Below are 72,089 nucleotides of genomic sequence, written 5' to 3' on the forward strand. Positions count from 1 at the left end.
TGGCGCGACCAGTATTTTTTTTAAGGTGGAGGGGGGGTCCTAAAATATAATTACTTTAAAGTAGCAAGCAAATTTAATTATTATTTTATTTTTTGATTAATATAAACATTATAATTTTAATGTAAAATTGAATGATAATTAAATGTAAAAAAAGGTATGTGCAATATGTATTAAACTGATGTGATAATAATAAAATTATGGTATTTTAAAAAGATACGATACGGTTGTGGCTTGGCGTGGCGCGTTGGCTGTTACCAGTCGTGGAATGCGACTGGGAGTAAGTAACGTCCACAGCTACTAGCTTCCGGATGGGTGACCACCCGGGTTCATAGTGGTTAAAAACCTTGCCGCACATACACGTGTTTTTTATCTACCGTACCAACCTTATCCCTACAACAGCTAATGGGCCTAGTCACCGGGCTTAAGTTCAAAAAAAAAAATACGACAATTTGAGGGGGTGGGGGGTTCTGGACCTCAAGACCTCCTACTAGTAGCGCCTCTGTTGTTGTTATTGTGTTAACATTGTGTATGACAGACGCGATAGTTTATAAGGGTAGAGATTTTCTGTTTTTTTCTTTAAGGATCATTTTCACGATGTCTTAACATAGCCATATCGCTTTCCTGCACGGAAAAACGATTGTCGATTTTGATAATTGTATTTAATATTCATTAATATTAGTTAAAAAAATTCAAATTTGAAACTCATAAACTTTTAAATTTTTTTTTTTCATTTTTATTATTATGGAGGAATGTATATGAAACCTTGAATTCATTTTTTAAATTTTAGGCGTGAATATAAAAAGTTGTGTGCGTTTTTTAACTAAGAAATAATTTGAAAATTTTCACGGTTTTGATAAACTTATAAAAGTTTGAACTTAAAATGCTTATAAAAATTCATCGTGAATATGTATTTTGGATATTTTTTAATTAGCATATTATGAACAGTTAATGGGGAGTTTTTATTAAATTTTCAAGCTGTTTTAGCTAAAATCAAAATTTTAATCATAAGTAAATAAATCGAAAAAAAGTTCAAAATATAAAATACCTATAAATTGCACAAAAATACTTAAATTATTTATTTTCATGTAAATGCCAATATAAAATTGTTCGATGAACATTTCAAGTCCTTACAGTTGTTAATTTTTAAGTTGTCTCGATTATTCTGAAAAGTACTTGAAATTTTTACTTTTTAACTCCTCCCAAAATAAAAACTTAGAAACGCATATCAATCATCAAAAATATCAAATAACAACCAAATGGTGCCGCTCGGGATTTCTACAATTAAATCAATAAATTAATTAATTAAAAATAAATAATTGTATGATGCCTATATTTTTTGTTAAATTCATTAGACAACATGCTTACATTAAAATTAATTATATTTACCGTTATTCCAAAACAATAACACGTGGAATGACTCGGTGTGCATTTTATGACATTGCCAAAACACTTATATTTTAACCTGTGGCTGCAGTGGGTGCGCAAAGGCGTTTTTAATATTATTTTTGTTTTTGTTCCCGACGAGTTGTGGTTGATCTAGACTCTACAGATAATATTATTTATTTTTCGTAATCAGTATACTTGAAGTATTACATCATAATAATGAGGAGATCATCAGGTTTAGGATTTATGTTTCCAGATTATTTGTAAATACCATCGGCAACAGACGGTGGCTGCAAAACGCCAAATACTCCCTAAATCACTACATAAATAGATGTATATTTAGGGTACTCACTAATTATACTCATCAAATGTTTTTAATTTACAAATTCGTTACAGGACCATGCATTATATTTTAATCGTGTACAGACTTGCATGTAATACAATTTATGGTTTAATAATGGCTATACAGAGCAATATTGTGCGCGTGAGTGTACCTACAAACTAACATATTATAATAACAACACGCGTTACACGTGTGTAAACACTAGCGCAAATGGTTAAATTCGCTAATATGAGTTACTTCTGTGTTGCGCATATGCCCAAATTTCAATATTTTCGCTTAGTTTTCTGATGTCTTGGTAAGTGCTTCTTGTCGTTGAGATTATACCCCAAATTCAAAAAATAATGTTTTGAATAATATACCAAACAGTTGTATAATTTTAATTGATTTGGTTTTAATATCAAATAATTTTAATAATTATTTATAAAAATCGAATATTAAGTTTCACAACAATTGAAAAAAACAATGTTAAAATCTATCAATCATAAGAGTGAAATATGAATATAATATGGTCTGTTTTACAAATTATAATACTTAGTTTTGACTATATTATTAAATTGGGTTAATATTTTGTTGACTTCGTCATATTTTTTTATTTGAAATGAATACAATATGACAATTTAAAAAAACAAAATTTCTGTTCTAAATATGTTTGTATATAAATAAATAATAAATGAACCGATCAAATCATCATTCTTGTTTCTTTCTCACGAGAACATTATTCATTTGATTATTTTATTTTATTTTTATTTTTAGTTACTACTTCTAATTTTAGCAATTAAATTTAAAGCTATCTGCTAAAGTGCCTACCTTTATTAATATAGTTTCATTCGATAGTTTTCATTTTGTATTTAAAATTGTAAGTAGATTTTTGACAAAATCAAGACCATTGCAATTACCTAATCCTAACGCATATGTGTTATGATATCAACTATTATAAATGTATATTATACCTAACCAACACATACAAAGTTATCATTAAAAAAAAAAATAGACTAGTCTAACCCTACAATACAAATATGTAGGTACCTATGTTTTTAAAGTAAACGCGTTAATTGAGTACAAGTTGTAAACTTGTATCTACGAGTAAATCATTTAGTTTCAATAGTCTTGACTATATTTTAATATATTATGTATAAAGTTATAATATTATAATGATTGTAATCCATATCATATAAATTAGGTACCTACGCGTATGAAATAGAATTTCGTGTTGTTTTTTTTTTCAAAAAAGGGTCCAGAGTTGGCAAACAATCCAAAGGCAGTGCAGGTCAGTTCATCAATGACGTGGGTACGATATCGACTTTTGCAGCCACAGACGACGAAGTCACCAATTCGATATCATTGATAATGGAAAAGTTAATGAGCAACCCTAAAGTGAGCAAAGCCATGGTGCGTTTGGCTATTACAGTTTTGGACTCCAGTCCATCCACGTCATGCTTGCTAGACCAATTGCCGTTATCGTCACAAGACGTGCGGATGGTGTTCGATATATTTGTAGGAAGCAACGGACAAATGATGTTGAAAACCATTGCGGGGCTTGTATCAGACTTGACCACAGGGCCAGACACGAAAGCGTTTTTGGAATCAGCTTTGGGCATGATGTCCATGTTCAAAAGGTATATCGCTTAAATCGCCATCTTATTTATCAGTCTTGTCCAACTTGATAGTGAACATACTATAGTTGAGGTATTTTATTTTAAATATGGACGTGTGGACATTGCCTATCTAATGTCAGAAGGTGTATTTAAAACAAAACGATGTATTTTTTCAAATAAAATTGCAGGTAAAAATAAGTAATCATAAGAGGTACAAAAAGGCTATACATCAATCTTGTGAAACGATATTGAGGTACGTCTAAGTATGTTTATCGATTGTACCACGATATAAGTTTTGTTAACTACACGAAAGAAATGTATCGAAACAGAATAAAAACTCCATTGATTTTGTATTAATTCTGTCGTCTATTCCATCGGATACTGTTCATACTGAGAACTTATACTCATATATTTATATAGATCCTACCGAGTTTCATATAAGATTATTTAATATTTATTGTATTTAATATTTTTATGAACAGTGTATACACATGTTTTAAATACAAAAATACAAACTGACAGTTGAATCAGATTTATATATTATGAATATTTATTTTTATCGTTGTATCTATGATTACCTTTTGAGGTGATCGAAAATGATTCAATTTTTAACTTTGAGAAATCGAATGTAAGAATTCTAGTACTTTGAAAAATAACAGGAATAGAAGTCTAGGATAATTTCTTTGAAATGATTGATTATAATTTATAGGTACCTAATCAAAAAATATTATTTTCGATTCTGATTAATATAAATATATATTTATACGTGAACTATAAATTACAGACTAAAATAAAATGTAATTACTAATCCACAAGTTATAGCTCTTATAACCAAACCAATCATTCCAATTGAAAAACTAAAACTTAAAAAATAAAAATTCGCTATAAAAAAATTTAGTTGAATAGGTATAAAATACAGCTTGATGCTAGTCACACGCATAAATACACTATATTCATCAGACGATCGACATACGTATTATACACAATATCAATTTCCGTGGCCTAAATACGATGTTTTGAATTTTAAGTATAATTGTACAGAAAAATTATGGAGAAAAAGCTGTTCATATTATGACTATAGTTTTTTATAAAATTATGTTCCAGTGACGATCCAGAAGCAGACATTAAGAATGCGGATAAACCAGCTACATCTGTTGTTGGCTCACTGACTGATTTCTTTACGGGCGGTGACGATGAGGAAGAAGACGATATTGATGACTATAACAAGTCTGTACCCCCGCCGACGAACAATAACAGAAAAAAAGGCAGCAGTGTAAGCGAAACTGTACCGAAACCGTCTAAGAAAAAACTAAAGAAAGACGATGATCCTTGGTTCAGTAACACTGAAACCTCGTTCGATTCGTCAATGAAAAAACTCGATTTCGACGATGATCCTTGGTTTAGCAGTAGTGGAACTACATCGAATCGGCCAACAAAAAAAACGGACACACCCAAGTCCAACAATGCGTTCGAAAACAGCAGCACCGATAGTAGCAACAAAAAGGTTGATAAAAAAAATCATAGTAAAACGAAAGTGGTGATCGAAAACATTGATAACGCGAGTTTCAGAGACGACAATAAACACAAAAATTCCAAGCCGATAAAAGTAAAGAAAAATAGAAAAACCTTCGTCAAAAAGCCAAGTTTACGTGACGACTTCGATAGCGAGGAAAAAGACTAATGGTAAGGGAGTTCATCCCGCTCGGTTTGAAGGCACGCCAATAACTATACATGTATATATATATATATATATATATTATATTGTATATCTCGACTTGTACTTTAATTTGCAAACGGTATAACGATAATAAAACATAATTCATATACTACATCAGCATCGAAATAATGCGCAATATATATATATATATATATATATATATATATATATATACATATTAAATATAAATTATAAAATATCTGTCGTAAAGTTGAATCTCTCAAAGATTTTTATTAACAATATACAAAAGTATTATTAAAATTGTAAACGTTTTAAAATTATATAAATCTATTTACATTAGTTTATATTATTATTATTACGTTTAAAATAAGATAATTAACCTAACACCTAGTTTTTGGTAATCACGTACAACATAATATAGGCATATAGGTACTAATAAATATATAGCGTTGGGATTATACCTACAGTATTACAAATGATGGTGTACTTGATATAATTTGTTTTGACGACTATAATATAGTTGACGATATTATATATTATCAGAAATACCTATAATAGCAGGAATGACATAGTACGGGTGTTAATGGTTAATTCAACTTAAGAGATACTCAAAAATATTTATATTTTGTTGATTAATCGTGTATTTAATTGAAAAAATAATAATGATTATCTGTTATTTCCAAATATTTAAGTTATCAATTACAAAACGTTGACAATTTTGGAACTCACTTCTAGACATGTTTTGTATCTACTTGGTAAAAAGCGGCACACACACACACACACACACACAATATTCGGGTCAATATGTAGTTATGAAAATTTATATTCCGACTTCCACAAATAATACCATCATATCAGGACAGAATAATAAAATAATGATGGATAAAGCTGATATAATTATTATTGTGTTTACACACTCAAATTTTAAAAATTTTAATATTTACGTTTTCTTAAAATTCCGATTACTCTAAAAAAAATGTTTAACTATATACGTCTATGACCATATTCCATGATATAATATTGGTAGGTACGTGAACTTTTTTTAAGACTGATAACAACATTTTGGCACATGACCATAAAAAACATTGCCCACTCTTATAGTGTAAAAAACACGTTGCACGCGTGAAAAACAGGAAATAGCGAATTTTGGATAACTAACTAGGAAATTTAGAACACAAAGTTAATAATTAATTTCTTAAAATGTGAGTAGAAAAAAAACAATATAAACTACAGTAGAAGTTTTCATTTGAGACGTACAAGTAAATGTTTTTTCTAAATAATTTAATGATCTATCTGATCTTAATTTTCAGGAGTACTAGAAAAATAGTATACATAACACGATCTATAGATGACAACAATATTATTGCTTGTAACGTATTGAACTCTACACCGCGTGCTATTTAGCGAAAAATGCGTTTAAAATATTATAATATATTTTATTTGTGTATTATTAATATGTGTATATAATATTTAGTAAATTGTAGTTATTTATCAACAGGCAACGACATCGACACTGGAAATTTACTACTTAACTCAAAAACAATTTTAAAGGAAATTTACTGCTATACTCAAAAATCTACTGTTAAATACAACTTAAAATAATGCAAGTATGTAATGTACGTTTCAAGTGCTTTATTTTTTTCTTTTTAAAAAGATAGTTATTTTATTATTATTATTTTTTTTTTTTTTGATTTATTATTATAATATATTTATAGATAGATACCTCCTATAATAATATATATAATGAATAATAATAATTAATAATTTATGCTACATATCTATAAGCAAAGTTGGCCAATACTAACAAATATGTTTAACTTGTCAAGTTAAATTAGTATTGAACGGTGTACAGCTAATCGTAAGTTAAGTTTATAGTACCAGTTACTTTTCTTTTTTTTTAATTAAATGAATAACTATAATAATACTTAAATTCTGTAGATATAGAAACACATTAAATATAATAGCATGTTTGTTTTAAACTGTAATAGCTAGGAAATTATTGCATTTGCATGTTTTTTTTTTTTTTTTTTTTAAACTATTAGATTTATTGCTAAATAGGCTTGAAATTAATTTCACAATACGAAAAAAATATTTAAAGTATATAGTGCATATTTCTGTATTTTTTATGATTAATAATATGTTTATAATATATTTTTAAATTCGATAATAAAAAAATTATTATAGTAATATTAGTATATTTGTTCTAAAAGTTTTCACTAGGTATTATTAAGGTTTTTCAAAACCTTTGTTGACATATATTTTCTGTTTTTATAAATAAATATTTTGTATAAATATTAAAACATAGGCGATAGGTATAGAAATACCTATTTTAATTTTAATAAAATATTTGTATTTATGAAAATTATGAGTAGAAAAAATAAGTGCATATTTTTAAAGTATATTATTTGTACTATTACAAGCACATGCATAATTAGTACCTTTTAAGTGCATTAAGTTCTGAGCCCTAAAAAATCCCGGTTTTGAATTAATATATTCCAGTAATATTGAGCTTGAAGACAAACCGAGTTAAATTATTTCTGATTTCGGTTTACTAGCAGAAACAGGATTCACATATTTGATATTATTTTTGTTTCAGTTATCGGGTAAACACAGTTTCAATTTGTTTTATAATTTTCCAAGTTTCAGATACGATTCGATTCCATGTTTTCGTCGAGTTATAGGTTTAATTATTAGGAGATTAACATAAAGACATAAAAGTAAATATTTATAATTTAATGGATTCATAATTATGATTGTTAAACACCGATCCTTTTGACTTCGCAGTCGACTGCAATAGAATATTTTACGAAAAATACAGTATGAATATTATATACCTAAATAACATTTCTATGACCTATATTCTTAAACATTTTTTTTTTTTTTATCATTAAATATTAGAGTCAATCATTGCATTAAGTCGTTAACGTTTTAATAAATTAATTCAGCCATGTATCTAATATTATTAATATTATAACTTGTCATATCAATGGAAAATTGACAAGATCAACGCCGTATATTTACAGTAAATGCAATTTATCTATCAGATATGATTATTTATTCTATAATATTGCTTGTCATAAACTAATAAGTAATAAGTATTGAGATTTTAAATAACTTTTCGTTGTATTTGTTTGATGTTTCTATAATATTTGTTTTGATAAACAGTAATATTATTATGTGTATTTTTTTAATCTTACGTCACTTTTTTTAGACAGTGAAATAGGTAGGTACTTAAAACTTAAACTTTTTATAGGATGTGATATGGTAGTAAAAACTAAAAACTAACAAAAAAAAAATCTAAGGTTTGAAAATTTACTTTATCACATCGTTTCTCGTAAGTTTTTTTTTAACAAATTACGATATTTAAATGAAAAGTAACAGTTATTTTTAATTATGTTGTTTTAATTAAAATAATTATTCACGAAGACCTGTATCTTTTCGTCAAGAGTCTAATTATTAGATTAGTATATTTCGATGTTGTCGATATTATGTATAATACATATACGATCGTTATATACACCGTACTTTTCACGTATTACTATCAGCCGAGTATTTAGTTTTTAAAATAATTATTTATTAAGTGAGTAAAAATTTAGGCTTATTATAAGCGCATTGAAGTGTGGTTTGGGCCTTAGGTTAAGTTAGGCTATACATAGATAACTATAATATACCTACTCAATCACAATCTGGTTTATCATTCATCTATATATAATAATAATCTGTTATAATTGTAAATGATATAGTTATTTAATTGTAAATACCACCGTAATGTCTGTAATTGTCGGAACGTTAATAATATTATCAAAATAAATAGTATTTACTACAACAGACGTGTCTCAATAAAAAAAAAAAAAAAGACAGTAATAATATTAAATGAATAAATATCAAAATACCTCAGTAGGAGATAATTTGTAATTATATCATATTATATGCATGAGTGTTGAATAAAAAAAAAAGCCAGCGGTACGTAGTGTTCCCAAACGGTCACCCATCCAAGTACTAACTACGCCAGACGTTGCTCAACATCTGTAATCGGACAAGAATTGGAGTGTTCAACGTGTACGGTCGTTGGCAAAGGGCGACGGTTAACCGAGTTGATGTAAGCAACCGTCGTATGACGCGGTAAACCGCGATAACCCGATAAAATAAAATATTGAACAATATCGTTACAATTTATACATTCAGCCGTTTCGATGAAAACCTAACCAAACCTTCGATGAAAGGATGTACATAATAATATGAACGTATTGATTATAGACGGATACGCTCGATAAAATATCACAAAAATATTTTTCAAATAAAAGTGGGTAGACCCGGGCCTAACTGTCGACTACGACACCGTTACGCACGCTCTAGAAAGAAGTTGCGAAGTGCTGCGGTGCTTGAAAAAGCTGTTTTGACTATTGACCACGACCGTAGTCTTCTTATTTCGTCCCGGTTACACGGAGGTGTATCTGCGACGAAAGTTTGGCAATACACATCTATGCCTCGCGCTCGAAGGCTGTGGATATACCTACGCCGACGGGCCGACGGCGAGTCAACGCTAATAATTTCATTATCGATCGGAAACGATATAGCTGGTATACACGGAGTGTTCTACCTCTTTATTTTGATCAAGGTGGATATATCCACCTTGATTTTTATTATACTTTGATTTGGCTATCAGATTTAATACGCAGGATTCGTACTTAATAATATCCGCCAATCGAATACAATCGTCAGTATAATTAACTACAATTAATCGCAAACAAAATTGTTGTCTGTACTTTAGGTACCTACTAAAAATAATTATAATCTAACGAATGTGATACTTATTTAACATACCTACCAATTTCTATCGTAATACAATATTGACTAGTAGAATGGTGGTATGCTATCGTTTTTCAATTTTTCAATGAATAATATTTTTTTCTGACCAAATCTCTCTTTTTTTAGAATTTGGGCAACTATGGACATTTTGGGAAAACTATAGGACGCTCAATTAAACACCTCTCTCCCAACCAGAGAAAGACCGCTACAACGCGGGATTGATAAAACAAATGAGACCATTATTTAGAAAATGGTAAAATCAGTATATGACATGGATGGCTTAAATAATAATTACAATTAGAACATAAATAATCACGTTTTGTTTTATTATATTTACACGTACAGAAATTACGTAATGCAATACAAAATAATAGTAGTAAAATGTCAATATTTTCTACAACAATCATGTTTAACCTTATATTATATATGTAGTTGTACAAAGTATATAATAATATAGTTATTATCGCGTTTGGCGGTGAGAGCAGTATCTATACATATACATAGTCGATAGTAAATACTACACACACGACGTAATAATTTATTGTATCATAATATTATAGAAAAAATTGTACACAAATACATAACCGTATTAACGTGCATTTAAGTATTACGATAAAAATAAAAAATAGACTATCATCTGGAGTCCTCCCGCAGTATAAATATTATAAATATCGTAAATACAAATGTCCAAAAATCGTTGACGAGGACGGAAATGACAAAAATATCGCCTTCGTCGCTACACAAAACAATAATAATACAATAATAATAATAATAATAATAATAATAATAATAATAATAATAATATGGCCACCACCGCCGCGGCGTGTTACACTGTACTGTCTAATTTTTCGTTCGGCATATCATTTAGGGCGCCGGCCAGACGATCTCGACCGTCGTCGTATTCGTATATACTATACATCGTAATATAAGCTCGTCGTTCAAAAGGTATCTTTTACGCGCCCACGGCTAATTATTCATATCCGTTTGTCGTGTAAACACGTATACGGCGCACAGTATTATAACGATAACGATATGAATAAAATAATAATAATAATAATAAAAATAATAATAATGACGGACGACGGTACTCAACGATATAGATAATCGTAACCGTGCCAACCCGCACGAGGTGTGATAAAGGATAGGTACAAACAACTGCATCGGGTTAAATTATCGGGCATCGATTAAATCAACAACACTCCAGTGACAATAACAAAGGTGATCGTGAAATAATATTAATATTAATAATAATGACGATAGTTATAGGTACAAAGAAGTATAAATCATTCCAAGAAACGAAAACGCGCAATTTGTGATCGGCAGCAGCGGTGAAGGATTCGACACAGAAGAAGAGAAAACAATAATAATAATGATAATAATAATAATATTAATAATTATACCTAACGAAGAAAAACAATAATAGTAATAATAAAAACGTTTATAAATGACGAAGGCGTGCGAGAAGCGGCGAGAGCAGGAATGTCTCCGAGCGGCGGCCGATGCCGTCGACTGTTTGGAGTTATTGTTGTTGAGCGTCATCGGCGGTCGATGGCGGCGCCTTGAGTAACAGGTCACCGTACTGGAGTAGAGCTTCGGTCAGCGAGTCCGTGACCTGAGGTGACGAACAACATTGTTGAGTGTGCGGTACGCACCGCACGAGGCACGGGTAAAGTCTGACCAACTGGTCCCACACGGCTTTGCTGACTATCGATGTAAAAATGAAAAATTAACAAAAAAATCTAAGTGGTTAGTGCACGTTTGATGTTTATTTCAAAACGCGCGCGCGACGACGGTACATAATTATTATATAATGCGAGTTGGCGGTATGAGACGGAAAGGCCGGTAGTTGTCATGGTGAAGGTTAAGGATGGGGGGGGGGTAGAGCAGCTGAGTGGGCATTTGCCCTTTCAAACACGATTGTACGATATCGTCGCTTGGTTTTCTTTCAGCGATATTGATCCAGCAATCAATCGGTAAGCTAAGATTAATAATAATTTACCGTTTCGACTAACGCAATAATAGAATTTTAATAAAACTGAGTGATAACGATGGGGCTCGGACAAACATAAGGATTAAAAAAAATTATCGACACATCGTCATACCATTGCTTTGCTCGCTTTATATTACATTACATTTTTATTTGTTTGTTATTTTTTAATTGTAAAAAGGTTTCTTAATGGTTCTTACCTTTGTCGGGAGTTTTTTTCAATGACACGATGAGTGTAGCGATTGCTTTCAGGACAAATGATATTTCCGACATGCGATATCTACACAAAATAAAATACATACTTATTAATATTTTTAGATATTAAATAGAAAACAAGAAAAAAAATACAGTTTGTCTACGTCCATTTTCTTATAAGAATTTTTTAAATACGATTTTAAAGCATTATACCAATATCAAGAAACTATTACTATTAAAATATAAATAGAGTTTTGCATTCTATATAAGATGAAAATGTTTATTTTTATTTTTGTGTTTTTTACGAACTAGAGTTAATCAATTAAATTAGCTAGATAATTAATGATGATATTATAAAAGACGAATAATTAATTTTAGTTAAATATTCAGGTATAATGATGATATAAGTTTTAAAGTTTTAAATGAAACGCAACGAAGACAAACATTCCGAGGGATGTAATTTAAATTTATTATATATGACCTGGGCAACGGACACTTTCCAGTCAAACTCTGGTCGTGACAGAACTTCTCAACAACCTCCTGGAATCTGTGTAGTAACGCCGTAACAGCGAGTTTACCAGTAATCAGTTCGGCGTCGGCGTTGGATTCGCTACCGGCACTGTTCACCGTTGCCGCTGCAGTATCCGTCGGCGGAGGTGGTGACGATGATAGGCCATCTACTAATGAAAACTGTAATAGTGTTTCAAAACACACTTTGGCGAACTGTTCTCTTAAGAGGGATGGCGGCGAGAAACCGCTGACGCCGGAGCCTGTGACGACACCGCCAGAGACGCCTCCGTCGCGGCAATCCACCATCATCATCGTATCATACCCTGTTATAACAACACCCATCAATAACACCGATTAGTACACGTAAACAAGACCGTCGAAGCAAACGGCGTGTCAAAGATATCGTCGAACTACAACATCTATTTATTTATTTATTTATTTTTCATGTATTTCCAACAAAAACACGTACCACCACCGCCGTAAGGATAATTGGGCAATGTCGACGCGGTGGTGGTGGATAACACCGAACCTCTGTTCAGCAACACCACCACTCGCATGATGAACTCTCTAGGCACGTTGCTTGACTGTGATAGTATTTCGTCCTTCAAGAACTCCACAAGCTGACAGTCGATTATCACGGAATCGTTTTCGTCGTTGTCGTCCACCAGTTTGTTGCTTTTTAACATCGCGGACGCTGGAGGTAAGCTGCACATTACGACGGAGCAAAAAAAAAAAAAAAATAGCAATAAAGAATTAAGTACGAATAACAAAATACAATATTTTTCATGTGTGCGTAACAATAACCACGTGTATACGAATTTTTTTGGGAACAATATGTCTTCTAGAACGGAACCAAGCGGTGACCAGATAGAGATATAATCGTCTCCAGGACAGTCCCGAGCCAGCGGAACGCCCACTGACAGCACATTCATTAGGCCGACCACCAATAATTTCCATGTATTTTGTTGCTGTTGCTGACGTCGCCGCACTAACATAAGATGCTGCTGTTGTTGTTGTTGAACGTGTTGCTGTTGCTGTTGCTGCGTGCTTCCTGACGATAAGGAAGTAACATCCATGTGGTAATGGAATGACGGAGCGGGCGTCGGATAAGAGGAGTATCGGCCGGCAAGAGGCACAGAAAACACCTGTGTACGGAATGAGCGAAATTATTACCTATTCTTGAAAATTTAAATTTCAAAAAGATATTAATTATAGCTTTACGTAATATCGAAAAAAAACTTAAAAATGACAGCTATTAAAATCAATACAAATAATTCAAAAACGCAGCAATTATTTTGATAAAAGTAAAAATCTTATTTAAGATCTATCAAAATAAAATGAAAAATAATTCTTTGGAGTCATGTACCTACATTTAAATGATAATGATTGTAAAATTACTAATTAGATAAATTAAATTATGGTATAGAATTATATAAAAATAGTTGTTTGTTGTATTAAGATGTAATTGTTTCATGTACTCGTAAATAATAAGAATACATACTAAAATAATGCATTTAAAATATAATACAAGAATTGAAGAATGTTATAGAGACAGTTGCGTGGTGAGTAACAGATTTTCGTACGACACTGTCTATAAGGAATTCAGATTGTTTTAATTTTATAATTTTTTAAGCATGGTGTAATCAAATAAATCATGTTTCACCGTACACACTGCTCAACTACAATTTACCTCAATGATTCGTCTCAAAATCTCGCCTTTAACCACGCATGTTTCGGCTGCCGTCATTCCATATAAATCAACAATCATGAGCACTGCTTTCTCACCAAACGCTACGTAATTCGAATCGACAGCTACCGCCGCTGCGAACTGTATTAAATAAGGATAAAAAAAATGATAATAAAAATAATATATACATAATATATATTACATATATATACGCAGATATATGTACCTTATTGTGATGATGAAAGTGGTCGACCGTCGCTACACCGTTTGTCAATTGCTGTCGATCGACACTGGTGTTGGATACAGAAGGCGGTAGCGGAGGGCACACAAAACGGCAGAACTTCAGTAGTTGATCGAAGAGAGGACACAGAAATCTTTGGACCAATTGACTCCGCTGCTGTTGTTGCTCTGTCGACGTCATTGAGTTCTTCTTGTCTGTGTTATTACTGTCACTACGTACTGGCGTATTATCAGCAGCAATAGATGACGAAGGTCCTGCACCGTTAAATTCGTCGTCGTCGAAAATCAATGTTTCCCGTTCTAACGTTTCCAGACACTGTAAAATCTCATCCTGCAATCGGGTCAACTGTTGTTGACTGTAGCTACCACCGTAGTAATTCTGTTGTTGCTGTTGATGGTGATAGTATTGATGATGGTGATCAGACAGAACCACTGCCGCTGATCCGTCAACAGCAGCTGCCGCGTCCAATACTCGGAAAAGATCATTTAGATCTTTGTCGGTGAACCTTAAAATACAATGATGTGAGAACAGTGTGAAAAAATGTACAAAAAAATGGCTTCTAAAAACACAGTTTCAGAGAAAATAAATAGGTAATTATCGAAAATTTATTTTGACTTTTATACATAATATAAGTATAATAAAAATAATAAATAAACCCTTTGCTAACGAAAATCAATGTTATATCATAAAGTTGCAACAAATGCAACATACAAATAAATTAAAAATGTTACCACCAGGCACCATTAAAGGCTAAACTTGTGAAGATAGACACAAAATAAAAAATGAATAAAGATAAACACTAAGTATTTAAAGGTATAAATGTACCTAACCTAATGGATAAAATAGATATATCATAGCACTCAGTGTAACATACCTGGTTTTGATGCGCGTAAATATTAATGGGAATATTTGCAACAGGGCAGTTAAAAATTTCTGCTTGTGTTGCAGAGACTGATGGTGCTGTTGTTGTGGCTGCTGATACTCGCGACGACGGCGATCTTCTGCTCCGGCCGTTAACGACCCACTGGTGGTAATTGTTGTCGGCGACGGGTTAGTGGGACTTTCGACAACCGTCGTTTCGGTAGCAGCCGTTGCGATTCGCATCCACACAGTCCACGTACAAGTCCAAATTTCATTTTCCACCAAGGAAGACGGCGGTGGCACAACTCCGTTTTTACTTTGCCATTCTTCTCGCGGCAACTGATCAACAGGTGTTGCATTTTTATCGTTTGGCGCCATATTCGTACAATCACCGACGTTATTGGAGTTGCTGTAGACCATCAAGAGTTCATGCAACGAACGTAACCCTGCCAGAGATACCTAAAAAAAATAACCTATAAATGAGTATACAACGAACGTTTTTCGAAAGAATCAATCGATAATCAAATAAATATCTACTGCACTACATTTAATATACAAACCTCAACATTTCTATTCAAAGCCGCTTTTTCCATATACTCCAACAGCAAAGTCCACGCTTTGACAAAATCTCCACTCATAGTCATTGAGTATTTCTCTGCGTTAAACACCCTGGCTAGACCATACAACGTAGACACCTGAATTTTTAATACAAAATAGAACATACAAATTAGAAATATCGTTCATACATCTTCATTGATCTTAATAAATCAAAATAAAATATTCAATCTAACCTGCGTTTCTGCCCATTGCTTCTGATCAGTATTCCGGGAATGGTGTATCAGGATTGTACCACCACCAGCCGATCCACTTCCACCACTTCCACCTCCACTACTGCCACTTGTACCATCTGAAGCCGCAACCGTGTTGCACGTAGAATCACTGGCCGACTCGCAGAGCAATTGTACTTTATTCATTAACGGAAACAGTACCTATAAAACGACCAAAATATTATCACAAGTCCGCACAATAAATATAAGCAACAAATAAAATGAATAAAATGTATTACCTGCCACAGGACAGCATTCCACGACGACGGAGTCAATAAGTTTGCATGTGCCGAAATCGTTGATAACAACGTTTGTCCGGCTGACTTCCTAACAGCAGGTCTAGGATCGATACACAATTCCCCTGAAACACACATTAGAATGACAAAAATAATATTTTTGATGAATATTTTATGTGAAAAATTTTAACAAATGATAACTAAAATATCAAAGATAAATGTTATGTTTATATACTCACCCAGTTTGGTGAACAAGCACATCCACAACTTATCAAACTCGGACATTTCCGCAAGCGTAGTGACACCTGGAAAATCGGGATATACTAGTTCTTGAGGATCATTCAACGTGATTCCTGACATTGTTGCATCTAGTGTGTTACCATCAGTCAATGCTTCACCACTAGCTCCTTGTTTCATATTGTTATCACCTCCACTATTGTTACAGAGGAGTTTGTCTTTATTATCTTTGAAATAATCAGCAACGTTCCACTGTAAATGCATAAAAAAAACATTTGTTTTTGGTAAATATTTCAATATTTCAAAGTACAACTACTACTATACTAATAGTTTAAAAGCTATGGAGAAGAAGAGGTGGTTGTCTGTGTCCAAAGTTCAAATTAACCGAATATGATACACAAAATTAAGTCCAAAACTGGTGTATACAAATTAATCATGTAGTGTAAACATTTACCTTATAAACCGTGTAATGAATAGATAATTCACCATAAATATAAATTCATACAATAACAGGTGAACTATGGATAAATTATTTGAATTGCTAAATCTCAAGCTGATGATGTTGGTACAACCCAGCCATCACTTCAAATAGCTTAATGAAAAAGATTATAATTCTAAAGCAAAAATTAAATGATACTAATCTAAAATAAAAATTATTTATTAAATAACTTTTAATTAATTATATATTTAATTTTAGGTGACATTTAGAATTTCAAAGTATTTTTCTGGTGTTGTATTTACATAAATTATATTAATATTTACTTATATATAGATATTTTAAAGATTTAGATGACATAAACATTTTTATGTGGTGCTAAAATTTCTAAAATATATATTACTGCAAATATTTCATCACAATTATCTATAATCTTTATTTTATCAAAATATTTGCTTTACCTACTCAGCCCAAGATATGACAAAAAAATTTCTCTCGTAATTTACGAATAGTACGGACAGTCTTCACTTTACCGGAATAATGTATTCATAAAGGTTATTTTATTAAAACGAGTAATTTTTTAAACAAAAATAAATAATTACCATTAATCCTAAAGCTGTCAATGATATGTTCAAGTCACGTGTTTGCATTCCAAACTTTGCTGTGGTTTCCAGACACAATGGTAAGCATTTGCATGGCATCAGTGGCAAAAAATCAGTGAGTACCAGTTCTAAACACTGGAATGCTATCCTTATCAGGTTTTCTCTAAAAAAATTATCATTATTATTTAGTAAAATTCTACAGTCATTAATTTTAATATATATATCATAATAAATAATAATAATCTAATAATATTTTGTAAAACTTATAAAAATATAGTATATTGTAATTGAATAATAAAACATTACCCATGACGATCAGATACAGCACCAACTATGTTCAATACTAATGGCCAACCATGCGACAAAGTTTGTCCTGATCCATGCAGTACTTGCAATACGCATTCCAATTGCCGTTGTCTGACATCACCATTCATATTTAATGATAATTGTGATAATGGACTTAATAACAATATTTGGAGTTTCTGTTATTAAAATATGTATCAATCAGAAATAGTTATTACAACATGAACTTCCACAGTGAATAATATGTGTATTTTTGTTTTTCAATATAAGTATTATATGCAGTCACCTTGTGACATAGCAAATTACAATAGACTAAGAAAGAAAATTGTTATATAAAAGTATGTCACACTGTTATTTATATTATATTTCAAGATATTTTCAAGAGAACGACAATTTTGTTTGTTTTATTGAGATTTTTGTTATATCACGAGTTGTGTTTAATATTGTAACAAGTAAAAAAATAATATTTGTTTTTAAAAATAATTTGTAATTTAATAAGAATATGATGCAGAAAGTTTAGTGATGTAACTATCATAATTGATAAGTTATCATGTGAAGTAAAGTGTATTATTTCATCATAATATAATTAATGTACCAATGAGTGATGATTTAGGTAAAGGTAGTAAATTTTAAATACTAAACTAACTTGATTATCTTTCAGTGGAGGCTGATATTTATACTGTAAAGCCGCTTTCACCAAGTATGTTATAGCTTCAACACCCCATTCACGCATTCTTATGTGTGGATGCTGGCATACATCCAATAAGTGATTGGTCACAGGTCTCCAAAGTATGTCAATACGTGAAAGATTAACTAACCCAGTTTCCAAAAGTTTAGCAACAGCAAACAGTGATGGTTCCTACAAGATATACAGAAAAATTTAATTAATACACATAAATAAATTATAGTAAATAAAAATTACCCGATTGCAATAGGCCAACTCCATGGCTTCATGTGATAACTTGCACAGCGCATCAATTAAATGGTGGAGAGCGACATCATCTAAATAACGACTGGACTCAAAGAGTCGACTAAGCATAGTTGAAAGAACAGGCAAGTCAGCAGCCATAACAGCCGTTGTTATGACAGCAACATTTGAAGATGAAGTTGCTGATACTGAAGAAGTGGACGATGATAATGAGCCAACGACTGTACCATCTGCAGTAGTGGCAGAATTTGTTACACTTGTATGTCTATTTGGCACAGATGTAGCAGTACTATTTCCTGCTTTGAGACTACCACCTGTTGATGGTTTTAAGCCCAATATCCAGACAAGATGCTGCAAAAAAAAAAATAATAATAATAATAAATAAATAAATAAAATTGTTTATAACTTTATATAGTTACTTATAATTTAATAAAAATAGAAATAAATGATTCAATACCTGCAGAGTGGTTAACACCAAATGCCAAGATGATCCCAGGATGGAACCATGGCAATGTGCTAGTACTAACAGAGCACGCATGCACTGCAGATTCTTAGCTGTAAGCATGACAGGCCCATGATTCTGTAGTGAGGTATCTACAATGTTCAATAAACAAAATCAATAATATAAATTTTAACTAAAAAAATTGTGTATGGTATATAAATATAAATAGTATTACTTGATGGTGACGATGACATGGTCTGCAAAACAGATGAAGGAGTGGCCAATGGAGTTCCCACTGCTACTATGACTTGCTGTTGTTGCTTGTAATCAGCTGATTCTGGGCCATACCCACCTCCAGTTGTGCTGCTATATTGTTGGTGATGGTCATCATACATCGTCGCAGAAGTGGCATATTGCACTGCTGGCGACGATGATGACATTGATGATTGGCTTACACAACAAGTATTGACTGCTCCATTAAATACTGTCAAGTTGTAATGTGGTGGTAAGCACGCACGGCATACAGCTGTAATGAAGGCGTCACGTGGCCCTCGCATATCCAACAGACCACATAGACCAATGTATGCTTGCATTGCTTTTAGCATATTTTCTGTGATACCTTCGTCAGTACTATAACAGAATAATACAAATTAGTTAATGACAAAGACACACAGAACATTAAATGATTAAATTACTTAATAACAATTAAAGAATAGAATTAATACACACCATGACTCAATAAGTGGGCAAAATGTTGTTAGTAGTCCACACCAGCTACTATTTATTAACTGTTCATGTAAAGGAGATATCTTAACTTCAGTTTTTTGACTTTGTTCATCATTGCCATTGTCATCTTCTGGAGGGTTCTTTTGGGTAACACCATCAGTATGTCGTTGGTGACTATGGCCATCTTCCCCAACATTAGATGATACTGCAGTGGTAGAAGGCGGAAATACAACAGATTGATGTATATCAGGGCGCACTTCAATTTGAATAGCACGAACTGTGTCTACTAGGCAGGCATACGCCACAGATACACCATATCCATCAGCCACCTGTGGTGGTTCATCATGTTTATCATTCATTTCCAAGCTATTTAAAAGAACAAACAACAAATTTTAATAAATTAATCAACACATTTTGACAATTAAAGTGGACAACAAAAAGATCATTTACACAGAAATCAAATACTATATAATGCAAAGCTGAGCAATTAATTAATTTAATTCATCAAGCTAAGTTTAATTTAATGATAATAGTTATTTTTCTTTCTTTTTAAATTATAAAGTAAGAAGTCAAATAGAAAAATTAAACAACTTATATTAGTTAAATTTGTATTTTAACTGAATATTTACAATTCATATGAAAACACAAGAAGTAAATTTGATAAAAGTATATATGTTTGATTTATTTTTACATCATTAAGCTATACAATATTTAGAAAAAATAGATACAATTTAAAATATTGAATCAAATTTCTATTTATATATTTCATTCAACGTCATATCATTTCTATTATCTGGAGAAAATAAAAATTTATTAGAAGGAATATTAAATTTAAATAGAATAATATATATTTATCAAACTGACAATGGCTGATAATATATGAAATAATAAATTTACCTATAACAATGATAAAATAAAAACAGAATACTTGTTATGGTTCATTGGAAAATACAAGAGAACTTTTGAAAAAAGTTTTCATTAAATGTTACACACAATAAACATAAAAAGGACCAATAAAACAGTTAACACATTTTGTATAGTATTAAATACAAGTTAACTTTATTTTTGTGAGTCAAAATAAAATTATGTACGAGTCAATGTAAAGTAGCTTTCAAGATTAAAAAAAAAGAGATGCTAAAAATACCAGTCAAATTTTTTTTAAATCTATCAATATCTTTTACTAAAATTATATTAGTAGTTTCTTGATGTCATAAATTAGTTGATTATATATGCTACTCACTAGATAGATTTTGCTTGACCAGTAGGTAACTGGATCACTACTGGAAGCCATACACCACCTCGTCCAAAAAAACCGGGTAGTGGTGACACACCGGGCCCAACTGGCATGCCAGCCAATACAGTTGGTGACTGTCCTTGGAGTGCTGCATTTGCAGTTGCTGCTATATATATAAAATTGTATTTAATATTATTATTAGCATTATTTATGTAAGTTTTGATAAATAAAATTACAATTACATACCCATCATTGCAGCATTATTCATAGAAGTGCCACCTGATACCACCATAGGAGGATTAAATAATGATTGCACGTATCCAGCTAATGAGTCAATAATATCACGAAATATCTTAGTGCTATGTAATTTGAGATCATAACATGCACAAAATGCAGCTAATAGGCCAGGTTCAACAACCAGCCGATGTAACACCTCTAAAGCAACAGATCGTTGCCATGCAGGCTTGTCAGCATCCAAAAACTTGACAATCAATGATAAGAATATCTCACACTCAGTAATCTAATAAGAATAACAAACAAATGCATAATTATATTACTTTATTTTTCAAAAAAAAAAATGGTTGATGACAATCTTCATCATTAAAGATCACAGTTAAAATTTTCGATGTTAAAATAATTTTTCAAATTTAACTAGTTAAGTAATTCCATTGTATGTTAACGATTAATGAAATGTATACACACCAGTAGCTTATGGTATTTGCGAACCAGTATAGAGACGAGACGTAACAGTCGTACTGTAATAGCATAATGTGGCCTATCATCACCACGGTGATTTGAAGTAGGACTACCAGCACCACCAGTAACACCCATCATCATTACTGAAGAGTTATTATTGCCAGAAACAGATGAAGCGCCAGTTCCAGTATTGGTAATCGTACTCCTCCTGGCACTGCTATTTCCACTATGGTGCTTAACATTGGGTGAAAATAACTTAATGACTAATGCACAAACACGTTCTTTTAATAGGTATCTAAACTCCATGTGCTAAAAAAAAAATAGATATACTTTAAACATTCTCTATCTATTCACAACACAATATTAACAACTAATAACTTGCTAGATATTGTGTTTACAGATATTTATTATTTTAACACTAAATAAACCTATTGTTTATTACTCATCTTACACAATCATATTTTAATCCAGAATCTTTTAAGGAGAACACTTTTTACGTTTATTGTTTTTTATTATTTTTACAATTAAATATTACATAATATTATGAATTAAAATTTTGAAATAATATAGTTAAATATTAAAATTGTTTCATTTAAAATGTCACATTAAAATCTAGAATAATTTACATTATTTAGAAAAATATAGTGAGCAATTTTTAAATTTTAATTTATTCATTTACATTATATTATACTATATTAGTATATATCAATAAATTATGTAAAAATAAGTATAAAAATTAGTTTTATTTGAAAATAAAAAGTAGAAATACAATTTAAGCTATCAACAATTTTAAAATATTAAAATAACAATTAAATGGAAAAATATAATAGAATTCAATTTAGAGATGTTAAAATATTATAATAGAACTTTTTTTAGTTAATAAAATGACTCTTATTTAAATAGCATAATTTAAACTTGGAAACATTTTGAAGATATTTTAAATATAAAAAAATTAAAATTAAATTTTCTAAGTATACCTAAATGCAATTATTTAGTTATTTAAATTTTAAAGAATGTTGATTGTACTACTTCTATAACTAAAGACAACATTTGAAATGAATATAACAATTAATTACTTTATAAAATACAGGCTGAAAATCAGAAAGCACAGACTCCAGTAATTCTAGACCAAACGTTCTCGTCATTTCAGTCATTCCCACGAGCCAATATGGACGATCAGTGTTCACCAATCGCACAAGATCCTGTGAAAATACAAAATTAAATATAAATTATAGCAAACAGAAAATTAAAAAAAAATTTAGGTAACATTTGTTATATAACTAAAATATACCTGGAACATATGATATGCATCTGCTGCACATGGGGCCAATGAAGACACAGCAGAAATATTTTCATTTCCACTTACATTGCTACCATTATACTGATGATGATGAAGTTGTGGCAATGGTTGGGTTCTATTATTTTGCTGCTGCTTGTGGTCTTGTAGAGGAGCAGAGGAGTCTATACCATTTCTTTGTTGCTGTGCATCCCCATTATCATCTTCATTATAGTCTTTAAGTTGCTGTTCGAGCTGTTCATCTTCATGCATAACACGTTCAAATACTAGAGCTACAAGCTGACGTACAGTAGCACCGGCTGTGTTGATGACAGCTTGTGAGTCTTTGGTAAAATGTAGACGGAAACACAAGACCAAATTCTGTAAAAATACACACAGCAATAATAATTAATTAACAAAAATTTAGTATGCAGGTATATAATATTTAGCATTAAATCTTGTTAGATAATTATATTTACCCTAGCTAGAGTTTCACCGCGCACCACACAGTCGGTGGTCAATAAAAGAGTGACACTCTGTAATACTTTTACATGTTCAGTCCCTGACTCCATTAGCATCCACAAGGTATCAGTAATGTAACGAGCACCTTTTTGATCGACTGCTCGGTGTGTGATAAGTTTTTGTATGGTTCCCAAACACATCTATATCATTTTGAAATATTATATAAGAAACAAAGCATAAAAAGTTTAGTAAAAAAAAAAAATTAGGTAATAAATGGTTGATAAATACAACTAGCTAACATCAATACTGTACAGACCTTGACAATTTTTGGCTCCTTAGTCTCACACCCTTGCACAACAGGATATAGTATCTGATTGACGACATAATAAATTTGATGATGATGATGGTGTGGTTGTTGTTGTTGCTGTTGCAAGTGATCAGCTGCAACAGCCGCTGAGTTTCTCAGTTTGACAATAGCCTCTTCAGACGCCTGTAACGGATACATCATAACATTATCATCAGAACGTAGCGCAAACAACCACAGCACGACTGTACACACGAACAACGGTCGTGTAGATTGGACATACCTCTTTGATCTGAGGATATTTCTTCTTCGTCTCCATGGACAAGCTCTTGAAGTCGTTCTGCAACGATTCCAGTAGTCTGATGGCATTTTCGTTGTCGGTGACGGACGACGACGGCGAAGACGTGCCGCCGGCCGGACGACGGTGAGCCATGGCGGTCGGTGGCCGTGCGAGGCCGACCGTTCCCTCTCGTCGAACCTAACTAATCTAACCTTTTCCAACAGTGTGTACGAATTTCTCACTCACTCCAGGCGAGGGGGACCGCCTACCAACGATCGGCTGTCCTGGTCGGTGGCGCGAGACACGACAATGGCGCCTGTCTACACAACCGACCCACTGCTGGGTACCGTGTAAACGAGAATGTTGCCGATCACACTCGTAAAACGGTAAGCGCCTACGAGAGAAATAAAATCGCAGTAAAATGCTGGACGTAGACTCGCACGCACGTAGTAGGATCGTTCACCGAAAGTTTGTTTCCGTCCGCTGTTCACTGACAACGGCGACAGCGATAACAATGATAGAAAAGAAAAAAAACCGTAGGTAATCTGTAATCTGCGGTGGCGGTGGCATTAATATTGACGTTGTCGACTTGTCGCCGCCGCCGCTCCTGGAGTATAATCGTGGTCAACTGTCGCTGTAGCACCACTGCACATTGATAGCGATCGTGGTAGTAGTGGTCGCAGGCGTCGTGATAACAAATTAGGTAACAATACAACAAAAAAAAAAAAAAAAACATGGTTTACGTTCTTATTTACTTACCTGTTATTAAATAATAATAATTAATAATACGTATCAATATTTATGCAAGGTTGAAAAAAAAAACCATGTAAATAAAAACCAAATTTTTATATTTTGCTATTACTTACATGATATTATTTAATTAGACATTAGTTCTAACTTCTAACTTTATAATTACACATTTAGGTAGTTTAATAATTTGGTTTACTCGTAGGTACTTAAAATCAAATCATGACATGAATAAATTATAGTTACAAAATGAAATTCATTATCTTCATATAAATGAAAACTATTGTAATATAAGTATGATAATATGATGTATTAGTTTATAATATTTAAATACATTTTTTGTTGATTTTTGCATAAATTATGTTAAAAGAATGGTAAAATTAAAATTTAGTTACTCCTATAAAGTTTAAAATAAATAAATTATGTCAACATGAAAATAAAAAAAAGTTAATCAGATGGGCATATAAAAAAAAAAAATAGTTTTGTTGGTATATTTGTTTTATTGCCTATTTATCTGTTTAAATACAACTTAAAATAAATTTAATAACTATTATTGATCTTAAAGGTTATTAAAAGAAAATAATATAACAAATAACAATATTATCTATATAATTTTTAAAAGTTTTGTCAGTTAATTCTTCAGTTATTACCTAATTATTATCAATATGTTCTCAAATAGGTTGGTACCTAAACTTTACTAAACGCGAGAACACGGTGATTTTAAATTATGTTACCTATTGGATAACTCGTTAATTATCATGTGTCATATTATTCATATTAAAGATAAGTACTGGAATAAATCTATTAACTATTTAGTGACTTGACGTTATAACTAATAAATAATAATAAAATATTATTAGGTACGTTCATTTGTAATAAAGTAATCGAATGTTTGGTTTTTTTTAAACGCGAGTTGCTGTCGTGAATTTAACAACGATTTATATTTTGTTACCTATCTTTTAATTAATAGTGTATATTTTTCGTTTTCCGTGTTGGTTATATACCTAGTATTTTGATAAATTGCTTTAATTAATTAAATAAGTTATTATTAATATAAAGATAAACATTATAATAATATAATATCTATATAGTACGATTGGTAACTGGTAAGTATTACTTATATTCTAGTAGTTTTTCTAGTTGCTTATGTTTTGAATTTGTAATAATATTCTTATTTTCCACATTATTTGTTTTTACAAAGAAATATTCTATTCATTTTCTAATTAACGCTTTTGCGTATTCTACATTTCTTTTAAATTGTATTGTTAATAGTTTATTTCGGAATAAAATCAAGAAAATCGGCGCTTTGTAATCGTTTTTCCCAGGAATGAGTATATTTCTGGTTGCATAGCCTTCGTAGGTTTCATTTAACCCTATTATCGCTTCTTCTGCTAAGGTTAGTCGATTTTTTTTGTCTTCATCAGATGTAATGAATATAACTTCTTTCTACGTGATATAAATTAATTTGTTTTCAAATAATATATATTTTTTGGAAAATATTTGTAGCAATTTGTACGTACATTATTTTACAACTTGGTGAAACTTTTAATGTATATTATAAAAGTTGTATTGTTAGTCAGATTTTTTATAAGTAAAAGATTTATTTCGAGAATTGTCTAGTGTGCTTGTAATGAGAGTAGTTAAATTCGTCTTAATTATTATAATGTTCTTTAGATTGATTATTGCTAAAAACTTATTACTAGGTTTTTTTATAAACATGATTTTTTTCGTTACATACCGGTTTAGGTATTAATTTATATACCTTATTAAAAGTGATTTTGATAAGTGATGTTATGAGAAATACAATATTGTCGTTAGCATAACATACATATTTGTAACGTACATTTCAGAAAGTAAATTTATCTCTCTTATAGTAATGAAGAGTGATATTTAAATATGTTATAAAGATCTGTATTAATGTTATTAGATTTGCGTGAATGACTATACCTACTAGTTTTTACTTGTTTTATATCATGTCTATAAATGAATTTATTTATTTCTGACTAATATAAATATTCGTAATTTATATAAAAAATAGAAACGTTTAATTTGTATAAAGTCGGTAAACCTAGAGTTAAATAAGATAACCATAATATTAATTTTTAATTATTTGATGAGTTCTATTATTAAAATATACTTTAGTTTAAAAATAGTTGTTATGTTAAATGATAAAAAAATAAATTAAGATTAAATTTTGATTTAACTTATTGATTTATCTATTTTATTATACATACTTATTGGCTATTATAATTTATAATGATGCAAAAGATAAATTTGCAAAGAATGGAATATCTTATAATTTAACGAGCAAATAATATAATGTATACATTGTATACCTGTTTGTATGTTACTAACAAGGTAGACATTATACCAATTACTTATATTATAGATCTTGTAAAGTGCATACATATAATCTGGGTATAATTCAATGATAAAATAATTATCCATTGTTGAATTCTACATATATATCTCGACCCTGGTGATTTATTCAAAATTAACTTACATAGGTAATTGGGTCATAGTTATTTGATAGTTATGTTATAACTTACAATAATTATCAGTTATTATTTTATGTACAAATAATAAGTATGAAGTACCTAAATATATAAAATATTAAAATATGTATATCATATATATATATAGACACATTAAATACCTACAGTAAAAATAATATAAATAGTAGCTACTAAATAATAAGTGTCTATTATACTATCATAATTTTTAATGATAGTAAATTAAAGTAAATATGTTAATCAATTTTCAAGACCGCAATGTTTTTTTCAAACTATAACCCATTTTAGTAAAATCTATAAAAAAATAATCTGATATTTAATTGTAAGTTTAGATAGTATTTTTAAATGAAATTTATTGTAGTTAAGTAATTTTAGCGTCTATATAATAATATTTTATGTTTATTTAACGGAGTACTGTTACTGGAAATTCTTTTATAAAATGTACATAATATATTATCTTAGTTATTATTATTCATTTAGCACCCATGCTTATTAAACTATTATTGTATAGTTTGCTTGATTTAAGAAAAAAGTTGTGTTGATCTGTCGTATAAAATAAAGAAGATATGAATAAGTAAAATATAAGTTTACGAGTTTATAATATATAATACATCTATAATTATTAATTAAAGGGCTTGTATAATTCAAGTATTTCTTATTATAACATAGATATACTTCACGTCAAGGAACATTTTAATTATGTATTTTTTTTTTTTATTAGTTTTTATAATATTATCGTCTGTTTTTTAATGTAAAATAACAATGAGTACATATTAATTTCCATAAAGTTTAAAATATACTACTTCTCAGATATGCTGTCATCTGCTTATTTTGTAAATGTTTTACTTAAGAGGAAAAAAATCCCGAGCGCGCGTCTGCTTTAGATATCGAACTTATAATATGAAGTTTATTATTTAGGTACCAGATTACACACGTTACATAAAAATATAAAATGTATATATTCCCGATGTGCGTTGTATTTGTGTTAGTTAAGATATGCGGTTAAATCCATTTCAATTTTCAACGTTATTATTCGTATAGGTCCTTTGTTTTCGTATTAGATCCCTGGTTGTTGTAATAGTTGTAATAAATAATGTAGTAGAATATAATTTAATTGTAACGGAAGTTTTGATATTGTTTCTATATATTTTTTTTAGCCAGTTTGTTGTATGTCAAAACACACCGCATTCATTCATGTTTAAAATCTGTACTCCAAGTATTTCTAGTATCTCTTTATTGTCTATATTCTCTCCCTACTAAGTATGTATGGCGAGTTTTGAGTATTTGAGTTGGAATAGAGTAAGTGGCAAAATTGGATTCGTTAGTGTGATCGGAATCGAAAATTTTTGTAAGTAAGAAGCAAACATATTTTGACTTATTTTTGAAAATACGCCATTCTGTTTCAGCAATAATTTGATTTTCTTGAAGTACTGTATACCTTCTCTCTAGTTAAGTTTTTTATTTATGATATTACTATTAGACTAGCTTCTATAGATACGATTTGTTTTTACTAAAGTTTGTAAATTCAAAGTCTATGATTATGTAGTTATACGTAAAAACAAGAAATATAAACTATTACATTTGTTTTTATAATTAGGATTTAAGTTATATGTTTTTTTTATAGTAAAAATTATCAATTTGGGCTGATGAAATATTCATCTATTATAACTTACTTTTAAATACCTATATTCATACAATATACACCATTATGTTTCACCAAATATATTCTGGGTAATTTGCCGTATCTTATAAAGTACCTAATAAAGATATTTCCTCTAGCTAATAGATACTGTCTGGAAAATTATTTCCGGACAAAATTCCAGATATAAGACTAAGCTTTTCTATTTCTAAGTTTGTTCATTTGAAATCCACAATTACGAAGTTGAACTCAATATTTCTAAAACAAATATTATGTAATAATACTAAACAAGTTTAGTTTTATATTTATATTACTTTTATTATTTATTTTTCTTATTTTTATTTGTATACTGTTTTAACTTTTTTCAATTCTAAAAGTTGCTCGTTTATTATTCAAATAATATTTTTAATAATATATTATGATATAATGTTTGAACAAAAATCCATTACATTATTTATTATATTTTAATGTAATATACTTATAATAAATATATCATATAAATATTTTTTAATAAACTATGTCAAATAATAATTTAATATTAATTAGATAGGAATGTTCACCTTTGATTTAATTGTTTATACATAATTTGAAATATTTATATTACAATTATAAACATAATCAATCAATTTAATTTAATTTAATTAAAATTTTTTAAATTTTAAAAGCTACTTTATAAAATATTAAAAACTTGCTATACAATTATAAAAGTATATAAAAAAAAAAAAAATGTATTCATAATTATTATAATATAAAAAAATAATTGAGAATACTTCGATTTCGCAGTATAGTTTATTTTCTAAATTTTCAATAGAATAGATACCTCATAACTCGTTGACAAAATAATGTATACCTAAAAATTTAGTCTCCAAAATAATAACATAATCAAATAATAAAAAATCATTTTATAAACTTTCTTTAAAAAAATTAGACGTGTAAGAAATAAAATTAATTGTTTATTCATATACTTTTGTGTGTTTGAAAAAAAAAATAATAATAAATATTTTTTGACATATCAGATATTGCTTTTTCATAAACAATATTCAATAACATAATAATTTACATTAACCAGTTAAAAAAAAAAAACAACCTTTAAATAGAAAACAAACAGAAACCCAAATAATTTAATACAGAAAGAAAAATTGATTTTATTTTATACTTAATTTGTGATGAAATATTGAATTTTATTTCACTAATATTTTTCGGTAATTTAATCTAAAAAACACTTGTATTAGCTATCGCTATAATTATTTTATATTTGCTATTAAAAGTTCATTTTTTAATAAAAAAAAATATGATATTATAAAATTGATTTTCTTAGTCAAATATAAAATATATTTTAAATTAAAAATGCTCAGCTCTAAATAATGATACAAATTGAAATATTTTGCGGTTACTTTTATTCAAGAAACAGCGAAATAATAAATTAAAAAAATTCATTCAAATCTCTATTTGTTATTTTATGTAATATACAAGCTCAGATTAATGCAGGTGAAGTCTTAGGTACGTACAGTTGGCTCCCAAAATACTAGAGCCCCGCAAGGTTCATGACATTATTACTCATGCTCTTTTTATTACTTCGAGTACTTTAAAATAATTTAAATATGTAGATTAGGGCTCTAACTAATATTGTGCCCTTGCAGGTATATGATCGTAAGTAATATAAAGATACCGACGATACCGTTACGTATCTCAATCGTAATAAGAAACTAATAAAACTAAAACAGCCACTGTTTCTTACAATTAAAAAAAAAAAAAAACCCAATGAACACTATTGAAAAATTATTTAAAATTTAGTTTTCATGGTAAGTACTAAGTATTCTATTTATAGTTAGTAATATATAATAGGCGATAAGAATTGATTTATCCCGTATAAAATTTAAGTGGCAAGAGAATAATATGACTAAACAGTGTAATATTTTATCACAGAAATAGTGTTAGAATTTATGACCTATGTTTATTTTAATAAAAATACGGGGTTTTAAGTCCCCTTCTTAAAAAATGGTCTATTTATGTCAATGACTTATTAAAGTTACTTAATAGTCATAGAAACTTATAATTTATACAAAAACACACACATTATACTCTATTGAAATGTAGTAATTTTAAACTTTAAAAAAATTAAATTAAACGTCAATCAATAAAATTATTATTAAATAGTAAGACTACTGAATTTTCATTAATTATTTCAATTATACTTAGAAATACAAACACTGTATTGATATATTAATATTCGACATTGTCGCAGTTAATTTTCAAACGTTCAATTAATTAAATTTGGTCTTGAGACTCAATTCTGATTCATTGACACAAAAATATGATTTTAAAACGAGATATTTCACTTGTTATTCCTTATTGTTATTAAATGTACATAATATATTATAGACAGCAAACATACGATTTCGATACATCGTAAGGTTTCTCAGCATAATTAATTTATGTAGCTAATAAAATTATCAGAAATAAATTATTGTAAGATTTATTTGAATTTGTAAAATTAAAAATAATAATATTATTATTAATATAGCTAAGAATCTAATGTTTAAAATTTCATATTTTTACACAAGCAATTTTGTGAGTGATCATTAAAATTTAACACGATTTATTCATATATTATTAGTGATCTAAGTAAAATAATATACATTGATCGTTAAAAATATTTTATTCGATGAATTAAAAAATAATCTAAAACTCAATAAATGTCAATATTATTTTTCTTGTGGTTTTATTATGAAAATTATTTTTAGATAAATAAACCTAAGCACATAAATTTAAATGATAATTAATTTAGATTTTAATATCATATTATACTAAGAAATTAATATTATATTATTTTGATTTTGTATATTATAGAAAACTATAATACTTCAAAGTAAAATAATATTAGTTAAAATAGTTAAGGAATAAACGATTAAAATAAATATCTTATGCTATTTTGATAGCTAAATTGTTCTTCATAATAATTAAAATATTTACCTTTACCAAACATTAAAATAAAATTGTTTGGAATTTCTACGAAAGAATATTTCACATTTTATGAAAATATTTCTTTTGCGATGTTTATAAAATGAATTCGGAAAATTTATTATTGTCACAGTCAACAGGCATACTATTATTCACCTTAGTGAGCAAACATTTTTCGGAATTTGATTTTGTAAGTATATAACGTTTTTATAAACGTTTATGAGTAGATATACGAAAATATTTTCGTCTTTATCTATAATGTTTTTCTTTTGCCAAATTCAAAAATATTAAGAACTTATAATACACTAAACAAAGTTTTATTGTTTATGATAACCAAAATGTGGTATTTTCATTTCGTTTGTCCTCTGTTTACAGACACACTATTTGGTCGTTAAACAACAATTTAACACTTATTCTTAAATTAAATACAGTTAAATACATTTCTAAATATTGTTATGTTTATTTTTGACAAAGTTTAAAAAATGTATAAACAACGTATAATATTTATTACACTTAATATTACACGTGTGAACTGCATCACGTTACAACTGGGCGTATTACAATATTATTATGTCGATAAAAAATAAAAATAATATAATATATTTAATAATAATATTCTTTGGGTATATTATAATGTTATGTTAAATGCTAATAATATATTTCTGCTGTGTTGGAATTATTATTATAATCATAATGATATCGGGATTTTGGAATGAACAGTTATACTCTACTCGTTATAATAATATAATATAATAAATTTAGGACTAGGAAGTTTTAGCATTTAAAATTTTTTTTTTGCAATTCTTAACTCTTAGAACTTTTAAAATATGATTAGTGTTTAAAATTTCGTCCACTTAAAATTTATTGTAAGTGTTATTTGTATGTATCGTCTCATGAAAGAATGGAACTAAATACAAAATACATTTTTCTTATACGTACTTGTTCATTGAACACGTTTAAAATTACAATTGAAATCAATGGAAATGTATAAAACAGCTAGAGGTTATATGAATAGCTTTAGTTCTCAAGCAATGAGTACCTATATTATAATTTATCTTATACTTACAGAAAACCTTATGAACATTTTATAAAGCTAAAAGTAAACATAAAACTTAAAAGTATTTAAAAAAAAAAAAATAAGTAAAAATTTATATAGGTTTTTTTTTTTTAAATTTGTATTATGTCGTAATATTATGTCTTATTTCTCAATTTTTAGTGATATTTAAAATGCATATTTTGGTATTTCTAAGTGCATATTAGAGGATTAAAAAATAAATAATTTAGTGCTATAACTTCCAAGTCTTGATTATAATATTTATGAATAATTGATTATTATAATAAATTTTTTTTTTTTAGCTTGCAAAAACTATTCGTTGTCGGCGTTTAACTTCTCATCGTCGTCAAATGTATCGGTTAGTTCGAATTCTGTTGCTTCCGGTGTCGTGATCTTGATTCTGATCGCTGACATCTGTTCAACCAAATTCGAGACCCCAATCTCTCCGGATTCAGTTTTCGGCGACATTTGCTGTGTATTACGTGGCCCAAGTCCTTGGAATTCGCACAGGCGAACGTCAGAATATTTGTAAGTTCGCTTTATACGCGATGCGAGAGCACGAACATCAATCTGTTTGGGCAAACCATTTTCGGGCACAGTTGTATCTGATGTACTTGCCTTGTCTGTCACATCTACTTTAGCTGATTCATTCATCGGGTCACTACTCGATACACTCTCCAGATTAGATACATTTGTGGCTGCGTCGATTGCACCGGAAGCTACAGAATTTGTGGGGTCTAGTACCCCAGGCCGCGCGAGTTCAGGCAACATATACGACGTTTCAGACTGCATCAGCTGCATATTCATGAATGACTGCAACAAATCGCACCAGCCTCTCTCGTACGCTATCCACAGTCTCTCGTTCCGGCGCAATTCGTCTAGAGTTGAGTTTTTGATCTGCTTTGGCGTGCACAGCGGATTATCCGACCCAGAGAGTCCGGGCAACGATTTTCTCCACTCGCTGCCGTCGTCTCCCTGCTGGTCGGACATCTGCAGTGCATATAATATAAAATAACAAGTAATATTGCATTTATTCATAAATAATATTGTAAAATGTTTCCAGTGCCGATTAAATAATGATTTTTTAATGATTGTGGGGAAGGGGAGATACCATTAAGTAAATAATATACACTTATACACTGGTATTGAAAAAAATGTCAAGATAAACATATCACCCCTCTCCCCCCTTTTATTGTTGTACCAGCCTAATTTACGTCTTTAAAAATAATAGAGACTGATAAATTTGACCATTGAAAACCTTAACTACTTAATTAATTTTTGAGATTTTGAAAATGTTTTTATCTGTAATTTCAAATAGGTACACTTAAACTGTTGTAATAAAAAATATAATTTTTAATGTGATGATTTTTATTTATCTAATTTTAATTTTTGTTTGTTTTTATAGAGCTTCATGTCATAAATATCAAGCAAATAGCTTCTGTTACTTAGAATAATATGTATAAGTTATAAGTTATGAATTATTTAAAATTTTGTTGAGCACTATAAACGTATTTACATATACACATAATTGTGTTCAACTTCCCTCTTCCTATAAAAATTGTAAGTATAAGTAAAAAAAAAAACTATTAAGTAATTGGAGTATCATTCAAATAAATAAACATATCGTAAAAAAATAAGATATTTTTAAAAATGGTAGGTGCTTAGCACTATATTATACATTTTTAACCATAAACATAGACTGAAAAAAACTAATGCAGATTCATCAATAATGTACTCAACTTAATTCAACTTTATTTACCAAGAGGTAAGAATAATATACGTTCATGATAATAATTAATAGGTTTGAAAGTTGTAGACTAATATGGAGGTTATGATGGCTTGACAATTTTACTAATTAATATTAATCTATCAATCTATCAACATTTTATAATTTGTAAGCATTTTCTAAGAATAATAAATACTACATGTTTTTTATATTATTGTAAACTTGTTATCCTTAGTATATAAGTTTTAATAACTCAGAAATAACTTATTTGAATTTTGATTTAGATATATCCACATTAAAAAAAAATAATTTGCTTACTAATTCACAGGAAAAAGTTTGAATCTCATTTGAAAAAAAAAAAACTTTGCATTAATACAAGACATAATATAAATTATATAAAAATGTAAAATATGGTCCTCAAGTAGGTATACTTATAAATTCCAAATATCAGAATTTGAAATTCATTATTAAATAAAATAATGGATTGAAAATGTTTGGTGAATTATCATTTGCAGTGTACATAAACATTTTTTCTTCATATTTTTAATTTCATATACTGAAGCCATAATATAGTAAACTTTATTATTTTCAAGCCTTAGACAAGCAGTTCTACTAGTTTGCTTTCACTGAAATAATGTTTGACATAATTTTCATTATTATTTCTAAAATAATATTTTGCTTTAGTAGAATTCAAATTAAAATTAAATGCAGCTATATGAATGGCAAAAATATAAAAAGTTTTTTGACACAAATTATTATTAAAAATTAGATTTTTTTTTTATATAGGTAGACACGTAATATAATTATATTATTAGATAAATATTTATAATAAATTGAAAACCAGTATTATTAGTATAAACGAATCTCTATGTCAAAAAAATCACTTTGTATTATTATTATATTAGTATATTAATATTATATATAACCTAGTGATATTGATTTATAATTTAAATATTCAAAATACTGCAGCTGCAATGATTTCGAGCCATCGCATATGGTTTTAATTTGTGTATATGTCTGCACATGTCAACATTTCAAAGTTGAAATACTTAAGCCTTGCTGATATTGAGGATAGTATAAATTAAAAAATTAAATTGTCAAACATAGAAAATAAATTTTACTCCTTTGATTTCATTTATCTCTCTATATATATATATATAAATGTTAAAATAGAAATATTTGTTACACATTTTTTCTTAAATTACTCATCTGATTTTTATTTTATTTTAAATGAAAGAGTACATTGCAGAGCAAATTCTAAGCTTATTTCTGATTTAATTGAGTTATTGATTATTTTAAATAATCAGCGTATACGGATATAAGACATTTTTTTTTTTTATCTGTGTTACCAATTATTAGTTATTATTAGTAATTAATATTTTAGTAAATACTTGATGTAGTTTAACTATAAAAAAAAATTTTCATTATTTTTAGCTTACAATATTGCAACTTTTAGTCCAGAATGAAAGGAAATTAAATTTAAATCGTTCAACATAAAAAAAAAGAAAAAAAAAAAGAAAAATGAAAAATAATTTCAAAAAAATGCTGCTGTTAAATGGTCAAAAAAAAAGTAACGCCGGGTGCGACAGTTATCTAATATTGATATGTTAGGAATATCGTCAATATATCAATTCAAAAAAATAAATGTAAATATATTTACTTATCCACACGCGTTACGCTAAAATGTTATGTTAACATTTTGGCAACCAAATTTTACACAGACACATTTTATACGGGTAACGAAGTGCACGGGGATAGCTAGTATATTATAATATGCTTGTCCTGGCACAACGAACAACCCAATCTCTATCTGCACAAGAAAATTTAAATTATTAAATATATATATATATATATATTAAATAGTATAATTAAGTTTAAATTTAATATTATTTATATTAAAATTAGTTTATTAAATGCTAAATATAAACATATTTAATTTAAAGATAACAATATCATTAAAAGGTACAAGTTACCATTACGTGATTAAAAATAAAAAAAATAAAAATATTTTAGCATTAAATACTTAAAACAGTAAGTTTTCAAAACTTAAACTCATATTAAAAAATAATTTCATTGCAAATGATTGGTTTTTTTTGTTAGCCTATGCTAAAATATCGACAAATAAATATAATTGCTTATACTAAAATCGATCATTATAATCTATATGTGGTACCCGAATACTATTATTATACAATATTTGTTGTAATATAATAATGCCACTGGATTTTCACAATTTCATTTATCTATCATTTATTAATATTGTGTGTAAATACAGAATGTACCTAGTGTGATAAACACGTACAACACATTTCTATAATCCATGATTATGCGGTTATTTGCAGTAACTGCTACCTATAATAACAGGCGTAACATGTTATCAGTGTTCCGCCACAAGTCTATCTTTCCCATTGGCTTTTTTCATCAAATTAAATATCTATGGATTTCACATTTCCATCAAAATAATTTTAAAACTATAGAAAGCTGTTATGTTCAATAATTAAGAATAATAACATTTAAAAAAATAAAAAAATATATATAAGTTAAAGATATATAATTATTATACATATATATATATATATATTTTTTTTTTGATCAAATTATAGGTCCATTTTTAAAATATATTCGTTCATAAATGTTTAATTTGACTTACAGTACAAAAATAATTTTAATTTTATTTAATGTATTTATTAATGTGTGTTATATTAGTACTGCTATTTCAATATTTTATTATATTTTAAATAAACATATACAGTAAAAAATAACAGATTTTCAAAATATAGAAATTGATTTGGTGGAAATGTAGAATCGGTCAATATCTCATTTATAGTAGGAACGAGGAATTGGTGGAAAAGGGGAAAGTACACTTTTGGTGAAAATAGGTTAAGTTTGTTTTATAAATGCATACAGATAGAATGTCTTATTTCATACAATATTTTTGTGGTCTAAATAAAACAATAGTATAAACTCGATTAATAAAGTTTTTTTTAGTTGAATTATTTTTTATATTTAAAAAAAAAAAAAATTAAAAGCACAGGTTCCATAAAATATCTATTAAAATATAAATAATCAGTGCTTGTATAAGCCCATGTATTTACTAGTGTAAGTCGTAATTATATTAATAATGTGGAACGTAAAAACTATTAAAGAAACTTACAATATGTAAAATAAATAACCATTTTATGATTTTTAAAACTATAAATATCAAATTGCTTTGAAAAGGAGAAACATATTTGCCCGATTCAAATTTAATCACACAATTAACCAAACCATATTTATATATTTTTCTAATGTATTAATGAACAATTTAAAGTGTGGTTTTAAAATTGCAGACAAAAAAATAATTAAAACAACTGCTGTTTAATAACGTATAGTATATGTAGTTAACATGCAGCGTATATTTGTTAATTTATTTTCGGTTAAAAAAAAAAAAAATAAATTACTTTAGCAATAATAATTTAATATTAATTTTTAATAGGTATTTAATTTACTAAACAATGATCACTATGGAGTGCTTATAAGTACTATAGACTTTTTATTTGATACTCGACTGATCAATTAAATTGTTTAGTATGTAATACTTACATTTCGTTTTAGTTAGTTTTCTTCTTGAAATTTAACTTTTTCGTTGTAAAAGCCGAAATCTTTGTTGTGTTTCCGAAGTTTAGACGCTAGTCACAGACTAGAAACAAACAAACAAAACAATTTTGGATTAATGTATGGAGAATAAAATTAATTTAACGTGTATTAAAATAATAGAAAAAAAACCGAACAAATCGAATTAAAATCTAAATCGAATTTGTATAAATAAGAAATATATATAAATATATAATATGCATATATAAATTATTTATATAATATTGTTTATAGATAAATATACGAAATAAATTATTATACTTGTTATTATAATATGATTTTAGACGTGTGCACGTTACCTAATTTTCGATGGAAGGAAGACGGTAACACACTGAATGGTAGTTGTCACACAACTGACTGGCGGTACACAGACGATAGCCGGACAAGGCTCAGTTTTTGGTCAATTCTATGTTCTGGGTGGCTCGGTGGATTACTTTACTATATATTGTGCGACCGTTATAGTTCATAGTGGTTCATCCATGGTGGGGAACGAGGTGGTTAAATACGACAATCGTATAATATTATATTACACAATTTATTATGATCGTATTTGTATAATCTAATGATAGGTTTTTCTGAACAAATTTTTATTTTTATTGACTAAAATACATATTATAATACACATATAAAATAAACGATATTACAGACTAATATTCTTGGTTGATATACGCATTTAAGTACGTACCCACTATGCAGTGAATAAAAATATTAATACATATTTTTATTATAGATTTTGAGCAGAGCGAACTAGTGAAGTATATTGTATTGATTATGTGGATTTGTATTAACTATATTTTATATTTTTATGCGTATCACTCAGAATCCCGAAAAAATTCAATTTTATTCCTTTTTTACACGAACGTAGATAGGTAATAAAGGATAATTGTTATTGAGATTGTAGTGTTGTTCTTTTTAAGTATGGCAAATTGTATTAGACAATCATCAAAAGCTGTAGTTCTGTTCAATTCTAGGTAAATGTTTAATATAAACACACACACACACACACACACACATATATATATATATTATATAATTACTATAGTTTTCCTGTTCTTTGATTAAAAATAATTTATTGAAATATATTATTTACAACAAAAACATTTATTACAACGATTGCTTGTTGTTGAAAATGTCGTACAATTATTTGTATGTGCAGTTTAAGAAAACGTTCGTTTTTGAGCTATCGAGACTTACATGTAGACTGTAGCTGCTTAATGCATATAAGCATATTCATTAAAATTTAAATATTTTGAGAATTATACATACAGATTATTTTCCGTCTGTGAAGTAATCTCAATGTAATTTTAACAACATAAAATATTTACCAATCGTTAAAAATACTTAACGTTGGACTAATATAACATAATAATAGTTCGATGATAGTGTATACTTTAAGTTTATTTTTTGAAATGTTTAGTATATAAAAAAAAAGCTAAATTTTTTATTTTATTTGTGAAAAATTTATTTATACTTTGCATATTTCTATAGATTATTTTGTAAAAATCTCATGTTTTAGAAATATATTAAATAAAAAATTTAAATGTTGATCAAATTTTTAATTTAAACGGACTATTATTTTGAGCCTTGTGTAATAGTAGTATTATAGTCAATATGATTTATGGTATCGGTAAACTATCTAGTCATGAGGTATATACAAGTATAATATACAAGCGTATACCCCATTATTGCCTATATATAACCTACATATTGTGTACCTATACTTTACTTATCTATACTAATATAATATATTCTGTATACAACACAATTTTATTTCCGGTAATAAACAATGAAACATAATTTTTTATTTTTATTTGTGACTTATTTGTTTATTAAAGGAGTTACCAATACATTTACCTAATCGATGTAAAATAAATTCAAAGTGTTTAATTATTTGACAACAATTCAATAAAAAATTAACTACTAAAATAACAGAAACTATGTTACATTTAAAAAAATTGCCATGAATTTCAAAAAAAAGTTAGGCATTAATTTAAAGAGTTGAAAATAATTTAAACGGAAAAGAACAATGCGTATAATTTGCTAAACTTAAACTATTTTAAGTACAATCAAAAAAATCTAGGGTTTTTTCAATAATGAAAAAAAATCTAATTATAAAAATGGATAAATAAGTATCAACTAATAACGATAGTGAAGATATTGCAATTTTCAGAGATAAATCTGAAGACATTTCCAGTTTAAAATATGCACAAATTATGCGTTATTATATGGAATAAAGCTTTTTGAAATACAAAAGCGATATCACTCGACAACCATAGAAATTTTATATTTGAAAATTTAAGTATATATTTTGTGTTGACTCATTATAGAATTAAAATTAAGTCTTGTGTTATTTATACCTTTGAGGATTTACATACGTTTATGTAAATAGTTTAATGTTGTATTATTTTCTGACTATTTTTATGTATAATTTCAGGATATTCAAAGTCAAAACAAATAAAATAACAACTTTAGTTTTACACAATATGTATGAAAAAATTTTCAAACTAAAATTATTCATGGAATATAAGTGCATTATCTCTCAAAAAAACTAATGCATCATATAGTACAAAGTCTAACGAGAATGTGTACAAAATATCAGTACGTTTGGTTTCTTCAGTCTTGAGTTATGTACGTACTTTGTACAAGGTTCAAAGTCACAACATGGAACAAAAAAAAGCACAATACATTTTTGTGTTTGACTTCAAAAATCGTTTACAGGAATGTATTCTATGGTATAGGAAGATTTCGGCAATGGTGCTACATCTCATACAACAACGTATACATGGTGGAAGCGATTTAAAAACGGTCGAGAGTTAAAATAATATTGATCGCATTTTTCGATTCAAAGTGCTTGATTATTCACCGTGAATTTGTTTCAATTGGACAAACGGTGAATACTGAATTTTGTTTGGATGTGTTGAAGTGCTTGATGCTTCGTGTTCGTCGAATCCGAACCGAATACCGCAAACCGAGCAATTGATCTGTGTAGCATGACAATGCTTCAACTCACACAACAACACTTTTATCGCATTTTTACGCTGAAAATCAGATCATTGTTCTATTTCATCCATTCTACTCAACCGATTTAGATCTTGCAGATCATTACTATCAAATTTGGACAAAATTACGTATTTAAACGATGAATATGGATATTCATTTTTTCACTACAATATTTAAAAACAATATTCGTGAGTAAGTACCTACTTGAAGCAGCTAATAGACAATAGAATTTTAAAATTAATATAAAACTTACATTTTTTGATTTTGTAATAATTTGTATTAATATAAGTAAGTATTTATTTTTTATTAGATATTATTATTAAAGTCCAATTGTTTAAACGCCTAAGCATCTACGCCTATTTGTTTAGATAATTAGATCACAAATGCGCATAATATATTAATATGCATAATTTGTTATATTTAAGAAAATAGTATTATGTTGGAAAAACATATCATTTCATTTGAGAAATAATGTACAATTACCTTTTTGATTATTAATGCTTTAATATTATTTTTGTTATGACTTTCGCTGTACTTTACTTATCTATTCACTTCCATGGCATGTAAATGTATTTCAATAAAAGTTATTTGAATTCAAACATTATTGAATGAAATTAATATTGTATATATTATACATGAAAGTAATTTCTTGTAGTTAATTTAAAACAATAATATTACCTTTAGTTAGTTCGTATAGTTCCGAGCATATAATTATTTATCATTTAACGACTATATTCGTATCATATTTCCACTATTCGAGTTTTTATTTTACTCACACACATATAGAAATAGTATATCATTATTACGCTTCTATTATAATTGAGTCTCTCTTCAGCAGTCGTCTACAAGGACATTATAGATATATTATGTGTAACACTATACAATTCCATAAAATTAATAACGCATTAACGCGTGTATCGCATAAAATCTGGACATCTAAAAGTCACTATTATAACATGTACGTTGTAGCACACATATTTGAATACAACTGATTACATAGTGCGGAACTCCAGTTACCGATTCATAAAAATATAAATAAATATACTTTAAATTTATTATTTTTTAATTTTGAAAACATTATTTTAATTATATTTTATTCAAATAAAAAAATAACTTTTTCTAACTGTTCAATAATGTTTGATACAAAATAATTAATTATGGAAGTTAAAAACTACCTGTTTATTTCAAAATTCAAACACGAGTTCCAATGAATAAAGCAATAAAGATTTGAAAAAACAACTCGTTTGCATAAACTGACCAAAAGTATGTACCCACGCAGAGAAATGACTCAATTTTTCTGAAACTGGAAAAGAAACTAGGAGTAATTATTATACACAATATACAGTAGAAGCCACTTATTAAAAATACGGATAATTGATACAATCGCGTTATTCAAACAAAATGTCTCGGGACGGATCGGACGTATACTAGAACATTGAAAATAAATCGGATTATTGAAACATCACATCGGTTATTTGAAACAATTAGGGGAAGGTTAGTTGACATATACACCGATTATCCGGCGATAACCAATGTACTTTAATCTTATCTTTGCTGTCGTTACGTTTATTTTTACTGTACTTTATCGTAAGAACACCCTTTCTATACGTACCGGTCATATTGTTTGTAGCTTAGCTTCATCGTGCGTACGTAAAGATTATTAGTGTTTCGTTTTTTCTAAAAATCTAGAAACGTCTGAACGCTAAGATTTTAGCCAGTTTTCGTGGGCCAATCGTGGTTTGAAACTCATTAGACCGATTTGCTAGCCCAATACTCACCCTCTGATATTTTCAATGCGGACGAGACTGGGCTTTATTTTAGAGCTTTACCTGAACACATATACGTACTCAAAATAAGCGACAAAGCCAAAGGGGCAATATTATTTGCAAAAAAACAAATTACGATTGATAAATATTTTAAATAATATCGTAAAATATATACATTTGTACATACTTTTTTAAATTATACAATATAGGTACATATATACATATTTTTTTCGCGTACCTATTATTCATTTTTTTTTTTTCAATCGTTTATTAGAAACAATCGGTTAATTGACACATTTCACCTTGGTCCCAAAATGTTTCTAATAAGCGGCTTTTACCGTACATATATTTTTAACTTAAAAAACACATAATCCTAACGAACCTCTTAAATCTAAATCAAATTTTCAATTAAAAAAAATCAATGATACAAATAAAATATTACATTTAATTAAACGTTAAGTTTATATACATTTTTAATTTTTAATTAAAATTAGGACTAATGATAAATATCCACAAATTTCTTCGCTTTTATGAATTTAATGAATACATATTATAGGTTTAGTATTAATTATTAATCGTTAAAAATAAATTTTTTATAGTATGCATATTCATTAGAAGATATTCCTCTGAATTTATTATAATTTATAAGCAAATATAAAATTACTTCAATGATCATTTCATTTTTAATTTAACTATTATTGTATACAAATACAATTTATACATTTTCCATTTGCTGACCTGTAGTTTGAAAATGGCCATAAACCATGTGGTACGAAAAATGTAAGTAGTTAAAAATATAGTCTTCAAGTATGTTTAAAAATTTCAAAAATTAGAATATAAATAAAAGCGCATCATTAAAGGAAAAATGAGGTATTATGCTTAATGAAGTTATTCATAACAATTACCTAATATTATACGTAAATATATTATCGACTGTTCAAAAAGTTATTTATTTTTTTAAGATAAACAGTAAACGCTCATTTTAGTAAGTCTTTCAAACATTGTTGTTGACTTGCTGATTAAAATATTCTGATTTTTGATTTTTTAATTTTCTTTTTACTCTTTTATTTAATCTTGCCGCATACTATAAATATAGATAGGTTAGATATATACACTAATACACTATGTATATATATATAGGTATAACACACGTTCGAAGCGCGGCGGCGGCGTAACTAATCACATCGAGTTAACGTTTTAAATTACCCTAACCGGACCAAGTGACCGGCCTATTAGGTATAAGTCACAAATATATATAATATAGTTATGGCTTGCTAAAATCAAGATAAAACTCGTATGGGATATTATAAAAATATATTAAACTACAACATCGTCTGATTTTGGTCTGAACCAAGACTTACGAATGCCTACCTAACCTGTACATGAGGTATGATCAACAATATAGTTAGTGACACAAAATATTTCTCAAAATATTTTCAAAACTTAAATTTCAAAAGTACATAGAAAAATAGTTTTTTTTTCAAATCGTGTCCTTCCTTCTCTTCGAGGTTTAAATTAATTTTTATCCTTCTTAAAAACTGACTCATTGTGAGTTTCAATTTGTCCACGCATAAGGCACATCGTTGTAGTATGATTATTTATCACTTATCAGTTATCATTTTAACACGGTCTATCAACGTAATTTTAAAAAGCTCCGTGTGATTTCGTATGATTTTATTTTTAAAACTATTAGTTGAAGTCTTTTTCGTTGAACACACGCAGTATATATTATCCTACCTATATTGTAATGCTGAATAAACATTGCGATCGACCGCCACGCATTCCGAGAAACCTAAAACTTATGGATATTATAGGCATACATATATTATAGACTCGACTTAATGCGTTTGTCATGTATATATACATATGTCATACTACGCTTTTCGAAAGAAATAATATAAAAAAAAATTTACGAATTCACTCGGTCGTCGGTTTATAGATATATAATATATTATATAATAATATATAAATACTAAAACAGAATATATATATATGTACTCTATACTGATGATTTCGTAACAAGTCAAAAACACGAGTTCCCCCCCCCCCCCCCCGATATTTTATGATTATTCACTACATTTAATACTAATATGCATATGTATATGTATATGTTCGCGTTCACAACCTTGATGGTCGTTTGTGTGTTGATTTTCTGTTCGATGCCGCGTACCTCAATTATTATTACTATTAATATTATATGCGCTTACACACCCTAAATGCTCGCACGCCACTGCAACGACAGACATCAATACCTATAATATCATCACAGGTCGATTAGACATTGGAAAAAAAAGACATTCTTCGTTGGACCTTCTTGTCCATAATTTATAGTCGTCCGAGATTCAACAGTGTATCTAAACGGCGGTCAGATTCGTTTGCTTTATAACCGCATAGTGAAGTTATATTATACAATATTATGGTTTCATTATTGTGTAATTCTATTTCGTAATATCAGTAATGATAAAGAACATTATCATAATTAACTCTCGCTGACTGATATCTGTCATGTGCCACTCAGTGTGTATATTTATATAAAATATACATAACATTATACCTACTATATGGACACTCGGGTTTCGGGTATAAAGTATAAGGATAATATTACGAGTATGTTATACTGCAGGTCTTATATTAATACTATTTTAATGCTGTAGCTATTCGAATAGACGGTGCACGATGGAAAAAAATACAATAAATTGTATTGCACGTGAAGTTGAAATAAACAAACGGATGGTTTAGAGGCTATAGCTCGGAATAATATTATAATAATATGAGTATAGGAACTGCGTTTTAATTGTTTTCATTGTAACAACATATTCGCAAACATATTCAATGCACATTATATTACATAGCTAGATCTGATTACGTGTAGAACATTTTTTTTTTATATAAAGCCTAGAAATGGTTTATACATCTTGTTGAACGTTATTGAGGAAAATGACGTTATGACAATAGATAAAAAAAAATGGATTTTTACATAGGTTGGGTCATCCGTTTTAGGCCTTTGATTTTGTATATTTGATATATTTATTAATTATATCTAACCTTGCACAGCGTTGTTCGTAAAAGATTAAGCAAGGCCAATGGATTTACCCTACTCTAAACTTCATTAAATTTAAACTAGGAGGTACACACTACACATATTTGTAACATAGCGATTTAGGTGGTTTTAGCCAAATATAAAATAGGTACCTACAAGTTTAAAATTATAAATAATTTTAGGTATGCCTCTTTTTATTACTATTTCAGGTAGTATAAACTGTAAAAGTGGCGTCAAAAAATTTCTCATTTATGATTTGACTTTAAATATCAAAAAATTTAACGAAGTTTACTAAAAATGAGTAAAATTCTCTTTTTTGCAAAAATTACAAATTGTTATTGTAACGTGTTAAAAAATTATTAAATGTAATTAGAACTAATTACTATGATTATTTATGAGTACCTAATAAGCCAAAAATAATTTTATTTTATAATATATACATATCATCAAATAATTAATAAAATGTTTTAAATAATTATAATAAGTTTGTGGTTTTTGGATATAACCTAAAAAAATAGTGTGTAATTTTAACTTACTAAATGTGTGCAGTTTTTTAGATTCAACGTCTATAAATAAAATGAATACAATAATAATAATAATTGTTATTATTTAATAAAATTCAAACTAAATTACATGTACCTATATTGTAATAAATAGCAATAACAATATTGTTATTTTCTTGAAACCATCAAAATTCCATTATTATTATTATAATTGTTGTTTTAAAAAAAAAAAATCAATTTCGTCAATAATTGATTTAAACATTTTAATATTGTACACTACTATTGCCTTTAAAATCGTTAACTATAACCCCTTTGACCGAAAATTAATATCGTACAGATAATAATATTATTAAATTTCCTTCATGTGTTTATTTTAAGATATTATAATAGCTAATAGATGTATATTACAGTGTTTTGTGTACAGTTATGTGATGTATTATGTGTACAGCTATTTGATGTATATTGTTCACTTTTTTTGATATTTGTTTAATGTTTTGCTTTTGCAGTGAGACTATTGATACACTTATAACCGTGGTTTTGATAGAAAAATCAATCATTCTTAATAATAATTGTAAGTAGTGCAAATTGATTAAATTCTCAGAGCCGTACGGAGGGCAGACTTCACTCATCTGATAATTGTTATACGTAGAATATAAATTTATGCGAAGAAGTGTTGGAGAAACGAAGTAAGGAGAAGCCACTGTAGGGATTTATATTGGTAATATTTATGCAATTTTAAGAAAAATTGAAATATTTAGTTTCAAATATTTGAAAAGTGGTATCATGTCAATACCAATAATAATAGCGGGTGCATAGTAATGAGATTATGTAGAAAAACTTATATTTGCCATATAGATAAAACTTATTGGTGTATTATTTACAGTAAATTTACCAAATTTTTATTGTACTACACAGAAGATGAATTTATCTGTGTCGTAAATATTTCATTTATTTGATATCAACACTCAATCATTTTTAATAAATAAATTTAAAAAAATAAATAAATCTCTACGAATAAATAACTTGGATTATCTTTAAGTTATTAAAAACAATTATAATTTATCATTTGAATATTTCAAATATTGTTTGAGTGGGATTTGTTAAAATTTTTAAGGGCTCGATATTCGAAGCTGTTTTAATCAGAAAAATCGTTCTAACCTCTTGTAGATAATTAAAATAGAATACATTTTTAGGACTGAGGAGAAAATATTCAGTCCCCTAATATTTTTTATGTTAAGTCTTGCAAAAAGAAATCTCGAAGAAACACAATTAGTATTTAAGTACATATATAAACAATTATGTAATTTTAAAAAGCTTGAGGTGCTGCGATATCCTTTATTTTTCAATTATAATCTACAAATGGCATAAATTATGAGGGTGATATTTCAAAACTAAAGTTTATAATTATCTCAATTTCTTTCAAATTACACTTACGTGTATAGATAATACAGTCGGTTATCGATAACTCGAAATTCCTGTAGAAATAAACAATTTAGCTTGAAAAAATTTCAAGTTATCAAAATATTAAGAAAGTATGTTTGTATATATTTATTTTAAATATGTATGTAATTTATATTAAAAAAAAAATCCAAATTTACATTTATATATTTAATGACAAGTTATCGTTTTAAAGAATCGACGTAAGGTTAATTGTTTATGCTTATTTAATATATTGTTTTTGGTTATTTTTTTTAGACAGCCTAGTGGCTTGGATACATGAGTCTTAATAGCTTCTCATACCAAAATAATTATTTTTACGACTTTATCGATACTTTATTAAAATGGTTGAATTTTATAAATTAAGTAATAAGCAAAAAATAATCGCGGTTATAAACTATTTTCAGCATTTAATATATATTATTGTCCTCATCACCTTATGTATTACTATATTAATTGTACTAAATTTGGATATGAACATTGGAGATTTCAAAAACTTGTCTAATTAATTTTTGAGTTAAAAAGATTGTTTAAACGTTAAGTGTTATTGTTATTTGAAAAGGCATTAATTTAATGTATTTGTTATATCAAGAATTTTGAGTTACCGGTGTTCGAATTACCGAGGTCTGAGAGTCTACTAAATTTTATATAACATACATATAACATCAATTGTGTATTGTTTGTTTGGAGTTCGTTGAGGTTTTCGAGGGCTTGACCTCCCAAGCCTACTGTTCATTTTCACGAGTTGTTAATTATAGTTGTAACGAAAGTAGAACGTTACCGATATGACTTAAAACAATGCAAGGTCCCACATTTTCATACATCGTTTTATTTTCACAATATTCATATTTTAATATCACTCAAATCGTGAAAATGATTTAAAATCAATATAAAATGAATATGCGTGGTATAGTACAAAATCGATTACAGTATACATTTATAATATATTCTTTGTATTGAATTTTAATTTAAGAATCCAATTACCGAACACAATAGAAACGTCGTATTCGTTATTAATTTATTATTCGTCGTATTTCTTCAACAATTAAGTAACTAAAACATAACTTCTTTTGACGTAAAGCTGAACGAACATCAACATTTTCTATCTTATTTACGACAGTAATATTTATTAGTGTAAATTCAAGATATTTACAATTTTTTAAAAGGTAGGTAATGTTAACATACTTTTTACGGTTACATAGGTATTGATATTTTTATAACAAAATAATGCATTTGTATTTAATTTTTTTTTTTTAATAATTGTAAAAAAAAAAAACGAGTGAAAAAAATATTAATGCTTTAGTTTAGATTGATAATTAAATAATATTTAACAATAATATTATAGTCATAACTCATAAAAATGTTCTTCGATTTATAATTGCTCATAAATAAATACAAATAATCATATAAATATAATATAATATTGTATAAATGCCTTATTTTAGAGTTTAAATATCGAATTCACAACTTATTCAATATTATGCACATTATTCGTATTGTACTAAGTTTAATAATATGACAGAATTATTTTCGTTAAATCAAAATTTATTTAATAATACGTTTTTGTAAATTATAAAGTTATTTATTAATATTATTATCATTTTTGCATACGTTAAATTTAATTTAAATCTATTGAAAATAAATTAAAAATTATCATCCATTATCAATATAAGGTGCCACTAACAAATTAATAAACACAGATGGTTGATATTATATACTATTTAGTTAATAAAGAAGAATTCTAATTTAAATATTATAGGTTTGTTTTCAATTAAAATACTGGTTATAAATTTAAGAATCGTATTCGCTATTTTATAAATGAATATATTATAGTCGTAGTGACAACTTGAGAAGCTGAAATCATGCTTGTGAAAATTCTTCTACGAGTTAAATAAACTAGAATACGTGTCTTGTGTGTACTAGTAATTATTAATCTGCATACCGTATTAATATTGGCTTAAACTCTATCAAATTTTGAGAAATGTTTAAACATTCGTTATGGACAAGACATTATTTGTTTATGTAATTCAATTGGGATGTTATCTCAATGTATCAAAGTATCCACAAAAAAAAAAAAAAAAAATAATAAATAAATGAAAATTGTGTTCAAATAAAATATACCATTATGTTTTAAAAACATTTCATAGTCACACCAGTTGAATTATTGTATTCGTGATTCAAATAAAAACAAATATCAATCAACTTCAAACTTGTACCTACAAATATTTAATATAATATTAAAAAAACAAACAAACTATACTTTGCTTTATAGGATATTAAATATTTTTTTTGTTTTGTTTCTAGCAATCATGAGCATAAAAGAATTTTACGCCGGATGTAATATTTTCATAACAGGCGGGACCGGATTCATGGGCAAAGTTTTGATTGAAAAACTACTGCGATCGTGTCCGGGTATCAAAAACATATATGTTTTGATGAGACATCGCAAAAATAAATGTATAACTACCAGAGTAAAAGACATGTTGACGTTACCGGTATGTAGAAAATATACATTTAAAATATATACTTGAGTAATGTCCAAAGAATTAGGGTTTTGTGTGTTTGATTCGTTCGATAAATCCGGTGGCAATAAATTTAATTCACTTGTCGAACATATCGTCTTCAGACCAATGGTTCAATAGTATAGTTGAAGATATATTAAAGCGAATGTATAACTGTATAAGTAAAAAAATAAAACAACAAATTCAATGAATAATTATTATTATTATCTAACCACATGTGGCAGGTTTTGTGATCATTTGTAATAATAAAATATGTATTTTAAAGATAAAATACGTGATCCGTTTAACGTAAGGCGCTCATTATTTTAAAAAGCACTTTTGTTTTTTAAATCCTCCTATATAATTTAAAATTTTTTAAAACATTAATTTTTATTTATTATCATTATGATTTTGAATGACCATATACATTTTTAATATAATGTTATACAGCAGAATATTAATCAAATTATTTTAATCTACTCGTATAAAAATCAAATTTCGGAAAAGTGTTGTATATTAGTTATAATTAATTGGTATTTAAAGTTTTTATGAGGCAGATAGTGGAAAAATATTTGTCTGAATACCACTATTGCACCTCAGTCATTTAAACTTTAAATAATTATAAATCATAAACTTATAATTCGTCCGAAATTTTATTTTTATCTAAAAAAATTCTTTAATAGTATTTTTCTTTGAAATAATATATTTAAAAAAACATAATATTATTATCGTTAAAAAGTTATTTTTTTAATTTTGATGATAATAAATAGTAAACATTTTTTTTTTGAGAAATATTATTTTTAACGGTTTATTATTAAGTATATAAAAAATTATGAATAATATTTTAATAGTTTTTGAAATAATAAGTATTTTATATAAAATTGATCACTTGGTACGTATATATGTGTGTTAAATATACATATATGATGGTTTAACTAAATAAACATGTGATAACTTATAATTGTCTCCAGTGGCGCAACTAGCTTAATTGTTTTGGGGGGACTGAAGTCTCACATTTTTTGTCACTGACACAGATTAAAATGATGGTAACTTTATAATACAGTGTTGCTAATAACCAATTAAAAAAAAAACCAAGACGTATTTTTTTATAAAAAAAATCAGTATTTACTATTTTTCATGAACAAAAAAATGTTAAAAAGGCTGAACATTTTTAGGGAGACTATTACAAATTTTGAGGTGACTAAGTCCCCCCCCCCCTATTTGCGCCACTGATTGTCGTCATTATACGATACTCAAAAAAAAAAAAAAACATCTTGCTTATGTTAAAATTATTTATTTTTTTTTTACACTAATTCAAATCATCTAATAGTAAATTACTCTGAATGTGTGTTTGAATAAGTACTTATATGCTTAAATGAAACTGAAATAAAAAAAAAACTGTTCAATACCTAATTACAATTTAATAGTTTATACGAATCGGAAAAGTAATGAAAAAATGTTTAATAGGTATGTAAATAAATAAATAAATATATATACACATATATATATAACATATAATAAATTAAAAATACTGAACACAATAAATAAATGTAATCATTTACCAAATTGAAATAACAATCTACCTGCAGTACTTTGTAATAAAATGCACACACACAGGTGCGCGCGAAGCTGGGTTAATTTTATTTACATTAATTTACAGAATAATTTTACTCTATTTTACGAGTGAAATGAATTAATTTGTATAATTTCGTTTTTAAATTTCTGTTTGGTAAGTATATATTATATTTGACTGTGCAGTTGACATTGAATTTATTTTGCTGAAATAATTTTAAATAATTTACCATAATTTAACTTTGATTTTAAAATTACATTGATCAACAATTTTACGTAAATATTTTTCTACTTGTATATAATTGAATAAATAAAATATTTCTAAACTAACTGAAAAATTGTAAAAATATTAATTTACATTATATATGTATTACTTTTATTATAGTTCTATGACAATAATGATGTTTAACTTTTTATGTAATGTTAGGTGTTGTATTGAAATAAATATGATACAGATATGTATCTACTGTTGGTACCAACAGTAATTAATTCTAAGCTGATTGGAAAACGGTTTTAATTATATCGATAACACTTAAATGGTTTATCAATAAAGGGTCAATACACTAGTATACTTAAATTACTTATAAATTTTCTCCATAATGATGTTACTATACGTCTATAAATAATGTTCTAAAGAATAACTAATATATTTAACTAAAAAAGTGATTTTCATTATCATACATTTACTTTTAATGTCATGGATACATAATATTTTATTTATTTTGAATAATTGAAATTACTATATTCTATAGAAAAATAACAATAATTATAAAAAAATAAAATGTAATAATAATACATTATAAAAGTATTCAAATTAATTAACAGTACCTAAATAATAATAAAAATTTGATATATTCTTCACTATACTTAAAAACATAATAACTTAGATATGATTTTAACCAAGATTATAAAATAAGTATTAGAATAATAATATTAAAATTTTGACAAATGTTCGTATTTTTTTTCCAATTATCTTAAAAAGGATTAATAATTTTTTCTACTAAAAAAATCATCTTCAAACAAAAAAATAAAATAATATAATTGACTACTAATAAGAGTAACATAGGTAATTGTAACGCAAATTGATCAGAAAAAAGTTATTTCCAACCCAAAAACAAGTTTTTGTTTAATTATTTATTTGTGATAATTATTATATCATATTGAATTAAAATGATGTTTTTATTGCGTTCGCCCAGCTGTTCGACAGAATTAACACAGAGCAACCCGGTGTCGCAGAAAAGAAAATAATTCCTGTACTTGGGGACATGAGTGAAATTAATTTGGGAATAAGTGATGACGATTACGATATGTTGGTTCGCAACGTTTCGATTGTTTTTCACGTCGCAGCAACAGTTCGGTTTGACGAGCCTCTTCAAGAAGCGATTATCAAAAATGTAAGAGGAACACGAGAAGTTGTAAAATTATCTGGACAAATGAAAAACCTCATTGTAAGTAAAATTATTCTATTGATTATGTTTATACTTGAGTTTGTGTGTACCTAAGTAGTAAAAGGAATATCACCAAGTCAAATCTCGGAAATCGAATCAAATTTATGAGCGAGTAGTTTTGGAAATAATATACTACCCATGTGGCATGTGCATAATTGATATAAAGTATAAATACATAATTTTAGACATTTATAAGATATTTGGTGTATATTAATATATTTTATTAATTTAAAATTACATTTTATAGTAAAATTTAACTAAGGATTTAATTGTATAGATAATATTAATATTAATAACTATTGATAAGTGATAACTTTATGCATATAAACACACTCAGATAATGCAAAATTGCCTAATAAGATACCGCATTCACCCATTGTTCATTTTTTACCATTATCACAATAGGCAATTGCCACTCTGCACTTATTAATTCGAATACGTATTATCGCTATTATTATTTTCTGCCTAAGAATATTGTGATAGCTTAATAATTATAGTGACCATATATAAAAATCCAAAAATAAGTACATTTTAAAATTTTGCTCCTCTATTATAAAAAATCTCTCTCTTGAGATAATTGACCAATTTGTATCTATAATATTATTTATTTTGTTTTGTCTATAGGTCACCTCTGTCTATATAAAATATACATTGTTTTTTTTTATCTTATCATTCTATTATTTTTGTTTCTGTTATCAACTATAAAATCTAATTATTTTAAATTATTCTGTCAACTTATTAGGTATGTTTCTTTACAATGAAAATAATCTGTATCTTAAATACATTGAAAATATAAGAAATAATCTAATGTATGATTATCGAAAAAATAAAACTTTAAAAATGAATATTTATTAATATATTTTCAACAAATTCAACTTTAATAACTTTTGAAAATTTAGAAATAGGTACATTTACTGTTTGAAAATAATTGTTAGTCTGTGAATTATTGTTATATGAAGTTAAACAAAATGATTTATTCAATTTTAAATGCCTGTATCTTTTGGTTTTTAGGCTTATAATAACATATGATACATTAAGTCACTAGTTACTAAACTGGTGGGGGGGGGGGGGGGGGGAAGATGTTCGGGGGGGGGGGGCGCAAGTAATTACTACAAAATACATTTTTTTTTTTTTTCGTAAAGAAAAAAAAATATTGACCAGTTCCTTTTTATCCGTTATTAGGTATCAAAACGAATAACCGATAAATTACCATCAACAATAAAATAGTTATTCCGAATATTGTATAGTTTATTTGTAAACTACACGAAAAGACTAAAAGAGGTGATCAATTGTTTTCAATTTATAGAAGAGGGTGCGAAATTTTTGAAAATCTATAATAGAAGAAGTTGAAAACCATTGCATTAAATAAAAGAATAATATTTCAAATGCATGCAATGGTACCAATAAATGTTGTTCGTGGTTTTTTCTTGGTCACCCGAACAACACCTAGTTGGAACTCTGATTCATTTCATGCATATCCGTTGTAACTTGTAATTGACTGTGTTAATTTTTAGCTCTTCTTTAGTTTACGATAATAATACTAATAATAGTATGTATACAGTATCTTAAACATATCCTCAAAATACGTAGTCGCATGGTGTAAGATGAAATGATTCAGGAAGCCAGGTTCAAATCATCGGGTGATTTATTTTGAATAATCCTGTAATCTGTAATGTGATAGTCACTGTGCTTGGTAAAATACAATGCGACATGACTTTGATTATAAATTGAATTTATCGTTCTACTACATAATATTAATTTATTCTACTAATAATGTTTTCTGTTATTACTTGATTATGTGTTTAATAGCACAATAATTAAATTATATTTAATCCCGGTTCATAGAAATATGACAAAATAGTATCTTAGATTAATATGCATTAGGTTGGACTATAAAATATTGATGAATAATCAAGTTATAAATAATCATAAATATGTATTAGCCGGTAATATTTTCAAAAATTGAGTAAAATTTAATGTAAAGGACATTAGGACAATGCATCAAAAAAGAGTATCAGCCTACAAAAAGAGTATGTCTGCAAGTCACTATAATAGTATATTATATAATATTATTCACTGTACAAATAGAATAAATAATTATAATATTTAAAAATTAATTTATGATTTTAACGAAGAAATAGACATGACTTAATTCTAAATAAATGCGTGGAGGAAAATGAAAAGTACTTTTTTTTCGGAAGAAAACAAACAGTACAAGAAAATGGTATCTCATTTTTGAAGGAAAATGGTTCCGAATGCCCGAAATAATGTACGAAGTGTTAATCGAAATTTGTGTTATGATTGAATTACTTATAAAGAATAATGCAAACAATATGTAATTTTTACGGAAATAATTTTTTGAATTTTTTTACTGTACAATAATTGTTGAGTAGGTCATTGTAATGGATATGTTAAATTGGAATTTAATGATATATCATTCAGAGTAGGGCATTATTCAAATAAAATTGTATTTAGATGATATTATTATTCATAATAAGTTTCATCATGACTCATAAGTTTTCATAATTACTCGAATAAAAATTATCCAATTAATTTTTAAACATTATTATTTAAATAATTATTGGTTATTTTATTTGATTAAAGGTTAGACATATCATTTTTAATTTTATACACGCAATATTAAAAACAGTAATTAGTTTTGTATTTTAAGTTAAATGTTTTTAAATTTAGTTTAATTCGGAATAAATGAAAAAATATTATTAACAAAGCTTGTATACAACTATAGAAAAAAGTATATTATAAATTATAATTTTGTCATAAAGATTTAATAATAAGTAATAATTACGACAGTAAAGAATAGTAATAAATATTAAATAATGATAACAAAAAATAAAAATAAATAATTATAAGTTATAACAATTAATATCAATATACTATGCATAATAGAGAAATTTTAAATTAGATTTTAAAATAACCTTTTTTTCTAACAGGTCATTTAATAGTTAGTTGAATTTCGGTAAATTGATGATATTTTCAGATTTTATTAATTATATATGATAATTAAACGAATAGAGTAAAAATAAATACAATATTTGATTAATAAATTATTAAAAAAATATTTTTATTTTAGTATAAGATAGAATAATATTTTTTTATATGAATTTGAAGATAAAATAACTTAGTTATTCTAGATGCGATTATATTAGAGTACTGAAAATTATAAGAATGGTCTATTTACTACAACAATAATGTATTTAATAGTCTTATATATAGTGAACATACACGTAGGTTTACAATATAATGAAGACAGCCCCTATTATTTGTAAAATTTCGTACTGCACACTTAATTTTATTGCTTTAAACGGAAATTTGATTCTCGCTACTTTCTTAAAAAAAAAAATGTACCTATTACATACATATTTATATATATATGTATATAATAATTTAATACAACAACGAAATACTTTTGACTGATAACAATGTTTGAAAATTAATAGAAAGAAATTATAATTAAGTATAATTTAAATTTAAAAAATTCAGGAAATACTCATATTTTTTGGTAGTTGGCATATTATTTAATTATTGTTTTATAGATCGTAGTGCATACATGTTCAAATCGTAGTGCACACTTGTACATTCGTGGTGCACATCGTGTGTCGTAGTGCACATATAAATAAGGCCTGAACGAAGAATATAATAATTTTTATATACTAATATTGTAACTAAAATAAATTATACTACAGTACATTTATAATAGAAGTATATTTGAAAAATAATCGAATAATATTGTTTTACGCATTTACATATCCATTCGAATAATTAACTAAATAAAATTTTGCCCAACACTGATATTATGATGAATGTATATACGACAAACAATTCCGAATGTCTGTCAGTTTAATTAAGATTTATCTGTTAGCTACTAATTTTATTATATTTCATGATATGCTTATTGATATTTTTATTAAAGTAATTTATTTTAGTATTGCTATTATAGGAGGTTGATTTAATTTTTTCCGAAAATATTTTTATTTTACGCTTATTATATTATAAGTATTTAATTATTAATTATTATAATAATATACATAGTCCATAATATATAATAACTATTATTGTTATTAATTTCTGAGTCAATACCGCTTCATCAAAAAACAGTGTGAACAGATGTATGATATAAAATTATACATAAGTAATATTTTAAAATTAATCTATATATATATATATATTTAAAATGTAATTGTGCGTAATAAAATTTATAATACAAATATTCGTAAAAGTTTTACGAATACGTTTAAGTTATGCCCTAAAATATTCCCTTAAACATTTTTTTTAACATAATGTAAAATAAAAATGGTTAAAAAAATATATTTTTACAAGGTATTAAAATTATTGTGATTTGAAATTTTTACGAATGGTGCAAGTCGTAAATCAAACAGCCTAACTATATATTAATCATATCTAATGGCACATGACGAAAATTTTGTGCGTCAAAGGCTATTGGTTGTTAAAAAGGTAAACCATACTTAAAAATTATATAACGAGAAAAAATAAATAATTATTATTATTTTATGTTTAGTGGTGTGTTTTATAATATATATTTTTATAGTAGATATATAAAAACTGTAAAATAAAAATTTTATATTTAAGTACTTGATAAACATATGAAATCAATTTTACGCTTGAAAAACAGTATTTTGGGACATTTGGAAGAAAATGCAAATTGTATTTATATCCGCACCCTAATGTTAATTTACAAAATTTAAAATACAGTCACTAGTCAATCAGTTATTTCGTATTTATTTAAAATACGAAGCTATATGTATCACAATAAAAGTGATGATGTTCAGATGAAGATAAAATTCACATAATATGATATATACTGATAAACCCCCAATGTTTAATGAATACTATTTTTGTTATTTAGCATTTTATACAAATTATATTATTATATGATGGTGATAGTAAATATCTTGAAGTAGTTAACAAAACATCATGTGTATATAATAAATTATATGCTAAAAAATACCTAACCGTCTTCGTGTTATACAGGTTATACTGTTATCATTGAGGAACATAATTTAATATCAAAGAAATTAATAAGTAGGTAATTTATCATTTAATATACCATCTATATTATAATCTGTCGATATATATAGCGATTTTAGTATGTATATTTTTATCATATTATTCCTTTTTTAAACATACACTTCTTTGATAATGCATTTAATTTAAAGCTTCATTGTATTATACATTTGCACAGTTTATATAATATAAAAACTAGGCCATATAATAATTAACATAATACATCTATATGGACTGCAGTGATAAAATAATTTTTCGATGAATTTTGTAGAAAATACGAATAATTGCTTTTACGCCAACGACGATAAGCACTTATAATAATTTTAATACAAATAGCAATAATAATACTTATACATAAAGATTATTAGTTATAAGCTTATATCTAAGTAGTTCTGTAGGCCCAGCATTTGCATTAAAAATAAATCGGTGAAAATGTTCGCTGTACCTGATTTTAAAACTACGCGTGCTTATAACATTTATTGGTATTTTATTAAGTAAAATTATCATAATATTGACACGTTAAATTCAAATCGATTACCAACTTGCGTATAGTAAAACAAAATTATAATATTTATTTACATTTTGTCTTGTAATAATATATTAGATATATCATTGTTAAATGATTTTTTTGTCATCCAAAAAAATGGTGAATATGTGATATAAGCGTCATAATTGAATTTCATTGCTTTGTAAAATTCCTTAAATACCATATCTATTGCATACAAATCGGTGATAAAATATACTATACATTTTTCTTTCATCGCGTTTGTCAAAAGTTTTTTTTTACTAACTAAATTTTCAGAAATTTAATTTTTGAATTTTTGAATTTTTCTATTTGTTTTGTTATTCAAAGAAATTAAATGGATAATTTGTAGGTCTCATCTTAATTATCAATTAAAAAGTCAAATAATATCAAGTACATCAATGTATCATGCAACAGTTACTTGATACTAATTTTCAAGTATTTTCAGTACAGTTTTATCAAATTGTAAATTATTTGCTTATAAATATGTTTATACTGTATACATACATTGCATTAAGCAGTATATTACATTATATATACATGATGTTTTATTAACTATTTTAAGATATTTACTATCATGTTATAAAATATTTGTATAAAATTTCAAGTAACAAAAATAATAATCATTATTAATTAAGGGTTTATCAGTAGGTATATTATTGAGTTATACCTATTGTTTCGTATATATAGTTATAGTATAAATGTTAAGACTTATTAGACTTAGTCGTTAAAAAATCCCAAATAAAGATAAATTGATTTAAAATTGTTATTTATGGAATACACGATTTACATACGACTCTCTGGCGTGAATTTAGAAATCTGAAATGGGGGACGGTACTATATTTCTTTTAGAAACAGTATGATTATAAAATTGTAATTTTAGTACATCATATATTATTAATAATATTTGACAACAAATGTTAACAATTTCATTTATATTTTAAATGTATGGATCTTAAGACGTTTTAACAATTTACCATATAAATAAATACATAATATGTGACATTCCCAAAAGACAGGAGAGGTAAAGCCCTTAGCCACACCACTACCATTGATTTGCGCTATACTCATTATTTTCACCTCATACAAATTTTAATGTTTAAATAACAAATTGAGAAGTTGGATCAGAAACATAAGATTCTACTGAGCTCGGGTAATTTATTTTAGTCTTTGGCTACAATTAACCTATAGGTATATCTCTTTGACTAATATATAATAATATAATATGTCATTAGGTATCTTACGCATGTTTATCGGCATAATAAATCGATATATTATATTGTGATTTATAATTCACAGGGCATAACATTGTAGGGTACATAATTATATACAATAACTGTATCTCGATGATTATTAAATTTGTATATATTGTTGAATTGTTCCATAGCACGTTTAATATAAATTTCATAATAAATTACATTTTTTCTGTAGGTATTTTTACACGTATCAACGACCTACTGCAATTGTAACAGAGTTTATGTGGATGAAAAAGTGTATGAATCGCCTATCAGTTGGCAGGATGCAATTTCGATTGCAGAAAACTTGGATCCCAAATTGTCTGAAATTTTCTCGAAAAAGTAAGTGTAATAATAGAATAGTTTATTTAAAAAAAATACAATCGTTTGTACTGATACATACTTTTCTGAGTTATATAGTTTAATATAGTTGTAAAAATTTGGAAAACAATTTCTTTCCTAGGTTACCTAGTCTAACCAATCAACACTAGTATTATATTGTATTGAAGCTTACAATTTTTTTTTCATCATACATTAATATTTATTTATACTGTAAAAAATTATTATATTTTAATAATTTAAATATCACAGTTTTACATAATTGTTCATCAGTACAGAAAAAACGATTAACAGAAATCGCATAATGCATATTCCTAATTATTATTGCACATCTCATTATACCTATATTTTAGTCTTTTAAAACTCGTATAACGTGTATACATATAATATTTATTTTCAAGCACTATTTGAAATAAGACACGATTCCTAGTCATCAGTAAGCTATAAAGACAGCTAGACCTTTATATTTTGGAGTTGTCAAAATCATAAAAATCTAACGATACAAATATTACTAATTTATTCCCTTATTCACAATAAAAATCAGTTATTTTAAATATATTAAAGCAATCCTCATATTTCCAACTGTAGATTTATTTATAACAATATCTTAACTTTTTAATAATTTTTATTTGTTATTCTATAGAAATGATTACATTAGTATATGAGTAAATATATAATTAATTAAATCGATTGGGAGTGTTATCAAAATAGTTAAGATTACTTAGCACTCAAAAATTCTCACCTTGTTGCACCTAGGTTTAGGGTACCTGTGATTAGGCTTAATTAGAATACGTATGGAAATGACCTCACAGAAGCTATAAAGTAAATTGTTCTTTAAACTACAGGTGTTTATTGAAGATAAATAATATCTATTACAGGCTGTTAAGTGAAATTGAACGTTTTTCAATATTTTTTTTATTATCAACTCAAAAATCATCAAATAAGAGGATATTATTTTTGATACTATAATGTGCAATGAATGAATGAAGTTTAAGTACAGGTAATAAAATATATTTATAGAAATGTGATCTTCCAAGTTGATCGCAACCTATCAAGTTTATCTTGAAAATTTTTTAATCGGCGCTCAGACCTGATTTGGCAGTGATAATAATATGAATAAAGTACTAATTCATTTGGGAGTTTTTTTTAATTATTTATAGATAATAAAATAATATAATTGTTCATAACTAACGTAATTTTACATATTTTTATGATTAATGTATCAAATAGATAAAACATCTACTGACTGAGGGTATACATTTCATAAATAAATATCGCTATCTATCTTGTATGAAAATTTTTGGCTTTTTAAATAACATGTCTGTAAGTATTGAGCTAGAACAACATAGGTGTAGAATATATATATATGGGGAGTATTTGATTTACGGAGTTATGATAGTTATTATTTTTTAATAATGTTTACAATAACATCGATTTATTATTTATCTAAAATTATTTATAAATTGAATTTTATTTTGGTATATTAAAGTCCATAATTTTGATATTTGACCAAATTTGTCTTATTTTGAGAATAACAACATTTCATAGAATTAATAAGAATACATCAACTGAAGAATTTAACAGAAAAAACAATTTTTATCAAAATTAAGTGGAGGATTATCCTGTTTATAAATTCCAAATACAACTTGTTAAAAAATAATAATCTGATTCAATTTATTTTTTCTATTGTAGAAATATTATGTTTGATAATTTTCACGTATAATTTATTATTTATTTAATATTTCGTGCATTTATATAGTCAGTAATTATGATTAAGGAAATAAAAACATTTAAACCATTATCAAAAGGCAGAAGTAGATATACGTGTATGTCCATTTAAACATAAAAATTTGTAAAAATGAAATATTTTGTGTCTTTGTTATTTTTAAAATGTATTCTAGTATAAGGTATTTAAAGTATTATATTTTTTTTAATATTTCGTTAAAACTTCTTATATCAAATTCATAGGAAAATAAATGAAAACGTTAAATCGTGAACTACTAGGAAACTCCTAGCTATTGCACTGAAAATAATAACTTACATGACGGACAATTGTTTTGTTCTGTTATTTTTACTATTATCATGAAAAAATAACAATTTATCGAAGTGTTAAAAGTTTTGTTTAACAGTGGGTGTTGATTGATGATAAGTCAAAGATAAGTTTAAAAAAAAAAAAATAATAATAAAAATGCAATTTAAAAAAATGACTTATGACTTGGAATGTAAATTATAAATATGATCAAAAAAACCCTTATACCATTACATTGAAAATACAAAAATCAGCTATGCAACGAAAAAAAATATAGTATATGGTCCACTGTAATGTTCCTATACGATTATAATCGAATACCAAGAGCACGAAGACATTTGAAAATAGAAAAATATTTCGACGAATAACTGAAATACCTTTAACAGCATTATAGGCTTGTGGAATATTAAAAAAAAATATTAAGTAGGGTATCGTAATAATAACAACGTGAAGATGATTTGAAAAACGAGGTCCTTAATTATACTATATAAATTATAATATAATAAAGGAATTATATTAATAAATTATATTTTATCTCTATGCATACTTAATTTGTTTCGTCATTACTTTAAGGATAATTTTTATTAATAATATCTTATACTAAACGCTATAATATATTTCTGCTTTGGTGTGCTTTTAATTAAATTAATTAGTTATATTATGAAATAAATTGACATCTTATAATATACGCATAAATAGTTTAAACTTTATTAGGTAATTGTTTTTATTAATAAACACTCATTACTTTGAACATTTTTTGTAAAACACTTTTTGCATAATTTGATTAGGTAAACAACAATGTTTTTATATTTTTGAATGGCTATATTATATAATATTTTAATTTTTAATTTTATGTTACAAAACGAAAAATTATCTGAGAATTACAATTTATTAAAGTCGAGTTTCAAACAAGTAATTATTATTTAATTAATATTAGTTAGTTTTATAACTTATAATTAGGTACATTAAATTTAAATGAACGGAGTAAAATAGCGTTAGTTCAAAATTCGATATTTATTTATTCTCAATAACATATTTTACTTTGAAATATTATAATAAAACATATACTGGCAATCTAAAAGAGTAAATTATATGAATAATAGTAAAACTACTCAATTTTTCTTTTGAAACATATTTTAGGTGAAAAAAAATTGTTAAAAAAAAATGTGTACACTATTACGTTAATATTTTTCGATAAAATTAGTGTTTACTTTTAAATATGTTGGTGGACAGTTAAAATTTTACTATTCTATGTTATTGCAGTCGTTTATTTATCTACATAGCAGCTTAAATTTTTCTGCAATACCAGTAATTTAAAAACCTTTCCTTAAATTTCACATAATTATTGTGGAAATAATAATTGTAATGGTTATTTTTATGAAAGAATGAGTAGTATTATCCATGTTAAATGCGTCGCTTAATTGGATATTGTCAACTTTATTTAAAACAAAATTGTATTGAAAATATTTTTTTAATTTTATTTGTAAATTTCTATTGCGTTTTTCATTTACAACATTTACGATAATGTTCACTAATCAAATGCTCTTGACTCGTTTGATTATTATAATTTAAAAACATAAAAAAAAAAAAAACATGTTAATACTGCTGAACATAATATGTATCTCTAACAAAATATACACGAATATTGTGATATTACTGTTTAAGCAGTAATATAAAGTTGCATTTTAAATAAACATATTATAAAACAAAATTATTTTTACGCCTGACTCACGACGTATTGAAAGAATGACCTAATATTTTATATTTCTATACTTTATAATTTATATAATATGTCGCATTCACAAAGTGTAATCGAATATTTCATGAAATGTAAGTATAATATAAATTTTTTTCATTGTAATTAAGATGTTATCATTTCCATGTAATGGACACCAATTGTATCTAATTTTCAAAATGTGAATTGTTAATTTACACTTTATGGAATATTATTTACTATAATTTACATCACCTAAACCGGTAACTTTTTATGAAATGATCTTCAAAAATAGCATGTGAACCTAATTATAATTTATAACAAAGTAATATACTAATATTTAGGAATTAGATGAGTACTTGCATTCATTATTTGAATATCAATAATAATGTATTAATCATATTATACTCATATATAATTTTTAATTTGGGGAACAATGTTTCATAATATGAAAAAATGCGATTGATACATAACCATCTTTAATATGTGTTAAGTATGTAATTTGTATATATTATGTGATATTATTTTATACGTAATATTTACATTTTAAGATTATTTACAACATTTTATTATAATTACACAATGCTATTTTGAATTTTCCAGTAACCATATCACAAAAAGTTTTCTGTATCGTGTAAATTGAAAAAAAAATAGTATTACACTAAATTTAAAAATAATAATTTCCATTTTATGAAATATATAAAATTTGTGACAATTACATATTAGTTTAAGAATTGATTATGTATTACGCTCAAAGTTCATAAAACGGAAATCTATTCCGTGAAAAGTTCCACTGCACTATGCAAGTTTTATGTAGCCCTATAAAATCATCATCAAAAGAAAATAATTACTCTCAAAATATAATTTATAAATTATATGTTTTACAATGTATTGTTTTTATGTATTACGTATGGTATTGTCATTTAAGAATTAAATTAAGTAATGAATAGTTATAGGTTTTATTTCTTTGTTATCCCTCGAGAGTTTTCACTACATTTGCTTGTATATAACTATAAACATAATTAATAAAATTACTAAATTTAATATACATTTATGTGTATGTATATAAAAAAAAAATGTATACAAACTAAATAATGTGTTGTTGAATTTTTTTTTATCGTAGATTCTTGGGATCGTTTCCGAATACGTACACATTATCAAAATTATTGGCCGAGCAAATAATCAAAGATAAATCGAACAGGTCGGATCATAACAGTTATATGCCAATGGTCATATTCAGACCGTCGATAGGTAAGTGTTTATTATATAATTGCATATATTAATTGTATATAAAAAAAAAAAAAAAATATATTATTAATATACCTAATATTATGGACTGCTGCACTAAAATTGTTAGAAATAGATAGAATCTAAACTGTATGCCACTTATTTTTTTTCGAAAAAGGTATTAAACTTCTCTTTTTCTTGCTCTCACTATTAATGAGTAAGAAATAGATCTTTGCTATAAATCTGTTTCTATATAAGTATATTATGGTATACGTACAATATGAGCCATAAATCATTATACGAGTACTATATAGTATATGGGTTGGATTGAATGCATTTAATTGAATCCGTATCACGTAAGAATCTATTCACGAGTACATTGGATTTATACTTTATTAATTGTGATCGAAAATGCACTCATTTTACCAACGAAATTAAATGAAAATTTAACGTAATAATGCATTATACAAACAAAAACATTAAATAAATGATTAAGACTTTTTTTGTACTTTAGAAAAAATAATTTAATATAATATCTATGTAATAAGTAAATACATTTTATAAAATGTACCATAGTCCAAACTTTCCTAAGTGGTGATAATTATTACAGTTTATTAAGCAGAGGGTTCTTTAACCTTTTAAAACAGCGGGTCGTCAGTTATTTTTAAAAAATATCACGAGCAACATTTACAGTAAAAAAATATTGCATAATATAAAAGACTAAACATTATGTATTTAAAGATGCACACTACAATATACTTAAAATGCATAATATACGGGCCTTAAATAAAGACAATGCGTGCTACGAGTTGAAGACTTTTGTCATAAGAACATTGATAACTGAAACTCTGAGGATTATAAATTTTTTTGTAAAAGTTTTAAGAAAAAAGTTACGATCTACTTTTCAATAGTAGGTACATTGAAAAACTAGTAAACTACCGAAGCATTATTATATAATACAATATTATAAGTGTTTTATTAATATATGATTTAATTATTGTATAATAAATGTGGCTGATGATGAATGCATCAATTCCTTGGATGATTGTGGTTGTGTATGTATTATTTTTTGAAAAAAAAAAAACAATTTTGAATGTTTTCAATTGCATTTGTTTTTTAAATTAATGTCCTAAACTTTGCGTAATATGTTATAATAATAACACCATTTCATGTTGAATAATGTTTTAGTGCTGTGTACGATAATATACACCGTTCAACGCTTAATCTCTAGCATTGATTTTTTATACATTGTGCTAATTGATTGAAATATCTAAAAAAGTAAACAAGCTATTTGTCTGAGTCAGAAATTGCCCAACCATTTCCCACTTGTTTGAAACCAACTAGATAATTTTTTTAATATTATTTAGGCATGTAATGCATAATAATACAGACTTGTATTGATATATAATTGAAATAACAATGACATATCACCTGTTTGTGGAAAAAAAGTTATATAGGAAAAAAAATATGATATATTATATTTATCACAATAAATTACGTTTTTTTTTTTTAATTATACTTTTAGTAGTTTAAATAATTTTATATCGTTACATGTATTTTCAATGAAATGAAAATAAAGTAATTAATTTGCACAAAAATAAAATAAAAACTATTTAGTAATTTTCTTCTGGTAATTTATTTACGAAAATTATAAAACCGTGTCTAAAATAAAAAAAAATAAATAAAACAAAACAAAACAAAATAAAAACACGATTTTAAATCCCAACATTAGTTTTACTTTACACGTGAAGTTAAGTGTAATGCTTGTATTTTTGTTCTAAGATAAATTACAGAATACGAACGATAATTTTATAACCAATATTACATGTATGTGCGTGCAATGCGTATTAATCGATGTGGTTATTTTCGATTGAAATTCGGATTTCTGTCCAAACATGTTTCACGCATGATATATTATAAAGTGTGCTGTAATATTATTATTTAAATAGGTTTTGCATAATATATAATATTATTATAATTTTACAGTTATATCTTCGGTAGAAGAGCCTGTAGCCGGATGGATAGATAATATTAATGGACCGATCGGCCTCATGTTAGCTGCTGGTAAAGGCCTAATACAAGTCACTCTGGCTGATAAAAATGCAGCTCCAGACTTCATGCCCGTCGACTTATCAATTAAGGCGATGATACTGGCCGCTTATCATCGTGGGACACACAAGTATTTTTATTGATTGCTTAATAATATGATAAATCTAAAATACTAAACATTCGTAGGACACCGCGTAAGGCGTGGTTGCAGTTCAGCTACTACAGGGAACACCAATAACACTGCTTAATATATTATTGAATAGCATACACTAAAATTTAGTATAATATTTATTATCTTTCTCTGTGCCAGCAATGTTTAAATCCTACTCCTAAAAATTTAAAGTCACTTACATGTAAATAAATAAAATATAAAAAAGGTAGACAACTGGGTACCGTCTTGCTGTACATTATAGTTGTCGAGTGGGTCACTGTAACGGGTGGGTTAAATTAGAATTCAATTATTATACATCATTGTAATCGAAAAAGAGTGAAAAATACAAACGGAGACGATCTGTCAGCCTATATTGTTAAGTATATTCCATGATGTTATGTTTTTGGACATAAGTATTAAAGTTATTTATTAAACTTTATGTATTACGGCAGATAGATCTAATTTTTGACGAAAAAATTGCGTTTATTATATTATTAGTAAGTAATTTCATTAATTTAATAATATGTATTCATATCAGATAATATTGTGTAACTCACTTTTGAGTTAATAACGGTTTACTATTTATTGTAAAAACAATTAAATAGTGTGAATCGGTTCGTGATATAAATAGATAATAACTTAAAGTAATCTACATATTTTACAAATGTCATTGCGTTTAGTGACATTCATGATTTATGTAAAAGTTTTAAGTCCCCATGAATATTGTTTTTAAATTACTACAAAATAATTAACATCGTTATTCATTGTTAAAAGTGTAATAATGGCGGCAAAAACTCTTAGAGAGTAGAAATGCCAGTAGAAGAAGAAGAAGATTCATTGTTAAAATAGGTTATTTCGTTTAAGTTCCAACTATAAATATCTAAAAAAAAAAATAATAATTGTGTTTGTATATGTTTAGAATTTAAGTTCTAAAATAAATTTAATACGAGCAAATCTATCGTCGTAAAAATTCAAACTTTAAACGGATATAAAGATTTGATCGACTTTTCGGTAGAATTTTTTTTTAAAAAAAGGTTGCGAAGGTTTTGAAAAACCTTATATTACATTTTCAAATCTTAAGTATAAATAGAAATTTTTTTATAAATTTGTGATTCCGAAATAATTTAAAATTTTTGAGATTTTGTTAAAATTCTAATTTAAAATGCTTGTAAAAAATGTTTGAAGCTATACATTTTTTAAAAATTTTTAGATGGGAAATTAATTTCTTATAAGAAACCTTAAAAAGATCTAAAATATTTTGAAAATAAACCATGCATAAAAAATTATAATATGAACATTTGGTAAAAATATCAAATTTTTACGGTTATTTGTTTTTGAATTATAATAAAAAAATCAATTTCATCAAAAACTTTTTTAGCGTAAAAATTCTCATTTCTTTTATTATTTCACATTTTTGAGGGAAGTGCTGGATAGTTTTTACCTTTAACCTTCAAAGAATCAATTACATTTAGTTTTCTACAAAATCCTTCCTCAAAGTTGAAAATTGAAGTATTTTTACTACCCAAAAGATGATGATAGACAGTAAAAAAAAAACTTTTGTGTAACCAATATATTTGTCGCACCCCTTATAATATAAAACTTTTTATATATTATTATACATATTTCAATATTTTTAATTTTTTACTTTACTATAAAACATAATGAGAACCAATCTATTCGCTTTTTTAACTTTAAATAATATACTAATAATATACAAAAAAAAAAAAAAAAAAATGATGTTCACGCTTTAATCTAAAACTTAATATAATTGACATTTTTTATAAATTTATGTTGATAAATTAATTAAAGTTCATAAATACTTGTATAATTAGCAAAAAAAAAATTAAACTATGTTGAAAAAATCTATTGTACAGAAAAATATGAAACTACGTGTTATGCCTTATTTAAAAAAAAAGTTAATATTCATAATTACGTTTTTTAATTACTTATTTAAACAATATGAACAGAATCCAATTTTAAAAGTTTAGCTAGTGATAAGTTTTCCATTTAACTTTTTATAATAAGCAAACTCAAATAATATATACTAATCAAATATTAAATCATTGAGTAGTCTAAAATCTGAATAATACAAATATCCATTCACCATTTCAATATATGCACTAATGCACAATGCGTAAGTCGACCAGTTGTTAAAGATAATGCCTGAAGGTAGTTTCTTATTACAAAATCGATACTTTTGCATTGACTCATTGTTAAATTTATATTCGAATTTTCCACAGAATAAAGTGGCATACAAGTCACATTTAAATTTAAAATTGGTGTTTTTAAACAATGCAGTTTCTTCATCAATCGATTTAATGTCAAATAAGATAAATTTACTAAGACAATTGACATTTATCACATAATACTTATTACATAGTTTGTATATAATAATCTTATTAGAATTTCAAAAAAAAATCTTATAATGCATAGTTGCTAAACACTTCTTAAATTCTAATTATTCTCTATATCAACACGTTTTTCGTTATGGTTTTTGGTTGAATATAGTTAAGTACTATTATTACATTGACAACTTTTGAAACTGATCACCTCACATAATATGGGTAATATATTACCTACATCAAATTTTGTACCGTTACCGGATAATTTGAAGTTTATAAATTTTATTACATACATACGACTGTCTTAAAACCAACAATTATTAAAAAAAAAAATTTACATTTTAATGAATAACTATATTATATTAAACTACGGTTGTAGGAACAAAAATAAATGTCAATACATTGCTTTTGGTACTTTTTTTTTTAAATATAGCAAGTATACTTTAGTTAATGCAGAGTGATTCTTTTAAAGTTAATCAATTATTCTATCAAAAACTAAATAATAACAAACATTTTTGAAAAACCAAAATATTTTAAATATTTTTATCGTTATAAATTTTTAAATTTTTAAACATATGATTTAATTATTTAAATTAGTTATTACTTACATTTTTAATTTTTTTATATTTTTTCCAAGAATTTCAATACATAAAAAAAATATTAAAAGAGTACCTTTGCTTTTTAATCGAATTTTAGTTCTAAATGAACCTTGTCATTAATATAGATCATTGTATTGATGGATATGTTAAACTTTAATTTAGCGATAAATCATTGTATACGAAAGACGATTTGAACCAAAATGATATTTCAGTCTCTATGTTCCTAAGGATATTTTATAATTTAAATGAATATATATATAACTATTAGTAATTTATTTTTCGATTAGTAAGAAGGTATAGATTGTACAGAAATATTTTATATGCTCAAAAACGCTATGATAGACATAAAAAAAAATTACACATCATTGTAGGTAAGATCATTCCATTCACCACTTTGCTCAGAATCTAAAATCGAATTCCAAACAAGGTTAATTATAACTTCCTAAGTTAAATCTTTATATTTTAAAGTTTTGATGAGTAAAGAAGCGAAATTATATAATAAATTTGAGTATTTTAAGTTTAGATGAGTGAACTAGTGAACCAATGTGATAAAGGGGTACCTCGCAAATTTTCGATCCATTACTTAACTCATCAAAACTTTAAAATGTAAATACTAATAAAATTATAATTGATCAATATCATTTGAAAGTAATGGTAATATACGGACTGAAGTAGTACAAAGGTAGGTGCGCCAAAAAATGTTGGTTTACTTCTTGATCATCAATACGTTAAACACTAATTATAAATCTAAACTATATAAAATTAACTACCTAGGTTCTTTTTTGAATTTTAATGCTTATATATATATAGAAATTTGAAATACTCAGAAAATTATTTTATTTTGTAGTATTAAATTAAAAACATATGCTGATATACGAAAAGTTATAAAAAACTAAAAAAAATATATTTAAATATTTTTTTCAAAATTATTGTTTTAAAATGAATTCTAATTGTAAAAAAAATGTATTGTAAAAATGTTAATATTTTTCGAGAATTTTAGTATTTATTTAACAATAATCA

The 72,089-nt window shown here is 26.6% G+C and overlaps 4 protein-coding genes across 8 annotated transcripts in view; 2 read left to right on the forward strand and 2 right to left on the reverse strand.

Moving 5' to 3' along the window:
• The window catches only part of LOC112591454, a 10,587-nt gene extending 3,962 nt beyond the window's left edge, over positions 1-6,625 (forward strand). For all 3 annotated transcript variants that reach the window (XM_025335277.1, XM_025335278.1, XM_025335279.1), the window contains exons 4-6: positions 2,958-3,342; positions 4,426-5,004; positions 6,498-6,625. In XM_025335277.1, the coding sequence (XP_025191062.1) occupies positions 2,958-3,342; positions 4,426-5,002 (962 nt within the window). In that variant the 3' untranslated portion in view covers positions 5,003-5,004; positions 6,498-6,625. The remainder of the gene's footprint in view (positions 1-2,957; positions 3,343-4,425; positions 5,005-6,497) is intronic.
• A 3,502-nt stretch (positions 6,626-10,127) lies between these two features.
• On the reverse strand, positions 10,128-24,877 carry LOC112591485 (protein MON2 homolog). Of its 2 annotated transcripts, none has more exons than XM_025335333.1 (27): positions 24,282-24,877; positions 24,011-24,184; positions 23,712-23,894; positions 23,248-23,613; positions 23,033-23,158; positions 21,963-22,265; positions 21,507-21,780; positions 21,267-21,423; positions 20,030-20,392; positions 19,536-19,930; positions 19,316-19,452; positions 18,853-19,209; positions 18,577-18,789; positions 17,934-18,109; positions 17,628-17,790; positions 16,592-16,841; positions 16,356-16,477; positions 16,081-16,278; positions 15,850-15,984; positions 15,303-15,748; positions 14,414-14,933; positions 14,191-14,328; positions 13,320-13,645; positions 12,970-13,205; positions 12,472-12,823; positions 11,996-12,075; positions 10,128-11,512 (listed from the first exon to the last, which is right to left on the reverse strand). In XM_025335333.1, exons 1-27 carry the CDS (start codon positions 24,429-24,431, stop codon positions 11,328-11,330), a joined length of 6,525 nt encoding a protein of 2,174 aa, XP_025191118.1. In that variant the 5' UTR covers positions 24,432-24,877; the 3' UTR covers positions 10,128-11,327. The 2 variants fall into 2 exon arrangements, with proteins under 2 accessions (XP_025191118.1, XP_025191117.1); XM_025335332.1 differs by having other exon boundaries at positions 21,267-21,426.
• Positions 24,878-33,329: 8,452 nt separating this feature from the next.
• Positions 33,330-38,943, reverse strand: LOC112591471. Of its 2 annotated transcripts, none has more exons than XM_025335309.1 (3): positions 38,851-38,943; positions 38,501-38,597; positions 33,330-34,182 (listed from the first exon to the last, which is right to left on the reverse strand). In XM_025335309.1, exon 3 carries the CDS (start codon positions 34,180-34,182, stop codon positions 33,505-33,507), a length of 678 nt encoding a protein of 225 aa, XP_025191094.1. In that variant the 5' UTR covers positions 38,501-38,597; positions 38,851-38,943; the 3' UTR covers positions 33,330-33,504. The 2 variants fall into 2 exon arrangements, with proteins under 2 accessions (XP_025191094.1, XP_025191095.1); XM_025335310.1 differs by having other exon boundaries at positions 38,813-38,893.
• Positions 38,944-49,315: 10,372 nt separating this feature from the next.
• Positions 49,316-68,534, forward strand: LOC112591440 (putative fatty acyl-CoA reductase CG5065). The gene is made up of 7 exons (XM_025335258.1): positions 49,316-49,463; positions 50,602-50,792; positions 53,567-53,818; positions 60,816-60,961; positions 65,825-65,952; positions 67,915-68,107; positions 68,164-68,534. The coding sequence occupies exons 2-7, from the start codon at positions 50,607-50,609 to the stop codon at positions 68,213-68,215; spliced, it is 957 nt and encodes a 318-aa protein (XP_025191043.1). The 5' UTR covers positions 49,316-49,463; positions 50,602-50,606; the 3' UTR covers positions 68,216-68,534.
• The last annotated feature ends 3,555 nt before the right edge of the window (positions 68,535-72,089 follow it).

The sequence above is a fragment of the Melanaphis sacchari genome, unplaced genomic scaffold, assembly GCF_002803265.2.
Source record: "Melanaphis sacchari strain LSU unplaced genomic scaffold, SCAv2.0 Contig134_pilon_pilon, whole genome shotgun sequence".
NCBI classification, from domain to species: Eukaryota; Metazoa; Arthropoda; class Insecta; order Hemiptera; family Aphididae; genus Melanaphis; species Melanaphis sacchari.

Bases quoted from the DNA above. Each gene is read 5' to 3' on its own strand.
- LOC112591485 (XM_025335332.1), bottom strand. From the start codon at position 24,431: ATGGCTCACCGTCGTCCGGCCGGCGGCACGTCTTCGCCGTCGTCGTCC. The intron at 15,985-16,080 runs GTTAGATTGAAT...TTAAAAATTCAG, and splicing joins AGCAATGGGCAGAAACGCAG to GTGTCTACGTTGTATGGTCT. The intron at 13,646-14,190 runs GTAAATTGTAGT...TTCCGTACACAG, and splicing joins TTTTGAGACGAATCATTGAG to GTGTTTTCTGTGCCTCTTGC.
- LOC112591440 (XM_025335258.1), top strand. From the start codon at position 50,607: ATGAGCATAAAAGAATTTTACGCCGGATGTAATATTTTCATAACAGGC. The intron at 50,793-53,566 runs GTATGTAGAAAA...GCGTTCGCCCAG, and splicing joins AAGACATGTTGACGTTACCG to CTGTTCGACAGAATTAACAC. The intron at 65,953-67,914 runs GTAAGTGTTTAT...ATAATTTTACAG, and splicing joins CATATTCAGACCGTCGATAG to TTATATCTTCGGTAGAAGAG.
- LOC112591471 (XM_025335309.1), bottom strand. From the start codon at position 34,182: ATGTCCGACCAGCAGGGAGACGACGGCAGCGAGTGGAGAAAATCGTTG.